General features: G+C 36.3%; 8 protein-coding genes, 3 long non-coding RNA genes and 2 other non-coding genes across 15 annotated transcripts in view; 5 read left to right on the forward strand and 8 right to left on the reverse strand.

Annotated features, from left to right (window-relative positions):
* Positions 1-601, forward strand: part of LOC130467024 (uncharacterized) — a 1,173-nt gene extending 572 nt beyond the window's left edge. Inside the window, exon 2 of the long non-coding RNA XR_008927183.1 lies at positions 135-601. This is a non-coding gene — a long non-coding RNA (uncharacterized lncRNA). The remainder of the gene's footprint in view (positions 1-134) is intronic.
* A 4,688-nt stretch (positions 602-5,289) lies between these two features.
* LOC110776567 (uncharacterized) lies at positions 5,290-5,886 on the reverse strand. Its single transcript, XR_002530187.2, has 2 exons — positions 5,663-5,886; positions 5,290-5,531 (listed from the first exon to the last, which is right to left on the reverse strand). It is a non-coding gene; the product is annotated as an uncharacterized lncRNA (long non-coding RNA).
* Positions 5,887-16,661: 10,775 nt separating this feature from the next.
* Positions 16,662-17,445, forward strand: LOC130467565 (uncharacterized). Its single transcript, XM_056836109.1, has 2 exons — positions 16,662-16,880; positions 17,014-17,445. The coding sequence occupies exons 1-2, from the start codon at positions 16,662-16,664 to the stop codon at positions 17,443-17,445; spliced, it is 651 nt and encodes a 216-aa protein (XP_056692087.1).
* Positions 17,446-17,849: 404 nt separating this feature from the next.
* On the reverse strand, positions 17,850-20,609 carry LOC110776565 (probable polygalacturonase At1g80170). The gene is made up of 9 exons (XM_021981125.2): positions 20,443-20,609; positions 20,188-20,325; positions 19,925-20,095; positions 19,782-19,808; positions 19,451-19,658; positions 19,170-19,251; positions 18,900-19,008; positions 18,596-18,709; positions 17,850-18,508 (listed from the first exon to the last, which is right to left on the reverse strand). The coding sequence occupies exons 1-9, from the start codon at positions 20,560-20,562 to the stop codon at positions 18,224-18,226; spliced, it is 1,254 nt and encodes a 417-aa protein (XP_021836817.2). The 5' UTR covers positions 20,563-20,609; the 3' UTR covers positions 17,850-18,223.
* Positions 20,610-22,005: 1,396 nt separating this feature from the next.
* LOC110776561 (uncharacterized) lies at positions 22,006-25,269 on the forward strand. Its single transcript, XM_021981119.2, has 2 exons — positions 22,006-22,701; positions 24,471-25,269. The coding sequence occupies exons 1-2, from the start codon at positions 22,090-22,092 to the stop codon at positions 24,831-24,833; spliced, it is 975 nt and encodes a 324-aa protein (XP_021836811.2). The 5' UTR covers positions 22,006-22,089; the 3' UTR covers positions 24,834-25,269.
* A 317-nt stretch (positions 25,270-25,586) lies between these two features.
* LOC110776562 (uncharacterized) lies at positions 25,587-27,869 on the reverse strand. The gene is made up of 8 exons (XM_021981120.2): positions 27,711-27,869; positions 27,281-27,414; positions 26,929-27,010; positions 26,570-26,652; positions 26,409-26,447; positions 26,236-26,306; positions 26,049-26,163; positions 25,587-25,886 (listed from the first exon to the last, which is right to left on the reverse strand). The coding sequence occupies exons 1-8, from the start codon at positions 27,757-27,759 to the stop codon at positions 25,812-25,814; spliced, it is 648 nt and encodes a 215-aa protein (XP_021836812.2). The 5' UTR covers positions 27,760-27,869; the 3' UTR covers positions 25,587-25,811.
* Positions 27,870-29,466: 1,597 nt separating this feature from the next.
* Positions 29,467-32,748, reverse strand: LOC130467954 (uncharacterized). 2 transcript variants are annotated; one of them, XR_008928079.1, is made up of 3 exons: positions 32,274-32,562; positions 29,810-29,929; positions 29,467-29,721 (listed from the first exon to the last, which is right to left on the reverse strand). It is a non-coding gene; the product is annotated as an uncharacterized lncRNA (long non-coding RNA). The 2 variants fall into 2 exon arrangements; XR_008928078.1 differs by having other exon boundaries at positions 29,467-29,929; positions 32,274-32,748.
* A 1,281-nt stretch (positions 32,749-34,029) lies between these two features.
* On the forward strand, positions 34,030-35,878 carry LOC110776566 (protein BUNDLE SHEATH DEFECTIVE 2, chloroplastic). Its single transcript, XM_021981127.2, has 5 exons — positions 34,030-34,207; positions 34,333-34,424; positions 35,165-35,243; positions 35,425-35,521; positions 35,616-35,878. Exons 1-5 carry the CDS (start codon positions 34,147-34,149, stop codon positions 35,692-35,694), a joined length of 408 nt encoding a protein of 135 aa, XP_021836819.1. The 5' UTR covers positions 34,030-34,146; the 3' UTR covers positions 35,695-35,878.
* Positions 35,879-36,051: 173 nt separating this feature from the next.
* Positions 36,052-36,124, reverse strand: TRNAR-CCU (transfer RNA arginine (anticodon CCU)). The gene has a single exon. It is a non-coding gene; the product is annotated as a tRNA-Arg (tRNA).
* A 65-nt stretch (positions 36,125-36,189) lies between these two features.
* On the reverse strand, positions 36,190-36,262 carry TRNAR-CCU (transfer RNA arginine (anticodon CCU)). Its single transcript has one exon. It is a non-coding gene; the product is annotated as a tRNA-Arg (tRNA).
* A 1,286-nt stretch (positions 36,263-37,548) lies between these two features.
* On the reverse strand, positions 37,549-42,679 carry LOC110776564 (embryo-specific protein ATS3A). Of its 2 annotated transcripts, none has more exons than XM_021981122.2 (4): positions 42,348-42,679; positions 42,097-42,207; positions 41,350-41,590; positions 37,549-37,781 (listed from the first exon to the last, which is right to left on the reverse strand). In XM_021981122.2, exons 1-4 carry the CDS (start codon positions 42,474-42,476, stop codon positions 37,684-37,686), a joined length of 579 nt encoding a protein of 192 aa, XP_021836814.1. In that variant the 5' UTR covers positions 42,477-42,679; the 3' UTR covers positions 37,549-37,683. The 2 variants fall into 2 exon arrangements, with proteins under 2 accessions (XP_021836814.1, XP_021836816.1); XM_021981124.2 differs by lacking the exon at positions 37,549-37,781 and adding an exon at positions 39,192-39,652.
* A 12,589-nt stretch (positions 42,680-55,268) lies between these two features.
* LOC130467025 (uncharacterized) lies at positions 55,269-55,961 on the forward strand. The gene is made up of 2 exons (XM_056835528.1): positions 55,269-55,759; positions 55,849-55,961. Exons 1-2 carry the CDS (start codon positions 55,321-55,323, stop codon positions 55,863-55,865), a joined length of 456 nt encoding a protein of 151 aa, XP_056691506.1. The 5' UTR covers positions 55,269-55,320; the 3' UTR covers positions 55,866-55,961.
* Positions 55,962-63,949: 7,988 nt separating this feature from the next.
* LOC110776560 (heme oxygenase 1, chloroplastic) overlaps positions 63,950-69,901 on the reverse strand; it is a 6,351-nt gene continuing 399 nt past the window's right edge. Inside the window, exons 1-4 of the mRNA XM_021981118.2 lie at positions 69,503-69,901; positions 65,420-65,643; positions 64,418-64,525; positions 63,950-64,229 (exon numbers count right to left, since the gene is read on the reverse strand). The exon at positions 69,503-69,901 is cut by the window's right edge and continues 399 nt beyond it. Coding sequence (XP_021836810.1) covers positions 64,137-64,229; positions 64,418-64,525; positions 65,420-65,643; positions 69,503-69,901 — 824 coding nt within the window. The 3' untranslated portion in view covers positions 63,950-64,136. The remainder of the gene's footprint in view (positions 64,230-64,417; positions 64,526-65,419; positions 65,644-69,502) is intronic.

Consider the following 69,901-nt stretch of genomic DNA (forward strand, 5'->3'; position numbering starts at 1 on the left):
TAAGTGTAACAATATTATGCATGTCGATCCCTAGTGGAAACTAAAGTTATTATTAATTAAATGCTTAAATCGCGCTACGCTAAAGTGCTTAGTTAAAGGTTGTGATCGAATTCAGTTGTTTGTTTGTTTGATAGGTCATGGCGTGGGAAGATGCTGATAAGCTACGAAGCACGGAAACGCCAAAAAATCACGACTTACCGTTTCCGAAACGTCCTGGAACGGGGAAACCGGGAAACCGTTTCAGAAAAATGGAGACGTGTTTGAAACTGAATTCATCCCGGAAACGAATGGGAAACGAGATTTCAATCTAATATTCACGTTTCCCAACCAAACTTGCTGATTGTATCAAAGTTTTTCCGCCAGAAAACTGAAATTAGGTTGAAGAAGATAGGTTGAAGAAGATCTATACTCTGTATTTCACACTTTTTTTTTTTTTTGATTTTGATAAAACAAAACTCTGTATTTCACACTTGGATAGCCTATATTCGAAACCGTACTACAAATTTGTGCCTGGCCCAACTGGACAAATGAAAATTAAATCATTAAGGGTGTATTTGATTCAGCATATTTTGGAATAAACGTTTGAAATCATCCAACCTCATACTTGATGTTTGGTTAACTATTTTTATAAATTTTAAAATTTGGGGACCCACCTCCAAATCCCCTATGGTATCGGGATTATTCTTGCGTGGACCTGGTCCACAATAACATTAGTGTGGACCCAAAATCAATAGTTTTCTGTAGCACCTTTTTACACTCATAGTGACCTTTATTGTTCATATAGTAACTATAATAAATTAAACACCAAAATTCTTACACAGAGTAACCATTTTTTAAAGCATAGTATGTTTTTAAAAGCTAATTGTGACTTAAAATCACATTATTTAAGCATAACATATATTAACGACACTAACTTGATATTTTTTTCCCATAATAATCTTAATAAAATACCAAAATAAATTAGGAATTAGTTGTTGACTTTATTTTAAGGCATGATCCACAATAAATTTAGTGTGGACCAAGTCCATTTAAGAACTAGTGATGGTATCGAGTTCTCATACTCAATGGCGTGGTGGGTATATGGAATTATATTAACTGAAAATAAAATCGACAGTGCAAACTCGATCAAACAAACAGCATGACAGCCTAACTAATGTTACTCCACCACCGTCGCCGCCCAAGCTACCCAAAAAATCAATATCATAAAAATTATACTACAAAGTTACTACCCTGTCGATTCGCCATCAAATCGCCAATGCTACCTAACGCCACCATCAACACCCCCGTAAGAACCCAAAATGACGAAATTAGAATACTGAAAAATAATTTAACTAAACATATCTTTGAATAAAATACCTAGATATATTGTTAATCGTCGAAATTTTGGACATTGAAGTCTAGATTTGTAGCTTTAATTGTAAAAAAAACAACCACCAAAAATCAAATTTCGTCTAGTGACAGAAGAATGTGATGGTTAGAGTTGAAGCAAAGCTAGCGAGCGATTGTGGTGATGGAGTTGGTGCCATATATCAAAATATAATGTCTACATTTTATATTTTATTGAATTTTTGTTTTTTTTTTTCTTTACATCTTTAAGTAGAAGGAGGATGGCAAGGTGTAAAAAACAAAAAGATAAGAATAAGGAATAGGAGAGTATATTATCGGTAGGATTAAATTCTAAATTTATTTTACCAAACAGGTAGAATAAGTTATGATTTTCTATGTATCGTTGATTATAAACCCATGGGTTTAATACTCAAACAAATACCTTATACCTATGGTCGAACCAAACGGGGTCTAACTGAATAGTCAACAAAATATGGATATAACTGTATGCATTAAAAATATCATAAATGCCACTAATTAGAACATTGTACATAAAACTTTGACGTTAAATTTGTGTTTACAATGACAATGGATTTTTATTTATTTTATCTCTTCTCCTTATTTTACCTCGTAATAACATTTTGAAAATTATTTTTTAAATTTTACAAATTATTCATTAATAATTAATCATATGTTAATCAACAATTTTTTTTATTATCTAATTAAATATTTTTTTTTAATCAATCAATAACTTCAATAAATATATACTAAAATACACATCATGATTGACACGTGTCATCTCTCGATGTGTCTTTGACTTCTTTTTTTAATTTAACTTAATTTAATTTTATAATGTCTACTCTATTAAAGAAACTTTTAAAAACTATAAATTTTCTAATTTGTTTCTTTCCATATCATAGAACAATATACGGAGTATATTACAAGTAATATTACGAGTTCATTTATTATGGCAAGAATAAAAAATAATACACTGCACTATTACTATTGATTTTCTAATATTAATATGAAAAATATCAATCACGTAACATGGAAAAAATTGCAAATTATACACTGCACTATTACTATTGATTTTCTAATATTGGTTTATATGTTACTAATTACTATCATAAAAATATATGATTTTACAATCCTAACAAATGAATTTCAACTGCAATATAAAAATTAATTTAGAGAAATCATTTAACTCTTATGTTTCTTAAACTTAACTTATTATTAAATATAATTTCTATTTAATTTTCCCGAAAAAATTGAAAATAAATTAATAATACCGATATTCAATTTGTAGTTTACGTACGTATTATAATTCATGTTTAATTGACCCATTTGAACTAATTGTGTCTTATATAAATTCAAAATTTTACTACGTCGTAACAAAATATTAGTTCATTAAAAATATTTCATATTTATAATATTATTTACGAGTAATTATAATACTCCGTAACCAAATTTTAATTTCATATGTGTGTTACACGAGTCATAAGCTAGCTATTTATATATTTAAGTCGTTTCTCCGTATTTTCCAATTTTGAAATTTGAAGTTTCCCCGTATCTCCGTTTGCCCGCTTCCGTTTCCGTTTCCCGTTTCCATGCAACCTAGCTGATAAGTCCTATTTTAGCTGGAGAGATAGATCCGTCAATGGGGTGAACATTTTATCCCCCATTCGGAATCAAATGCTGCATGGTATAGGTTAGTTCATGTTATAATATCTCAATTAACTTTCGTAAATAGAAATTAAATTTTTAAAATAATCTAATAGGGTAAAATTTGATGTTTTTAATCAGATACATGTGCACATCACAATAGTGGGTCTGTACTCGAGATGTGCACACGACTGAAGAGGGCGAGTGAGGGAGTAACTAGAAATGTAGATATTTTGATACCCGATATCATTGATGGTTGCGAGCCCGTTTGTTCACTCGGCACAGTAATGGAATATTTGAAAATTGTTGGCGCGAAATCAGTTGAGGATGACCAGGTAGAATTTGATTTGTTTTTCTAGAAATTATTTAAAATTGTATGGTTGTATCTAAATTTTTTTTTGTCTAATTTTATTTTTTCCGTTTAATATAATAGGTGTTCAAGTTTGCGGATTATGAGTATCTCCGACCCCTGGATCGATTAGGAGGTGCATCCAAAATGCTGCAACACCTTTTTCAGAGAGGCCCTTTTGTCGGTTCGTTTATCATCCGAGCCGATTTCAAGAGAACTGGGCAGAAAATATACCTGTGCGACAAACCTGCAAAGAAGAACTTAGCGGGAAAATTCAGTAGACACGCCGTTGCGATTGTCGGATGGGGGTCGATTCAGAAACCAATATGTTCTGGGAGTATATGGAAACTGTACTTCCTTATATGACCACTATTAACAAAGATGATTTTGGAAGAATCAGTTTTGTTGGGCTAGACAAGGCTTTTCTCCCAGTAGTGTAAGGTTTTGTTAGTATAGTTTTTAAATTAATTATGATCCGTAATGGTTTTTGACATTGTTTTGATCAATTAGCTTATGTTTTTGACATTTGACATTGTTTTGATCAATTAGCTTATGTTTTTGACATTTGACATTGTTTTGATCAATTAGCTTATGTTTTTGACATTTGACATTGCTATGATCAATTGGCTTATGGTTTTTACATTGTTTGTAATATGATCAATTGAGGCAACTCTTAATTGCGTCTTGACTATCTAAGGTACGTAGTATTTCGTGTGATTGTAAGTTTTAAGCAGCAGTTTGATTCTTTTTTCACTATGCCTAAGAAACAATATGTCAACAATTTCAATAAGTCTCATCTTAATTAACACTTCGACAAATTGAGTTGAGAGAACTGCAGTATTTGGTTCAAAGTTCAGTTAGAGTGATACGAAAGAGTATATTAATTCATTGTTGACATACACACTTAAAATGTTGGAGGCAAAGGACAACAATTTCTGCCGTGGAGGATCAAACATATAGCAATTAGATTGATCTGTTTATAATGTGGACATCGTAGGAAATAACACACAAATTGTAATGTCTATGATAAATGCTCGGTTTGATTGACAAGCCAAGACACGACACTAAGGAGAACACTTCGATACATCATTCATACATAGAGCACTAAATTATGAAATAAATTATGTATAAGAAGTACTATGTGTCTATGTTCACAATTACTCCATACCGTGTATTAGACTAAGTTCACAATAGCAAAAATGTAAATCAAATCAATAGTGCAACAAATGAGATTCAAGCTACCAATTGAGGTTGGCATGAGTGGTTAAGGGCCTCTTGCTCCTTAACCAAGGTCTCAGGTTCGAACCTTGGGAATGGAAAAAATCTCAACTGGGAGGGATGCTGCCCATCGACGTACCCGTAGCGATTTAGGTAGCGGTTAGCGGTTGAGTTAGCGGTTGGGTAGCTTTTGTCAAACGTTAAAATTAGTAGCGTTTAAGGTAGCGGGTAGCGTTTGACAAATTTATAATAAAGTTTTAAATAATATTCTTGCTTTTATTTTTATTTTTATAATATCAACCGCTACTTTTACCGAACATTCATATTAGTTACCGCTACTTCGACAGCTAACCGTTACCCGCTACTATTCACCGCTACCCGCTACTCAACCGCTAACCGCTAACCGCTAACCGCTACCGCTAATTTTGCCGAACAGGGCCTGAAAATGAAATTATTATAGGCAAATATGTACAACTTCTCTACTTGGAACAAATACCAAAAAAATCATTTTCATATTTTAGGCGAATTTAATGATAGTATTTGCCTAAATAATAAAAGAAGGAGGTTGATTTTAAATTCAATTTTATAAAACTGGCAGTTTTGACATTTTCATAGATTCATAGAACTACTACGTATAATATAGAGAACTTAGAAACGCAAGTTTGTTTGGTTTGTGTACGGAATACTTCAGCGCCGAAAGGGAAAAGAAATTCCGAGTAAACCAAATTAGGCAATTGAAGGAAAGCTCATTGACATATATAGAAAAGGCGTAATACATAACCATTCTGAAAGAGTAAAAGAGTGCAAGCTACACTTTTACAAACAATAAAAGGGTGGGAAAGTTTGTTTGAGCAATCACAATCAATCATCGTCAGTCACTATCGCAGCATTGTGAAAGCTTGCATTGAGTACATTGTACATCTTCAGGATGCAAAATCTCTACAAGATGATCAGAACTCAATACTCATCGTAGTAACTGCAAGGATGAACAAAAAGATAGATAAATAGTACGTGAGTCACTTTTAACATATACGGAGTATAAAAAAATAAAAAAATAAAAAGACCAGAATTGCAAAATAGATAATACTCTCTAGCAAAAAATTCTACCTTGAGAAGAATCAATGAGTCGAGGTGTCAATATACAACACTTGAGAACTTTCCCGAAAAAGTCACCACATGCCACCGTACCACCTCAGTAAAAAAGAGCTCCAAAGGGGAATCAGTGTTCTTGCGCTTAGCAAAGAAGTTGGCATGAGTTACGTAAGGGAACTCTGGGTTCATTACTAGCAAAGTATTGCTCAACAAAGGAGCAACAAGCTCATATTCATAGCCCTGAAATTAAGTAAACAAAATGGATTCATTAGCATAAAGGATAAATAAGAGAATGATTAGGTTAAAATAAAAGTGCCAAAGTTGTAACTTGCCAGAGCCCGCTTAGCACAACAAAGAGTTTGCTCATAAACATTTTTCTCAAGCACGGTCAACTCATGCAAGGAATGAGCAACGGAAGGATTTCATCAAGACGTAAACGTCCATCCTCATCAAATACTTGTAACCATTCTTCTTTGGGACTAGAGTCGTTTTGAGGGGATTCACCATCTTTGCCGTTGCTGTTGCTGATGGTCTCTCTGTCGAATTTGGAGGCATATCCAATATGGATATATAAGAGTTTGCAATGTCTTTGGTCTGCAATGTCCCAATGCAACAATCAAATTTAATGCAGCAAAACTAAAATCTATTAAAAACATAAAAGTTTGACTGCTTTGTCAATTGATATAGTATAGCATCAGACGTAAAACACTCATTCAATATTTGAAACATTGTTAAGACATTACAGAAACTCTAAGCAAGTGAAAACATAAGAAAACTAGATGATTGAACCCTAACAGAGCTGAAAACAAAGAAAAAAACCCCCAATTTTGACCTTAAAAAACTGCAAATAACGAGTATGCAATACACAATCAAGGGGCATAAAATTGTAGCCCGAAATCGAACCAAAAAGAGAAAAAAAATCCCCAAATTTGACCTTTAATAACTGCAATCATCGAGATACAATACAATAAATGACAGTAAATTGTTACCATAACCGAAGAAAATGCTCCATTTTGATGTAAAAACAGCAATCAACCCATACACAGGACAACACAACTGCAATCAACCAGCTAAAATGACATCAATTGTAACCCTAACAAAGCCAAAAATCAAAGAATAAAGCCCAAAAAATACCTAAAAACTGCAATCAACTAGCATAAAGATAATCGAAGAGCGTGAAATTGTAACCGAAATCAAGGTACAAATCAACACAGAACCAAACAATCTAGGGTTTTTTAATAATATAGATTAAACAGTGAGAGAGAGAAATTACAAACATTTTAATTGGCGGGATATTGAGATCCGTGATTTCATCGTTCTGGAAGAAGTGTTTGAAAAATCGCTTGGCATTATTCACATCCATGTTCTTCTCCATTTCCGCCACCATCTCTTTTTCCGTCATCTCCTCCATCTACGTACTCAGTACCTCTATCTCTCGCTTTCCGATTGGTGGGGTCCGGGGAAGCAGGTTAACCGTAAGGTTGTAATTGAGCAGAGTACTCCATTTCCTACTTGAATTATACCCGTGTTAGGAATCCCAAAGACTCGTATGTGACAAAGTCACCCCATCAAGTTAATGCCGTGACATGTTCACACCGGAATGAATTACGTTGTTTAGTGTAGCCCAAAAGACTAGAGTTTATAAACAAAACAAGCAACAATGGTTTAGCCTCAAATCTTATATGTCACCAGCCACACGACCTACACCATCAACTTCATGGTGTGACGTGTTCACACTTACAAATAAGCCCAACATATTGGTTAACAGAATCGACAAGTAACACCAGTATAGAAAATTAAGTAACATCATCATATAAAATAAAGTAACAACAGTTTATACAAATAACTTCTAACATGAAACTGCAATAAAACAAGAAAAGTAACAGCGAATACAATGTATACGTAACACCAGCATAGAAAGTCAAGTAACACCAGATATACAAGAAACCTCTAACATGAAATTGAATAAAATGCAATAAAATAAGAAAAGTAACAACGTAGAAAATAAAGTAATGTCAGTCTAAGTAAAGTGTCGTATAAGTAATACTAACATAGAAAATAAAGTAATGTTAGTCTATAAAAGGACCTCTAACATGAAAACGAGGAAACCGCAATAAAATAACTACTTAAAGTAACAGCGAATACAATATATAAGTAACACCGGCGTAGAAAGTCAAGTAACATCGGTCTACAAGGAACTTCTAACATGAAACTGTAATAAAACAAGGAAAATAACAACGAATATAATGTATAAGTAATACCAACATAGAAATTAAAGTAACGTTAGTCTATACAAGGAACCTCTAACATGAAATAGAAGAACCTGCAGTAAAACGAGAAAAGTAACAACAAATACAACGTATAAGTAACACCAGCATAGAAACTCAAGTAACACCATACAGTCAATAACTTTCTCCGTAGTAGCTACGAGCGAGAGAGTTGCGCGCACGTCACATATCAAGTTGATGGTGTGACTGGTCATACAGGAGACGCGCTAATGGTTTAACTACCTGTTTTAACCCTTACTCAAAAAAGCAGGTCGCAAGATGATAGCTGGGAACATATTTTTTTTTTTGTGTTAGGAATCGGTTCACCCTTAGGGCTAATTTAATCCGGATTCAGGGCGAGTTTTGGGTGGATAGGTTTCAGTCCCCTCCTAATTGTTGTTGTGGGGGATCGAATACGAGGTCTTCCCTACCAAGTTCAGCCTTAATCACCACTAAACCAACAGACGATTACTCTATTTTTGTTGGAGGTGGTTAAGTTAATTGTACCTTAATAATATTACACGTTAGTAATTAATATAATGGAGTTGTTGATCTTTTTGGATTTAACATTGTAATATAGTAATTGTGTCTATCGTTTATAATTAAGTAACATATATTAAAAAAAACACGGTTGCTATACGCAACCTTCAATTACTTTGGCGCACCCCTGTAAAAAATCAGAAATACCCTTTTTAATTCTTTGGTTTCTGTATGAAATAGTTAACTATATTTTGTTCAATCTGTATGAAATAGTTAACTCTATTTTGTTCAATCTGTACGAAATAGTTAGTTCCACTATGTTCAATCTATACGAAATAGCTAATTCTGTTTTGTTCAATATGTACAAAATGGAAGTGTATATTTCATATAAGTTACATGAAGTGACTCGAAAAAAACAGAAAAAAACGGATATTACCTCAATTCCAAGGTCTTCCAATTCAAAAAAAATCGTCAATGTCAATCCAAATACGTATTCTAATTTTATCACATACACGTTACACTAAAAAAATTCAAGTTTACGTGAATAAAAATAATAGGGGAAAAGGTTGAGAGAAAACAATAAAAGTGGGGGTTAGGTTTTTTTTTCCAGAATGAAACAAATGAAAGAAAAAAGGGTTGCGTTAAGTAAAATCATGCTGCATTTAGCAACCCCCAAAAAACCTTAGTAATGTTAGTAGTAACTGTGCCTAATATTTAAAGTAACACTATTAACATACAAAAGTAACCATAGTAAAATACTTTGTATTAAAGTAACATTCTTATATTTTAACTGAATAAGTAGCTTGATCAAAAGTGTCTCTTCTAAAACTATAAAAATAATTGAGATTATAAAAAGAAGTAACCGATTACAAATAAAAGAAACTTTAATAATATTAGTAGTGACTGTGTCTATTTAAAAGTAGCACCATTGACATACAAAAAGTAACCCCGGTAAAACATTAAAGAAACCCCCTAATGTTTTAAGTGACTAAGTAACTATGTAGGTGGATTAAAAGTAACTCTTTTAAAATTATAAAAGTAACTGAAATTACAAATAGAAGTAATCCTTAGTAATATTAGTAGTGATTGTGCCTAATGTTTAATAGTAGTCATTCACAAACAAAAAGTAACTCTAGTAAAATACTAAAGTAACGTCCTGATATTTTATAAATTAAAGAAACTTTCTAATATTTTATATGATAAAGGCCCCTTGATTATATGTGAAGTAATACATTTATAACTGTGAGGTTATGACAAATATAAAATATATATTCATGCGGAAAAACCATAAACTCAGGTATCCAAATTAATTGTCACATAGTCAATTAGCATAATTCAGGATACATACATGTGACGCGTGCCTTCCCTAGCTGCTCCCGAACCGAATAAGAACAAGTTTAGGACTCCAAGTGTCATCCCTCCGTAGATAGTCCACAGCACGTTCGGATCCGCCTTAGATTCAATTAACCAGAACATAGTCTAAGGTTTTACGTTATTCGAAACTTACTTATTTTGGCAAATTATTAAGTTAGTTTAATCTTAAACTATATGAATACTTGTGATTGATGTGTTATAAATTGTGATTATGTATCACCTATTTATAGGGAGGAAATATCGGACTTAGATTTCCACTAGGATTCAATTTACTAATTCGATTAGAATTCTACTTAAATTATTCCTTTTGAATTAAGTGTTTAATCAAACAACTAACTCTCGTGGATTTAGCAAAACAGTTAATCGGACAATCCTAAGCGTTTAAGGATTTGCACGAACACACACACACGCAGCTCACGAAGGGGCGCGTTGTGCGCGCGACTCGGCCCAGCTGGAAGTCACGCGGCCCACTGTAAGGGCGCTGCTGCTGCTGGCCTTGCCTTGCTTGGCGGGCTTCGCTGCTGCTGCTGCTCGCTTGCGCGGGCTTCGCTAGGCGCAGGCCTGGCTTCGTGCTGGGCCTTGCGTCTAGCAAGCTCGTCCGATGTTTATTTCGTACGTCGCGCTTCCGATTCGTTTTCCGATTCTGGAATTCATTTCCGATTCGAACAATATTTAATATTTCCGTTTCCGGAATTTATTTCCGTTTCCGATAATATTTTCTATTTCGGCAATATTTCCGTTTCTGGCAATATTTCCGATTACGGCAATATTTCCATTTCCAATAATATTTTCCGACACGTACCATGTTTCCGTTTCCGGCAACATCTACGACTTGGATAATATTCATGCCGCTTGTGAGCAAATCACAAGTCCTTTGCAACCGGCTCTTGCTATTACTACTCTTCTACTCCTTTCCTTGAGTTTCAATTGTATCAGGTTTTTAAAGGACCCTTCAGATTATTGTCCCTATATTTCAGTCTTCAAGAAAATCAACATGAATGGCGGCTTTGGCATGCTACTTGATCCGTGGCAATGTAAACAAAGTCAAGTCGATCAACAACCAGGAGGCCATCGGAGAAGATCTTGCTACCTATTTAGTGTTAAGTAGTTTGTGTTTAGGGTGTTATGTAATCTCGTTGTTGTGTTTGTAAACTTTTTAATTTATGCAATATTAATAATAAAAAAAAAAGAACGAAGTAAATCAATCGCAAAAAAAAAAAAAAAAACTAAACTAAAAAAAAAATTACAAACTCTAATATACTCTGTGGACAATTGTCTCCGAACAAGAGTGTGTGAAACAATTTTTAGTCAAATCAATTGCAAAAACCTCTAATTATTTATATGCTCATACACAAAGAGGTGTATTGTCTTAGAAACTCTAATTATTTATTGTATTCCAAATTATAATCATACACAAAAGAGGTTTATTGTCTTATAAATTCTAATTATCAATCTTATTCCAAATTATTTTTAACTAAACTTCATCTCTTATAAGAAAAGATAAGTTTTACATTTTAAAATTTCTTCACAAACTTCTATCAAATTCCTCAGTATTTACTTATATGTCACTCAATTTTTTTAATTCTAAAATAAGTTAAAATATCGATTTCTAATAATTTCCAAGGTGACACTCTGATAACTCAACAAATATGTCTGCTTCAAATATATATGTTAGATTACTTGTTAAAAAAAAGGTTTCATTTTCTTAGAACAAAAAGTTCATCTCAATAAACAATAAACAACAATCATTCACACCTAACGAGTCAAAAGTTCATCTTAATAAATAATACGTTCAATTTTGTTTTTTAATAAGGCAATAAAACTAGGCGTACTACCTATCTCACCCTTTCGGATGAGTGATGACCCACCATTTTCGGGTGAAATACAATGACTCCGAGATAAATAAATTAAATCAGAAAGAACATAGGAACTATACTCTAACCTCAAACTACTCAGTCCTAGTTCTAAGAAAAATAAACTTGGTGAATACCCTATGATGGTAAATGATTAACGAGTGATATAAACCCTTAAATCTCACCAAGAAATTAACCATAACTTGAAACTCAGAACCGCTGATTACCTAAACCAAACCCAAAAACAAAAACTAATTTTAAATTTTTTTTGAAAGAAAATAATAAAAAGCTAAAAAAGTACGTAATTACCTGAGTTACAAGAAAAATTAAGAAACAAAAAAAGCCCTTCAATATATACATCAAAATAGTAGCAGAATTACATATCAACAACTAAACAAAAAGCACACCACCATATTTGACAAGAAACATTGTCGATCGAGAAGAGACTGTCAGCTTGATCAATACGTTCATATTCCACAAAAGCATTTTAAAGCAAATTGCAATTAATTGACAATGTCAAAAGAAAAAAGTACAACGATTATCGTTCACATACCTTTGAGTAGCTATCATGATCCATGATTTAGGGCATTATAATTAACTTCATCTTGAATGTACTACGCTGTGTGTACCCATTTGCTTCACGTGAATTTTACAAAATTAATTTTGTTTATTTTATAAGTAATTTTTATTTAAAATTTCAGATTTTAGTTAGAATATGAATTAATTAAGTGATTTTTAAATCCCTTATTTTTTGTTTGGTGTGTTATAAATACCCTAATTCACTTGGATTTTTCTTAAATCTTTATAATTTTGCTTTGGTGCTCAATTCATATTAACTTTGGTGTTTTTTCAAACACTTATATATTTAAAAATAACCTTTTTTCAGGGCGCTAGTAGAAAATAGTGTAGAAAATAGTTTTTGTATAGTTTTTGTTATTTTTCTTATTGACCATCAATATATTAATTAATTAATTTGTTTGTGCATGTATTGTTCCTTATTTTATATACTGTATGAAACTATAATATTTACTTCCTTGTCTCAAACTATTATAAAAATGGAACGAAAATATATTGATGACTATTATTGCGCTTGAGCTTAGAGCACTTCCATCAGTGAGAAAATTTGCTCACTAGTAAAAATTGGTGAGGAAAAAAAAGAACACGGACTAAATCAATGGGGAAGAGAATTATTGCTCACGAGGAAACGAAAAAAAGAATGTGGGGCATTCATTTTTGGCTGAAAATCTCGCCAGAAATTGGGCCCCAGCACTAACCAATTTCTCTTGAATTTGGAAGAAATCACGCTACATTTCAAAAAAAATAAACCACCATATTTCCTCACCCAATCTCTGCATGACACGTGTCCCATTGTTTGATTAGCCAATCAGAATTTTATTCCTTTTTCTAAACAGCTATATTATTGTTAATGGGTAATTTTGCCTTAATTAATTTTTTTTAAATTTTTTTTTATACCAACGGTCATAAAATTTCAAGATCTATAAATGGAGACCAATTTTGCTATATTTTGACACACTTTCAAAAATCATTTTTCTCTCTCTAAAATCATCAAAATCATTTTTCATACTAAGTATTACTATAATTTGTTTTATTTTTTGAAAATTACTGAACATTTCCAATAGCATATATTTTCGAAAATCTTATTTCCGGTTGTTATTTAATAATTTTATTATTATTATTATTATTATTATTATTATTATTATTATTATTATTATTATTATTATTATTTTTATTATTATTATTATCATTATTATTGTCATTATTATTGTCATTATTATTATTATTATTATTATTATTATTATTATTATTATTATTATTATTATTATTATTATTGTGTTTGCGTATTTTTTAAAAATAAAATGGATCTTAAATACAAAATGGATGGAGTATGTGGGAAATAGAAAGTGTAGTGGGGTTTAGTGAATAGTAAAAGTAAAAGTGGTGAAATATATTTTTTTTAGCTCATTGGTGGGATGAGTTTGTTGTAGCAAAATTTGTATGTGAGAAAAATGATGTGGAGGAGTAAGAAAGTGGTAGAGAGATAATAGTGAGGTTTTTTTCCCCACCAATGAGAGTGGTCTTATGAGTTATTACTTATTAGTGTAAAGAGAGAATATAATTGGGGCTTTTTTTTTTTTTTTACAATTACACGTCCTCTGAATTTCTTCCGGTGGTACAAGTGATCGATAATTCGATACAAGGGAAATAAAAAAAATTGAATGGCAGTAGAAAAAAAAAGGAGGATAGAGAAGATTAAAAGTTCCAAGGTATTACGTAGTACGTAAAAATAAATGGTATTACTAAATGCAGAAAATAATTTCTTTATACAAAAATTAAAATAACAAAACTACCCAACATCTGAAATGGGATTTTACAGTCTTCATTCCAACCGTTTGCTTTTACAAGACATTTGACCATTGTTTGGTGGGGTAATATTCTGAACAAAAGGACTTGCGCGCACAGGGTGTACAATAAATTTATTGTACACCAAGATAACTTTAACCTTTTTTTTGTAACTTTAACCTAGTTTTGATTAACTTTTATATTAGTAAAAAATAATTGATAGATAAATATTTTAAAGGGTTAAATGATTAATTTTATACATTATTAGTGATTTTGAAAAAATAAGTTTTACTAAAATGAAAAAATTTATCACTTAAAAATAGATAACTTTTACATATATAAACTTAACTTTTAAGCATTTTGAGTTAACTTTTACTTCGATGTACAATATTTATTGTACACCCATTGTAAATAAGAATTTGTGTATTCTGAATATGCAAACTGGTGTGAAATATGGAGCCAAAGATCAGAGATACAGAGCTGCAAGAATTAGAAGAAAAGAAAAAGAGGAGGAAAAGAAAAAAGACGGGAGTAAGAGAGCCAAAATGTGAAACTAAGCTCTTTCTCATAGTCCATCTTCTCGGTGGTTGGAAAAATCACCGGCCAAAGATGAGCCACCGATGAGTGGCAAAATGGCCACCGATGAGTGGCAAAATGGTCCTCGAAAAACTCCCATAGTCTCTCTCACTGCTTCATTCTTAAGCTAATGACATCTATCGACTAGCAATCGTTGTTGCGTTTGATATATAACCAATAAGCGTGGTGTCGTGTTTGTTAGCAAATCGAAAAATTTGACAATTTAATCTGCCATTTTTACCTTTGATTCATAGCTTATTTAAACTAATTTCATCAATTTTAGGTTCTTTCTCCATAACCAGGTTAAGCTAACTTATCTTAGCCATAATCGAAAAATAATTTATCAAATAAGTGAATGAATAATAGCACAAATCTAATATATATAAGTGAGATGACATCAAGTTTGTACTCATTCAAGATTATAACTATGATCACCTTTTTCCGTTGACCATTACACATGTAACATTTAAGATATCAACAGTTGATGTGTAATCTCCTACTGAAATACTATCATCACCTTTTTAAGTTGTACAAAATAAAAGGTAAATTTGTCAAAAAGGACATTTTATAACTCAAATTTTGCGAGAAAGGACCTTATATAATTTTTTTGTGAAATCACATCTTAATGTAATTTTTTTTGCGAGAAAAGACCTAAGGGAAGTTTTTGGCATTGACTGAACTTTTCCGGCTTTTAACTTGCACGTGAGCAGCACGTGTGGCTTAAGTTGGCTAAAGACACTGATTTTCCCGAGTCTAGCATTTTCAAACTTGATTTTATTTCGATTTTTTTTTTAACTTTAGGTTTTAAAGCTTAGAATTTTGGAGGAAAATTGGGTGTGGTTAGCAAAATAAAGCCACACGTGCTTCTCACGTGCAAGTCAATGGCCTGAAAAGATCAGTCAATGCCGGAAACTTACTTTTGGTTGTCTTTCGCAAAAAAAATTACATTAAGGTGTGATTTCACAAAAAAAAAAATATACAAGGTCTTTTCTCGCAAAATTTGGATTATAAAAGGTCATTTTTAACAAATTTGCCAAAATAGAACTATAATATTCGTTGTTGATTTGTTTCGGTAACTCTCTTTTGAGAATGAAATTTGCTTATGCATGAATGTATGATACTACGTAGTACGTACATAACAAATTAAAAACCAAGTATACAAATTAAAAGTGTTAAATAGGATGAGTGGATCATTTGATACATATAACATGTTACTATGTTAGTCCGGAGGTTGATTTCCGGTTAAACCACAATTAGTTAGCTTTTTACGAGTTCTTTCGGGTTTAGGGTTTAAAAGATGTGTTCAAGACTCTAAATATTGGAGTAGGTTATAATTAGGCTTATGAGTCGAGTAAACTCTCTTTTGAAAATGAAATTTGATTATGCATGAATGTATGATACTTATCTTCTTCAAACTTCATGTCTTTGTTCAATAATCTACGATGACTGAATAGCTTTCGGGAAGCAGTTGATGCATGTGGACTACATGATGTGCCATTCTCTGGATACGAATTTACGTATGATAATGGGAGGGAGGCGGAGGAGAACGTCTATGTAGGTTTGATAGAGCAATATATGGCATCGAATGAATGGTCGTTCTGTTTTCCGTCCATTCACTTGCTGCACCTCGATCGCGAGTGGTCGGATCACGCTCCTTTGAAGCTCATCTTATGCAGGTTTGAGCAGTTATGAGCGACTGACGAGGGCTGTGAAGTGGTTATTGAGAATGCATGGCAAGTTGGCAGGGGGGTGGAGGATAAGTTAGGGACATGCGTGGATGAGTTAAAGTCTTGGAGTAGCGAAAAGTTCGGCACCATCTTCCGCGAATTAAAACAAAAGCGGAAGAAGCTTAAGAAGCTTAAGGCTCTCGCCAATGACGAGTGGGTAAGGGAAGAAGCCACTACGGCCCACCTCCGGGCAATTTGGAATAACCTGTGGAAGCTTCGGGTGTTGCCAAGAGTGAAGATTTTCGCGTGGAGGGCGGGGCTGGATGCGTTACCTACGCGACGCAATATTGGTCGACGGATTGCAAGTTACGATGGAACGTGTGGAGTGTGTCGAAAGGAAGAGGAGACAACGCTACACGCCACTCGTGACTGCCCGATGGCACGAGCTATATGGGGTAAGTCAAAGTTTGAGTTTGTGCTTTCTTGGCATTGTCGCTCGATGCTGGATTGGTGGGAAAGAAGCATTGCTGAGCTAGATGAGGAGGATATGGAGGAATTTATAACTCTTTGCTGGGCGGTGTGGGGGGCTCGAAATCAAGTGGTGGTGGCGCATGGGGCGGTGGAACCGGGCAAGACGGTAGCCTATGCTATGAAGGTTAGTGGAGAGGTTAGGGTCGAACTGGAGGGGAGTGCATGAGGTGGGAAATGGAAGTGGGGGGTCGGGGTGGGCGACTGAATGGTCGGGCCCGACAGAAGGGTGACACAAAATTAACGTTGATGCTGGCCAGATCGGAGAGTTGGGGTCCAGACTGGGAGCAGCGGTAAGGAGGCATGGCGGAGAGTTGGTGGGTTGTGCGGTGTATCAAGGTGCGGAGAAGTGGGAGGCGAAGGTGGGGGAAGCAAAGGCAGTCCTGCTGGGCATGGAGCTGGGTAAGGAGCTGAGGCTGAGCCGCATAATAGTTGAGAGTGATTGCCTTGCGGTGGTACAAGCTTTACGGGGCGGTGAGCGAGGTCGCAGCAGTTTTGACTTGGTGGTAGACGATATAATGAGTTTGATTTCCTGCTTCGAAGATATTAGATTTACTTTTGTTGAACGTAGTGGCAACCAACTAGCTCATAGTCTTGCCCATCTCCAACCTTGGGAGTTTGGGACAAGAAAGTGGTTTGATGATTTCCCTTGTAATCTGTTGGTTTTAGCTGAGGCTGATCTATCAATATAATACCCCCCTAGTGGGTTCTTTCAAAAAAAAATCTACGATGACAGTAACTAACTATATGACTTCCCAAAATTTTATTCGATGTTTGGAAGAATTCAAAAACCCAGGCACTAAAAATGCATGTTATAAAAAACTCTCAATTTTCACGATCTTTCTTTATACTAACTTCTAGAAATTAACCACGCTTTCTTCTCTCGACATGGGTTGAACCAAGCCGAACTCTAACATAGCTTGGCTTGGTTTGGTTAAAATTAATCGAGTATAAACTCGAGCTTAAGATTTCTTATCGAGCTAAGCTTAATTGAAACTTAGTAAGAGTTATTCGAGTTCAAGTCAAACTTTGAGCTTTTTCGAGGCCTCACTCGATAAATAGATAAAGCATATTCCAACAACAAACACAAACACAATAACATATTACTAATTTCTTAATCAACATTAAAACAATATTTCTCTTGGACAAGTTACGTAAAAATTCCCTCTTTGTCACTCAATTGAACGTTTAGGAATTAGCAGTATTGAAGGATATGCATTAATGCATAGTATATAACAATCACATAAACACGAATTATTTTTCTTCAACTTAACGAACTCACGAGTTTCCAGCCCAACACCATTGAATTTGAGTTTAATTAATTCCTTTAGTTATCGAACTATAATTTCAAGCTCAAGCTCAAGCTTGATTCATTAACAAACAAACCGAGCTCGAGCCGAACTTTTACCAAACCGATTCCGAATTGTCCATGGACAGTTTTGTTCATATCCACCCCTACTTGGTTAGAAACTACCCTTTGATACGCGTCAACAAGTCTATGATCTTTGCCATATTTGTTGTTTGTTGGAGACAAGAAGGGGGATGAACAACTCCAATCGCAACTCCATATCCATTTGAGCAATAAGAAGTCAATTCCTTATCCAACCGAGGAGCAGGCCAGAGCATGATTGAATCTAGTGTTATGTGGTTGCAGGTTCGTGACTCACTGCAGTTTAGATTGATAGCCACTTGACTTGCAGATGTGCCATAGAAATTTCTGTAGGTCACATCAGATATCCAAACTCCCATACTTTCCTTCATCATGGAAAGAAAAAAAAAGAGATTAAATCAAGCTAGTAAAAAACCATGATAGACTTTTAGAAATATGCTGTTTTAAGTTACCTTAATTTGAGAACCTTTGATAGAACCATAATGTTGATCTATGATTAGTGGGTTTTTCACTGTGTTGAAGAAGATGTTCTCAAATATGACTCGTCGAACAAATCCTCTTCCTTCCTTCTCAACCACAAGGATATTCACAAGTTAAGAGGTTAATTATGATTTAAGGGTGTGTATTGTTCGACTTATTTTGAGAAAAGTTCAGTTAATATAAGTTCTGACAAAATAAATTGAATAGAATAGAGCCTAAGTTTAAGTGAAAATGATATCTTGGGAGTTCAACGAGTTCATCAATCAATACTTTTACCTGCCATGTTTTGATCCGAGCTCCATTTGTAGTACCCTTAAAATAAACATTCTTTACCACAATGTTGCTCACTTGAACATAGTTTCCTCCTCTTCCTAAGCTACCAATGCTGTTTCGAAGAAAATATCAACATTTAAACGTTTAAATGTCGGTCTCAAAGAAGAAGAGACACTGATATGCTCAAAATAACAATTTAAGACAGATCAAAACATAATCCTCTATTAAACTTGTTGACTGATTCATTTCTATTTTAAAATCTACTATGATTACCTTATTCCGTGGCCCGGTCCACATGTAACATTCAAGATATCAATGTTGGATGTGTAATCTCCTACTGATATACAATCATCACCTGTTTATGAATTAAGATAGATAAAACAGCACACTGTAAGTAAGTTTATGTCTTTACTGATCTGTTCAGAAAACTCTTCTTTTGCGAATGAAATCTCTTAAACTATTATCTTTTCTTGCTATTCTGCAGGTAACTACACATTAGTTCTGAATGCAAAGAATGAACACTATGATATTTCAAATCTTGGACACGATTATACCTGTCCCTATTTCAGTGTTAGTGATGATGACATTACGAGCATGCTGAAGATGAATGCCATCAGTATTGGGGGTGTTCCCTGGAGCTTCAATCAACAGATTATCTATATGAAATGTATCACATCCAACTAAAGTAACGTGCGTCTGTGAACTGTTGATCAAGTGTATTCCAGACAGAGCAGTCTCATTACAACTAAGGAACTTTACTGCCTGTTCAAAGGAGTTGATAACAGTCAGAGAATTCAGTTTTGTTTTTCTTCTGACATTTACGCGTATTAGACAGAAATCTCGTGTTCTTTATTGTGTTTCTGAAGCAATAGCCACAGTACTTACAGTTGGAGCTAGTTTGGTGCATCCACTCTGAAAAATCAAACAAGGAAATGAGAAGAACAAGTTACTTTATAGCTTCGTAGATTAACTGCTAGCTAATTCTAATGCAGGAAAGAAAAAGTTTACTTTATTTTTCATCTAATTACCATGGCAGGGTGATATTTACATGATTGATTCCACCAACCAAAGCCTTGTCCATTAACTGTGCCACTGCCATAAACTCGAAGGCCTCTTACTCCGTTGAATGCTAGCCACTGGCTTGGATCATGTTTTTCCCAGGCAGAAGGTAAAGGAGGTGCCACTATTTCCCCTAGTATCTATGTTCAGATAAAAGAAGGATGAGCTAGAAACATATGTTGTACAACATTTTTGTTAAATTCAAGGCACAAAATGTATGAAAATTCCAAACCTGAAAGTTGATGTTATCTGGCTTGCAAGGGCCAGTGAAAACAATGGGGTTCACCAGGAATGATTTCCACCTTGGAACAAGCAATGTCGGATTGTCTACTTCCGAGTTGCATACTACTTTCCAAGCATTTAAGAATGCCTGTACCAGAACAAAGAAACATTTTACAGTTATTCTAATTTCTGAATAACTGAAAAGGACCTGTATTTGAGACCATGAAATGGTGATCAAGGAAGAATTAAGACAGAGGAATGGAACCTGAGAACTGTCGTTGTTGATGTTGTTGATAGCTCCATAGTCTAAGACATCGAAATGGTTAGAACTCGAGCATGCATATTGAAGTGTTATGTTCATGCAAACTAGCTGAAAGATTAGCATTGAGCCTGCAACGTCCTGCCACTTTACATTTGAGAGAGACAAGTATCGTTAAGTGTTATGTTCAAATCTCTGCTGTTCTATTGAAGTATGCAACTATAAGTGTCCATGAGCTAATATGCGGTGTCTTATTGAACAAATAATTTAATCAAAATGATGCACATTATGCTTCAGAAAGAGTAATAGACGAAAGTAAAAGAATATAAAATTCAATGCAAATTCCTTCATCATTCATGCAAAGACATATTACTCAGGAATCAGGATGAAAGAACATATGCTAAAAAAATCAGTTTAAAATAAAGGAAAATGGAAGAATGGTTAGGAAAGATTCTGTTTAATAAAATAAACTAAAAAAAGTAATATGTAGCGCAATGCACATCATACTCCTCAAGAACGGAATAACAGTCTCCAATAACATGCCCCTTTGTTACACAATTTAAGCAAAATATTAAAAAAAAATTAAGAACAAAGTAATTAATTAAAATTAAAATAACTTTTAAGTATTTGGAGTAGAAGGATAGAAGATTGGGTTCTTGGTTTGGTTAATTGGTATTCCGTATTCAAGTTTTTTTTTTCTGGTAATGATAAAGTGGGGCATGGACCGGGACATGCAGACATGTGAATCGTACAGGCTGATCCCGGTATTTAGTTTAGAGGCACACCAATGGACTATTGGGAGTGCATGACCATGATTTTCAAAATTCTGACTCGAGCAACACTCGCTAGCGCTCACATCGGTCTGCTTACTTTTCAACCAAAAAATCATAATTTTATTAAGGGGTTCCAGTGACACGGTACAGTCTAGTCTCAAACAAAAAATAATCCGTGCCAGGAAATGAGCTTTTTTATGGAAGATAGGCACAAGGTGACAACTGACAAGGCCAATGAGGCACCAATTTTTCTTGACTCGTTCCGATTCCAGCACATGGTTTCTATGGCCCGGCCCATGCCCGAATCTGAGAAAATCTGAGGTAGGTGTATCGTACCTAGACCTGGTTATTGGACAGGGTAGTCCAATGGATATAGGGTTAGGGTCAAGGTAATAGGGCTTTTATTGGGCAGGGATCTTATTGGACAGGGCCTTTATTGGACAGGGTCATTATAGGGTCAAACTTATACTACAATTATTTTGAAAATTAAAATAGTAATGATACAAAAAATTACGTGTATAACTTCGTATTTACTTGTACTTGCACATGGCTTTTTTGTTTTTCATTTTTCATTCCTCGTTTATTGACCCGCCCACTAATGACCCGCTATTGACCCACGACCCGCTTTTGACCCGCCCATTATCGACCCGCTAAAAATGACCCTTTCAATACCCGACCCTCTTTTGACCCGCACCGACCCTGACCTGCCCCGCCCGATTACCAGGTCTAATCGTACCCGATAACCGGAAGCATCCAAAAAAATTCCAAGCTAGATACGATTGACTGACAATTGCAATATTGCATTACTCCTCAGTTTCTTGTCTATTCCTCTCTTCTCAAATCATCTTTCTTCACTCTCTTTCCTCATCAAACATCTTCCATGGCAAACGCCTGGAGAAGAGATCGATCGTCAAATCTCCTATCCCCAAACTCTCTCTTCATACTCCTTTCTCTCTCCTTCCTCCTTCTCCTCCTCTTCTTCCTCTCTTCTAAATCCTCAAATCTCACTAATAACCCCACCTCAGATTTCAAAATCTCCCTAAATCCCTTCACCTCCAAACTTCCACCATTTAATTGCTTTAAATCTCCGCAATCTCACCCAGTAATCGCCAACATTGTTGAAGGTGTCAAATACCCTTTTCTTTACTCGCTCTCTGATCTTGGAAACTTGCCTGAAAAACCCCATAAAAATATCCAGAGAATTCTCAAGAAGAAGCCCTTTAAAAAGCCTGACATTTCTTCTACTGTTCAGGAACTTCTGGGTAAGTATCAGGCTGAGGGTAAAAATGGGATTTTTGTTGATGTGGGTGCAAATGTCGGTATGGCTAGTTTTGCTGCTGCTGTGATGGGTTTTCGGGTTTTGGCATTTGAACCTGTTTTTGAGAATTTGCAGAGGATTTGTGATGGGATTCACTTCAATCGAGTTGGGGAATTTGTTACTGTTTTTGACGCTGCCGCATCTGATCGTTTTGGGAGTATAACTTTCCATAAGGTACTATTTTTACAATCTTGATGATCTAATTTTTATGGGTTTATGGAATTTGGAGTTTTGTGTTTTCTGGGTTGAAGAAATTTGATGTGTGTTTGCTGACATTGATGATATCATGATGTGGGAGTTCATAAGAAACTGGAAATTGTGGTGAATTTGTTTGTGTTTAGTCATGAAAATCATCAATTCATCACTTGTGAAATTGCGAATTGTTTGTTGGAAAGTGTTACGTCATGAAAATCATCAATTCATCACTTGTGAAATTGCGAATTGTTTGTCAGAAAGTGTTTAGTCCTGTGGTTGAAGTATTTGCGGAGTTTCTTTGCAAATTGGTGAAGTATAGTATACGTTTATGATATTTGGGTGAATGAAAATGATAGTATGTGACTGATTTATCTAAATTTGGTAGTGCTTTGAAAATTTTATGACATGGAGTTGGTAATTCGATGTGTTAGAATTGTGATGACCATTGGATTTATTGCTTTACATAGAAACTTTAGAATGGATGTTGTTGTGTGGAATGTGGCACTCTAGCAGGAGCATTTGGCAATATCTGAGTGGTAAAACTAGAAGATGGTATAAACTTTAGATTCTGATCTCTGTTTTAGACGTTGCTATGAAACTTGCTGTGTGGAATAGGACTAATTGCTCTGAGAATACTCGAAAAACTGCAACTGTGCAAGTACCATGAGACTTACTATGTATAGGTATATGTGGAAGGGACATGGGAGTTCTAAGGCTCCGTTTGGTAGGGCGTAAAACGTTTTCATGGAAAACGATTTTCCTCTTTTCAATCATTTTACGTTGTTTGGTTGGGTAAGGGATGAAAAATAATTTTCCATGACTCCCTCAAAGGTGGAAAACCATTTTCCATTTGAAAGGGAGGTAAACCACTTTTCCTTCTTTCCTCCTTACCTCCCTCTCCTTTCTTGCCCTCAATCTTCACCATCTTCTCTCATTTTCCTTTAAAGTTACCAAACAAAGGAAAACTAGTTTGCAATTGTGTTTTCCTTTGAAAAATGTTTTCCATGAAAAATCATTTTACATTGAAAACGTTTTACGCTCTACCAAACGGAGCCTAAATGTCTAAAATGACAGATGCCTTCAAACTGACTAGGTTTGGAATTTCCGGTCTCCCTTTTGTGCGGAAAAATCTTCGTTACACAACTACCGTTTTTACATATACGGAGTACAGTATGTAATCATTTCGAGTTTAAAAGAAACTACATTTGGACAAATGTTAGAGTGTTTTGTGAAGTAGGGTAATAGCCTAATAGGACATGTTTTTGAGGCGTTTGTTCTTCATAGTCTGGTACTCCTAGTTCATTGTGAAATAGGCTTAACCTTGTTGAGAAAAGAGAGAGATGCATATCTATTACCTTGCAGGCCTGCACCATGGTTTAACTTCTACTTTCTGGTTGACTTCTCATGTTTGTCTTATGGTGAACCAAGTTTTGGTTTAGTTTTGGTGCCATCCCGAACTTTTATAAGTTGGCTGTATGATTTTATTGCTATGCAGATCCTTTCCAAAAATTTTGTGCTGTTGCTATGCGTTTATATGTTCCATAAATTTTTGGTTGTGACCAACCAATATTTTTTGTAAATTACAGAGTAAAGCCTTAGGGCTTGATCAGTTTAACAGTCGTCTATTATGTTGCTTGACTGAGTTGACTCGCTTCGTTCTAAACCACAAGTACTTCTTGCAAAGTTTCCTAATCATTGTAAACAATTACTCCGTATATGCTTATATCAAAATTCCCTGTGGTTGGCAGCTAGTTGGTCGGCTAGATAACAGTGCTGTTTCTGCTGCTGGTGCGAAGTTGGCATTTAAATCAAATGAAGAGATAGCGGTTGAAGTGAAGACCATACCACTTGATGAAATTATACCAGATTCAGAACCTGTGCTTCTGCTTAAAATTGATGTTCAAGGCTGGGAATATCATGTTTTGAAGGGTGCCAAAAAGCTACTCTCTAGAAAAGGAGTTGAAGCCCCTTATTTGATATACGAAGAAGATGAACGCTTGTTGCAAGCAAGTAACACAACGGCCAAAGAAATCCGAGACTTCCTAGGGAGTGTGGGTTATGTTGATTGCACTATGCATGGTACTGATGCTCATTGTACCAAGAAGATTTGAGGTATGACTGAAATTTCTTGCTAGAAATACATAGTCTAGTCCACCCAAGTGAGAAGTTTGTAAGTTCTAAAGAATCACTATGCAACACTCAGAACAAACATACGAAGTGGGACAAAGCAGGAATTCTTTGTTGGTGACCGGATAACTAATTACCTATACTGATATTGTACTGATTAATCTGTTGAGGGTCAGCCAAAGTAGGATTACTTATGGCTGTGGGAAATTGTTGTTATCTGCATTTTCCACTATCAGTTATGTGAGCTAAACTGATAAGAGATAGAGGTAGAAACAGGATCTAGGCAGCTCTGTATGGAGCTTGTAATTGATTTCATTAATGTCCTAATGATTATTATTCTTTGATCCATGTCCTGTATTGTTTTACCTTTTTTAAAATGTAAACTTTTAAATCATATATAACCAGAAGCAGGTTCTTGAATTGGATCCATTTTTACTTCTTGACTACGTTTTAGTTTTATTTCTAAAGTTCTGATTCCTTGTACATTAAGCACCATGTGCAGAAAGAATCGAAATATTCTTAAATATGGAATTCAGTTGGTGATGTTAGTGGTAGAATGATAGCATCATGTTTAGATGTTTAGAGGACAATACATGGCCAGTTTCCCCATTAAACCCCCCCCCCCCCCCCCCCCCCCCAAACAAAGGTACACCCTTTCGTTTATCTGATGTAGTGTCTGCGTGAATAGAGCTTAAGAAGCGGCAGCAGTGCTTCAGCAAGAAACCACGCAGAACGCATAACAAACAGAAAGAATCACTATGTAGTTGTCATTTACGCCTTGTGGGAACTAAAGATACACAGATATCACACGCAGGAAGTTCTGAGATGTTTTAGAGTGACAGAAAAAAGTAACCACAATGATTGTATGAAAATAAATTTGGATTATCATATATCAGTAGGCAACTACTGTGGTCATACCATTCTACTCATAACTTTAACTCAGAATCACTGAGCTCAAGTCTTCACGTCGATTTTGGGCCACTGGTTTCTGATGGACCTGATCGCTCTACCATGACATCATAGAGTTGCTTTCCATTCTGTTTCACCAGAAATAATCAAATTTCTTATCAAAATCTAACATAACAAAAACTGAAAATTAAGAAACTCCTGTCCCTTTTCTTTCTCTGAGTCCACTTGTTTTCATCAGTCAAAACTCAAAGCTAACAGAAATAGGAAATATAGGTTCAGTTGGTACTCACAAATATTATAGGGAAGAAGTGAATTTGTCCTTCTGGCTTGGTTTGTGTTTCTTTGAAATACACCAAGATAGGGAAATTTGGCCACCAGAACTCCCAGTTTACGAATGTGGAGTACCTAAAACACGTCTCAACAGTTAATTTTTCCAGCTAATAAAATCCATTGAGTGTTAGTATAGATGTTACTTACTTCCAACGATTCTTGCCGCCCACAAAAACATTTTCTTCTGATTCCTTGAGCTCAGAACCCACTTTCACCTCCTACAATCATACAACCAGGATAAAAAAGAAGTTCCTATGCATTTTAGTGTAATGTAACAGAAGAAAAAGCCACAAATTTGGGGGGAGCTAGAGCAGACTAACCAAAGCTTCATCATCAAAGACAAACCTGACCCTTGTAGCCTGGAATAAAAAGAAATAACATAATGAAATGCTCTGGGGAGCAATCTGTTTCTGGAAATACTACGTTTCTGAACTTAACTGACAGACACTAGCAAGAGTAGATATTTAAATCCTGATGATACCTGAACAAGAAGAAGTAATCCAAGAAGACCTACTGGAACTGCTGCTAGTAGATTGTCAGTATAAACTAAAGCACCTGTTGCACCTGTTATCATCATGTAAAAGAACGAAAAGCAACAAACTCAGAATACAGTTGACAGGAAGAGTGCACTTGTTAGGTATCATCACGAAGAAGAGAAATCCATGACCGTCGGGGGTTATATAGCCAATTTTCCAACTCTCAATCAGAACCAAAAGAATACACCATAACAAGAACATTCACATTCTCCAGATAAGACATACTTCAAATCTATAAGCATGTGTAGGAGAATAGATATAGTAGTACACCATTAAAATGCATGTAGAACGCGGAAGAACCCACCAAGCAGGACGATAGGTATTCGATAATCTGGGTCAGGTACCACAGTTTCCCTCTTGGTCTTAGCTTTCACTTTCCTTCCAAACTGCAAAATGTCAACTCATTTTCATTACTTGTCCTGATTCATGTACAAGAACAGATTCTTCTAAATCAAGCTATGCTGAAGTTAACTCTCATTTTTTGTTGCTACAATTTGATGCTTTCCTATGCCTAAACATTACTAGAGTCGAGTAAGCTTCCATCCTAAAATCAATTGGCAAAAGGAGAGGTCGGCCACTAAACTTCTGCTATAGTTGAGTCAAATTGAATAATGCATCACAATGTACAAAAAATGGAAGGATAGTAGTTTCTATACCAGTGAGGTGATTGAGACACTCTTGTTTCTGCAATTCTGAGTAATCCCTTTCTGAACAAGACTTGGATTTCTTAACAATTCCCCAAAGAGTGAGCTATTGAACTTTCCTATAGCTCTTTCACTTACTTCTCTATCTGCTCAAAACCAACACATAATCAAATGTTCCATTACAATTTTATAGACATGAATTCAAGCCCAAAAAAAAAAAAAGTTCTTTTACCCAAAACATCAAGTTTTGTGACAAAAAACCATCTACAGATTATAAACATAAACAACAACAACAACAACAACAAGGCCTAACGTCCTTAATTTAAAAGGATGGGGTCAGCTGCATAAAACGATATCACATAAACAATCATTATACAAAATTAAAGCTAATAATAGCATAAAGAAATATTATAAACAGCAAAAAAGAGGGAAAATGGCATACTCTGAGAAGGATGGAAAAGTGGAGTAGCCAAGAACAGAGAAGTGGCCATTTCTCTTTTCCCTCCTTTGGCTTCTGATGAGACTGAGTTTTACCCTCTTTGATTTTTGTGCCCAGAAAATAGAAAACAAAATGGAAGGTTGTTGTTTTCCTGGGGAAAACAGTTAGCTAGGCATATAGTAATTTACCATTTTGCCCTCAATGTTACAATTTTGCTCAACTTTGACTCTCTTTCTCTCTCATGCATGGCACCCTTACGGTAAACTCCCGTGACTTTTAACATTTATTGAAGTAAGTGAATTGTCTAGATTTTTGTCTTAAAGTTGAGTTCTTGTCTAAATCTTGAATTCTTGATCAATTGGGGATCTTGTGTTGTTATAATATGGTTTTAATTTATACTAATGTTGCCGAATATTATAAAGGCGATTAGGATGATTGAGATGAATAATTTGATCGTTTATAATTTACAACTTTGTTATCTACAATAATACTATAAATATAAACTATTATTTCTCGTATTGATGCAATGTCATTGGCGCATTTAGAAAGTATAGATAGTGGGGTCACTACTTATACATTAATGAAAAATTAACTAAACCTAAATATTTATAAGAAAATTAGTGAAACAACTAGAATTAGGTAATTTTTTTGACAAGTCAACATACACTCCCTCCGCAACTGGATGGCATGATCTTTGTAGGGAGCGATTACTCTTCAAGTACATTTGTATACTTTGTATCCAATAACTTGGCAGTGTAGTTTAGCAAAGCCTCATATAGCCAATGTTTACGGTAATGTTTGTTCATCCGATCGCTCTCAATTTTGTTTTAATTTGTTTATTTTGAATGGTATTGAATGATATGTTTGATATTGGAGTCCATCATAGTATAATCATTGATTTTGACATAACATCAACATTAGTTATTACAGCTTATTGAACATGTAACAAATATCCGAGGCACTTTTATAAATTGTGATGGTAGAAGCAATTATAAAACGATGTTTGTCCATCAAACCGCTCTCAAATTCCTTTTTTATTCGTTTAGTTTGTATTGGTATTGAATGATATGTTTGAGATTGAAGTCGTATAATCATTGATTTTGACATAAAATCTCCAGTAAGTTATTATGGTGCGCGGAAGGCGCCACTTACATTCGAGACACTTTTATGAATTGTGATGGTAGGAGCAATTATAAAACAATATTTGTCCATCAGATCGCCCTCAAATTTCTTTTGTTCGTATATTTTAAATGGTATTGAATAATTTGTTTGCGATTGGAGTCGTATAATCATTGATTTGACATAAACAACATTGAGTTATTACATTTTTATCAGATGCGACGCCTAAAATCGTTGCATTAGGCATCAAAAACCGTCGCATTAGACCTAATGCGACGACAAATGACCCTTGCATCCGGTGGCGTTGCATTAGGCCTAATGCGACGATCAGTGACCTAATGCTACGGGAAATTAATACCGTCGCATTAGAGAAACATCTAATGCGACGGTCCTTAGATGGGGTGTCGCATTAGTTCTTTAGCTAATGCGACTGGCATTTTAGCTAATGCGACGGTTATTTTAGCTAATGCGATGATTATTTTAGCTAATGCGACGGATATCTACGATGGCTTTAAGAAATAATGCAACACGTTTTAGCCTAATGCAATGGTAATTTATTGTCAAAATAAATCTGTTGAGCACCTAATGCAACGGGTTTATTTATTCATAATAAATAATAATAATATTATTATTTAAGAAATGATGCCAATAACAAAAGAATTTCATTGACTTAAAAAGTAATATTACAATATTAGTGCCCATAGGACACATGCATTACAAAATAGTTGTTCACTAATTATTTAGTGTTTTTAATGACAAAAATACATAAAACTAAAATCCATAGCCTCCTAATTCAACATTACTGGAAATCATAAAATGCCCCCAAAACAAACAAGAGCCTCCACCGTTCCATTTGCTAGATCTACATTTCTTCTCCATTTAGCTCACCATGCTCCTGCAAGTTTAAATCACGAATGGGCACAAGTTAAAAATGGTACACTAGCTAAAACATGATAAATAATATGGATTATGGACAATACAACCTGCGATTATGGATGGAGTGTGCTAAAGGGAAGTTTAATCGCTGATGATAAAACACCAATTAGATCAGGGGATGAAGGTGTAGAATTCCATTCAGTACAGGTCTCTACAGTTGAATTGTCCTTTGATCAAATTAAACAAATCAAAACAACAAAAGGAGCGGTTAGATCCCCTTTACTTTATATGTATCAACTGTATTGAAATGGAATCTTTTACAATAAAGATGCATGATGCAGCTACTAACATGACCAGCTTACTTCTGCAGACTATAAATGATGTGCTTATTGGTATAATTTTATATGAGACTCAATTATACATGGAAGCAGCAGGAAAAGAATTTGGCACTTCTGAAAGAACAACATTGTTGCTTAACACTCTAACATCAATGGTTACAAGTCCATGGAATACATGGTTAAAACTAACTCTGAAACTAAATGGGGAAACCAGTTTGCAGTTTTACATGTCATACTACCTTAATTATTCAATGATAAATCTTCCAAACCCCTGCAATTTATTTTTGAAGCACGGAAAACCATTAAGAGGGAGAGAAGTTCTTTGGTTGTCTATCTCACTGGTCAGAGCTTGAAGCTTTTAAGAAAATACAGAGGTCCTGAGGTGCGTGAATGATCATCTTTCACTATGTTAATACTGCCGAGTTCCCCATTTGTTTATGCTTGACAATGGTTTCAATAAGAAAGCTAATATTAAAACAAGTACACGTGTATTCTTTATGGTACATTGTTTTTTCTCAGCAGGTTATGTATATTCAGACTGAAATCCTTCCCAAAATTAACAACAAATCAACCAAAGACTTAAACATCAACTCTCAATTTTAACACCAAAACTCAGCGAGTGAAGGAAAATTATCGTTAATGTGAAATTAATACGGGGTACTAAATTAGATTAGGCCGGCATCAGATTTGAAATATGTAAGAACACCCTTTCATGTCTGCATTTATCCTGTCTGGCTCATGATTTTGGCTCATAACAAAATCTAAATTAATATCAGAATCATATACTAGTACTTTCCTATTAAACGGGATATGGTTTATTCACAACCCAAATCTCCAGCCGGTTACAACCTGATTTATACTTCTGATGTATGAAAAGGAGAACACTTATAGTTCTAGATTTTTAATCATATGCTAGTACTTTCCTATTAAACAGAATATGGTTTATTCACAACCCAAATCTCCAGCCGGTTACAACCTGATTTATACTTCTGATGTATGAAAAAGAGAATATTTTTAGTTCTAGATTTTGTAATGTAGAATACCAAAGTGAGAAAACATGATCACGGAATAGGGGCTTTGATTTCTTCCTGAAGAAAGATAAGATATTGATTTTATTGCTTATAGAGTATGTGCACATGTATTCTTAGGCATACTCAGACGATTCAATATTGACTTGCCTCGTCACTAATCTATCCTAAAGTAATATAGCAAAATGAACTAACCCTTTCTTCAAACAGTTCATGATAACTATCCCTTGAGTATTGGTGGCAATCTATTATTTTTTGATAAGTTAATATGAAAACAACCGTGACCATAAGTATTTACAAAGGAAGACACCCTACCTCAGCAACAAAACAAACAAAAACAACAAGAAAACCAAATAAAACAATAACACCAGACACTCAAACTAAAGCCACAGCAACAAAACAAAATGGCAAGCTAACCCAAAGAACACCCCCAAAAACACAGGTATTTGAATCTTAACTTGCTATATCAAGTTCGCCTCAACTTCCACATCATTGAAAAGATACATTAATCCTTCACCGGAGTAAACAAACAATATAACATCACAGAACCATACTCTTAGTGTAGCCATTAATATATAGTTACATGTAATTTGGGACAGTCCTGCCAAAAATAACTGATGAACTTGATTATAACCTGAATAATTCAAAAACAACTCAAGAACAACCTAGAGGCATTATTCTCGCGATCATTTCGGCTAATGAATAATATACACAATACATCAACATGTAGGCAATGACAATTAGAAGCTGCAAAAACCAATTATTGCCAAAATTACTTGAAGCAAGAGGGAAATCAAAGCGCTATGAGAGAAAAAAAATATTAATTTAAGTGGATAAAAAGAAGCGAAGGGTAAAAAAAACCCCGAGATTCTCAATTATATATGCTATTCAGAAAATTAGTCACGAAACAAATAGTAAGATGAAGAAAATGGAACAATTAACTTGAAATTAGGGCTAATTAAAGGTTGCAAAACGACCAAATATCCAAATTCCCAGAAAAAAGAGGAAAAATCAGGCTAACATCATATGATTTGAAAAGAAAACACCCTAATACGAGAAAAGAATCAAAAATGTATTATTTACCCCCAAATCCTTCATCTTCATTTGAAATCTTTCATCTTCCTCTCGTTCTTAATCAGTGAATAAAGAATTACACAATTGGAGAAGACTAGAGGAAATCAAGGAAGGAACTAGAAATAACATACCTTTTAAGGTCTTTTCAATGAAATACCAGTTGAAATTGGAGCAACATTTACTTGCAATTGTTGTCGGAGCGACGACCAGATCGAATTATACAGGCGAGTCCCTCAACGGCAGAAGAAGGTTGCGGGACAGCGGAACAAGGTTGCGGGAGGTAAGAAAGGGGAAATAGGGTTCCTTACTCCTCTACATTTTCTCTCTCTTCTACGTTCAATTGCGGTTTAAAATTATACGAAGTATTTAGGGGAAAAGAGTGTGAATTCGGCGCGGCCAATAAATTTGACTGTAGGTATTTTCAACGGTCGCTGCATTAGCCTTGTCAAATTTAATTGCCCATGAATATTTGAAGGGCTAATGCAACGGTAAAGAAGATGTCGTCGTATTAGATTGACTAATGTCACGGTTTGGTAGTGGTCGTTGCATTAGCAACACATAATGCAACGGTATTGAGGTGAGGCGTTGTATTAGCTCATTAAGAGGCGTCGCATTTGATCGAAAATGTAGTAGTGTGTACAGTCTACTTAACACACCACAAGTATCTGAAGCACTTTTGTGAATTGTCATGGTAAGAGCAATTATAAAACAATATTTGTCCGTCAGACCGCCCTCAAATTTCTTTTGTTCGTTTACTTTAAATGGTATTGAATTATATGTTTTAGATTGGAGTCGTATAATCATTGATTTGACATAATCAACATTGAGTATTACGGTCTACTTAACACGCCACAAGTATACCAATTGAGGTTGGCATGAGTGGTTAAGGGTCTCTTGCTCCTTAACCAAGGTCTCGGGTTCGAGCCTTGAGAATGGAAAAAATCTCAACTGGGAGGGATACTGCCCATCAGGTATCCATACAAACTTCCGCGGGAGATTAGTCCACTCGCCGAAGGCGGTGGGAACTCCTCGTAGTAGAACCCAAAAAAAAAAAAAACACCATCTTATTAAATAATACATCTAATTTACCCTATGACCCACCATCCTATTAAACAAATGATTTCAGAAACCCACACCGCCTCCTATCCCCCAAAATGACATGGTCCCCACTTGTTTACTTAATAAAATATCTATCTACCCCACTTGCTTTATTATTTTATTTCATTCAATTCTTCTTCTTAATACTCGTGTCCGGCCAAATGTATCTCTTAAATAAATACGGAGGGAGTATTACGGTTGTCTATTGAACGCGCTATAAATTTCCGAGACACTTTTGTGAATTGTGATGGTAGTATAATCTTAACATAAATTAAGTTATTACGGTTGTCTATTGAACGCGCTATAAATTTCCGAGACACTTTTGTGAATTGTGATGGTAGGAGCAACGACAACATAACAACTTTAATCCACTTGTCGAAGGCGTTGGGAACCCCTTGTAATATAACAAAAAAAAACAAAATGACATACTTCCTCCTTTCCGAAAATATTGCACCATTTGTTTTTTACACTATTCACACTACGAGTTTGGCCATTTTTTGTGATTCGTACGTAAGGAAATTTTAGTCATTTGTGGTCATGTTAGATTCATGTCGATATATATTTTCTAAATATTAATTTTTTATATTTTTTATTTGCACACGATTTGAGATATTAAGAGTCAAAATAGCGATTAAAGGAGTAAAAGTCAACCATGGTGCGATATTTACGGAACGGGAGAAGTATTAGGAATGCCTACAAAACAAAATAAAAAATCAAAAGGTGAATATCTAGATATTTGAGGTGATCTTGAATTTCAGATACTAGAAGAAAGCTAACTACCTTATCTTAGCTTCCTCTATTTCCCTCGCAACCACCAGCTTACTCAACAGTGAACACTACTCTTATCTCCCTCTCTCTTTCTCTCTCTTCTTTCTCTCTCCTCTCTCTCTCTCTCTCTCCATAACCATGGCGCAATCTATGTGTTTTAGTCCCATAACTTCAGTTAGCAGCAGCCCATTAAAACCAGGTTCATTCTTTGTCTCTGAAATTTACATAAACTGCTGAATTGTTTGAGTTTTTGTCTTAAAGTTGAGTTCCTTTTAGTTCAAATTATACTAATGTTTCCTTTTTGTTTAACAATAATTGTTGTAGGGGCTTTAATTGGAAATAATTCTGGTATTGTAAAGATTGTTCAAGGATTACCCAAATTGGGTTCTGCAAGATTTCAATCCATTGAGGTTAAGGTGAGAATCCTTTACATTATTATTGAAAATTCACTTCATTTTCAAATTTCAATCATAGAACGGGCCTGTTGTATAACAAAAATTGTTGCAACGAGCTAAGGCTCTCCAACTATATAAATTGGGAGTAATTTTTTTGCAAAAATGTGGCTTTATGTGATTTCAGCCAACAACATATGTTGTATGCAATACACTTATTGTACACAAGACCTACATTTTTTATGTTAGTTGTAACTTTGAATTGTTGAATTGGATTTAGAATGAAATGAAATCAATGTTTCCAAACACGAACTTTTGGGTAATTGAAATGAAATCAATGTTTCCAAACACGACCCTAGGTAATTGAAATGAAATCAATGTTTCCAAACACGACCTTAGGTAATTGAAATGAATTCAAGGTACTTAATGCATATTTGAGGGTTTAGGCCCGTTCTATGATTTGAGGGCTCCTTAGTCCTTAATCTGTGTGCAACAACTTTAAGTGATGCGCTACAATATGATACAAAAGGAGTATGAACGGACATTACCCAGCCCATTAGGAACTAGAAAGGGTTGTATTAGGTAGGCGGCTACCATTGATGGTACTTTGGCAAGGAACAGAAAGTTTGACAGTTTTGAGAATCATATGTGAAACTTAAGAAGATTGGTGGATCTCAGTTTCTTTATTGCTTTATAGATAAGCCATACTTGGTTTTATGCTTATTTTTTCACACAGCATTAATCATTTTAACTGGGTTAAACAGGCAGAAGACCAAAAAACCTACAGTGGCAGTGCAGGCACCAAGACAAATAGCATAGTGTGTGCTGCATGTGACGGAAATGGTATGTTGAATCCTTTATTACTTGTACTTATTTTGCTCAATTCGGAACTGTGATCATATATCTTCTACTTATTTTCACTCCATTGTCATAAACTGACGATCATCTGACAAGTCTTAGTGCCTGTATCGGATGAAAGCTCTTATCTGATGGACTAATAAACCGTTTTACATAAAACTACCAGGTGCAAAGTTATGTACACAGTGTGAGGGAGAAGGTGTGAACTCCCAAGATCATTTTAACGGACAGTATAAGGCTGGTGGATTATGTTGGCTTTGCAGGTATGCTATCAACCCGCTTTTTTATTACAGAATGTGGTGAAATATGCATTAGTATTAACAAGTTTTTGAGCTAATGTTTTCTTCTGTGTTGCAGAGGGAAAAGGGAGATTCTGTGTGGAGACTGTAACGGGGCTGGCTTTATAGGTGGATTTATGAGTACATTCGACGAGTGAGGGCCTTTGAAAGGATTAAAGAATTTCTGTTGTATAATTGAAGCAGGGTTATGTAATCACTATGGATCAGTAGATAGAAATTTCTGTTGTATTATCATTTTGACATGTTTTCTTTACTAGTATCGTGCTGAAAGTTGTAACAAAGTACAACAGTTTTGAATTTTTAACGCGTTTTATGCAAGAACTAATGATGTTTAAATGCTAATAATATGGACTGGTTGGGGACAAAAGAGCAGGAAAAAGAAAACTTTGGAATGAAAAAGGAAATTTCGCGTCAGGTAGGGGTCGAACCTACGACCTAGTTTTAGAATTGATAAGTTATAACATAACTAGAAATGGTAAAAAAGAAGGAAATTTCGCGTCAGGTAGGGGTCGAACCTACGACCTTCTGCTTAGGAAACAGACGCTCTATCCACTGAGCTACAGACGCTGATGCTGATAGTTTTAGAGTTGATAATTTATAACTATTTAGAAATGGTAAAAAAGAAGGAAATTCGCGTCAGGTAGGGGTCGAACCTACGACCTTCTGCTTAGGAAACAGACGCTCTATCCACTGAGCTACAGACGCAATTGATGTTATGGTATGTCGTTTTATTTTCCTTGTTACAAATAAAGCAAGCTGTTGCGTGAGCGCCTCACTCTCCCTTTATTTTATTTACAACGTTTGTTTATTTAGGTATGTCGTTTTATTTTTCTTGATGGTTATAAATAAAGCAAGTACCAATAAGGTAGGATGTTTATTTCATAGTGAAATAATAGTGTATTGGTAGGACCAAAACATACAAATTTATAATTTCTCCGTTTATTTTATTTACAACGTTTGTCACTTTTACGCATACCAATGCACATATTTGATCATTAATATCTTTAATTATCTTTAAGTATAGATTATAAAAGTTTGATATTTTGAAAATAAACATTGAGATGAATCCAACATAACTATGATTATTTTACCCGATTTTATCCGAACCTGAACAAATCAAAAAGTAATAGGTCAAAACCCGACCAAACACGTTTTGACCCTACCGATTGAAAATCATTGTATTTATAGTAATAAAATGATATTATGAGTAATTTTAAGCATAGAAAACAAGTTAGTTGTTATAATTGTTGGGTGTAATATAAATTTAATTTGAATTATACGCCATTTTAGGTTTGAATTTCACTAAATATAACTTGTGTAAGAAAATTTGTTAATTTGTGCCCATATTTTGTATATTTATTACCTAAATTAATGAAAAACGTAATACACATTTTAAAATTTCTCAACCCGTTAGATCGACCAGAACTCGAAAGTTCTGGGTCATGAACAAGCATTTGTAAACCCAAACCCGAAAGTGATCGGTCCAAATTAACCCGTATCGGAAATTTCTACAACCCAACCTGACCGACCCGTTTGACAGGTCTAGTCTCCGGGGGGCATATTAGGGCTTAGAATTGCCCTACCGTCCCAAAACCCCTATGTGGGTCGTTGCTTAGGTGATATAATTGTACAAGTACGTACTACTCCCTCTGTCCCTTAATATCCGCACCGATTTGACCGGTGCGGTATTTAGGACATTTGAATTGACTTATTAATTTAATGGGTCTTAGTTGATACTGGAGTATTTTTTTTAACATAGAAAATGTGTAAGGGGTAGGAAGTGGTGAGAATTTTTAAATGATTTTTTGTAGGGAGTATGTGTGTAGTGGAATAGTAGGTAAGTGTGAGAAATAATATAATATTGGTAAAAATTTCCATTTATAGAAACGGTGCATGTATTAATGGACGACCCAAAAAAGAAGGCGGTGCGAGTATTAAGGGACGGAGGGAGTATTATCTTTAATCTTGAATTGATGAAAAATGCAAAAGTATAAAAATGCATAAAAATATAGAAGTACAAGGAGTATCAAAGTAGAACCACTAGTAAGTAGTAACCAAGTACGGATGAACCCCTGCAACCCCACAAACCCTCTTATGTCTTGTGTTTAAAATACGATTCAAGTGTTTCAGATCAAGCACCGTTGGAACGCGAGAAACAGCAGTGCTACAAGGGTCATGATAAGGGTGCTTAATTGAGGTTTATTATAGCCCTGAGAGGAAGATCCTGCAGTCACCAAGAGTAATATTGGGTTAGCTAATATTTTAATTATGCTAAAATCATGGTGACTCTAATTTAAGGACATATAATGAGGCATATAACCAAACCTCTTTGGCTTAGCTCACACTATCTGCCTGCTTTAGTTTCAGACTTTCAGACCATCTAATGTTTCAGCGCTCAGTCATGAGGTACGGTACTGCACTCTCAATTATGAAGCGCTGCAAGTACTACTCTGATGTCTCCGAATCAGAACAAATAGAACCTCTTCTAAGTTGTAACCAACCCTTTAATTTTCAATCACTTTCTCCTATTTTCTTATTTAATTACTAGCAACGTAAGGCAATAAAAGAACGTGCTTCTATTCTAAAACCAATTCAAAACAAGCACGAAAAACACTAGGGCTAAAATAAGGGTACTGTTATACCCTTGACTTGAGTGGATGATCCTGCAGTCATGAAGAATAATAGTAGTGGGTTAGATGCATTTTTCAACTACAGTGATTGTAAGCTATGCTAATGTAAGCTAAATGTGTGATTACTAGATTGAAAAAGGACAACAAATGAGCGATAACCAAACCTCCTCGGGATGGGCTGTTATTATGTCCGAGGACCTTAGTATTCAGACCATCAAGTGTTTTAGCGTTCATCCAAGGGGTTTAGCTGTACTCTCATTTCTGAAGCACTGCGATTACTACTCTGATATTACCAGTCATACCAGATCATAACATATATGGTAAACATAAGTAACAGTACTAGCTAACTCAAGTGCTTCATCACAAAGGCAATCCAGTATCCAATAACTGAATTTTGCAGGCAGTTTTATGGGCTAGGGTCATTAACCCAAGTCATTAACCCAAGAGAGGATTCTTCCGCGCGCTATTCAACATTTCGCAAGGAAATTTCCTTAAAAAGAAGCTGACAGATTATAACAAAATCAATTGAGAATAGAAATGACAAGAAAGCCATCTTTCTTAGACCCCTCCATTTCAATTCAGGCGATAGGGACAGGATTATAGGGAAGGAAAGGCAGCTTTCCTTGGTCCTATTTGGACAATTTGGAAATTCCTAAATACTCCATAATTTATAAGCTCTTATTCAAAAGACCCTCTTTGTCCACTTCTTCCTCTCCTTTTGCTTCTTGGTCAGTGCTCACTTCACTCCTTTAGTAAACAAAACATTAGCTTCTTCGGGAATTCGGAAGTGGGTCCGATAGTAGAGGCCAGACTTCAAAGGGTTTTTTTTTTCTGTGAGAGAATATTATTCATTCTACTAATGAATCATTTTAACCACTCCTTGCTATAGAGGTTTGTTATCATAGGTTGAACCTCTAGAGACCAGTCTGACGAAAAAAATTGTAACTGTAACAGCTGACGAGACAAGATTTCCCTTTCTCCTTCCACAACCCAAAGAAAAGAAATCACAAAACCAAAATCCTACATAAATTAGCCGAGTAAACAAGTATCATGTGACTAATATACTGAGAATCACAAACCCAATCATCAAGAAACCTTCAACAAAAATAAAGGTTCATGATTTCCTAGCAACATAAGCACTAAATCTTCAGGTTACTCACACCATAATTCCTCCATACATTAAACAACATGCAAAAAATATATATATCAAAGTAGAGTAGAACCACTAGTAGCCAAGTAGGGATGAACCGATGAAGCACCCACCCTGGCACCCCAAAAAACCTCTATTCTTCAATCACTTTTTCCTATCTTTTGGTTTAGTTCCCAAGCAAGTGAAAGGATGTCTTGTGTTTATAGTGCGATTAAAGTGTTCAGAACAAGCACCATTCGAACGTGAGAAACAGCAGTGCTACAAGGGTCATGATAAGGGTGCTTAATGGAGGTTTATAACCTTGAGAAGAAGACCCTGCAGCCACCAAGAGCGATAGTGAGTTAGCTAATATTTTAACTATGCTCAAATTATGGCGACTCTTAGCTACTATACTCTATTTAAGGAAAATAGGACATATATTGAGCATTGAACCAAACCTCTATAGCTTAGCTTACACTATCTGACTGCTGCCTTAGTTTCAGACCATCTAATATTTCACCGCTCAGTCAAGACTCAAGAGGTTACTGCACCCTTAATTATGAAGCGCTACAAGTACTACTATGATGTTCTCAACCAGAAGAAACATAATCCAACATGGTATGAGGGGTAAGCATAAGAAAAATAGTTAACGTGTTTCAGCACAAAGGCAATTCATTATCCAGTTACTGGCTGTTTCAAGGGTTCAGATTATAAACAAAGTTCTATTTAGATTTTACAGATATTTACACAAACACAAGCTAAGAGATGGGAGAGGGGGGGAGGATTCGCTTAACTTTTTCTATTCAAGATTTTGCTCGGATGTTACCCTGAAAAAGAAGCTAAGTGAGAGATAAAACAAAAGCAATTGAGAATAAAATGACAAGAATTCTCTCTTTCCTCAACCCCTCCATTTCAATGATGTGGTAGGGGCTAGATATAAGGGAGGAAAGGCAACTTTCCTTTCTCCTATATGGATAGTTTAGACAGTTCAAGACAATAGGGGCCTAGGATATGAGTCAGCAACACGGCCTAGCGTATTTGTCCACTCTTTACTCTCCTCTTCCTTCATGCTCACTTCTCTGTATTTGCAGACAAAGTTTGGCTTCTGCAGGAATTTCAAGTTTGGGTCTGACCAATTCAAAAGGTTTCCTTTGTGGAGCACCATTATTCATTCTACCAATGAAGTATTCTAAAAGGTTATCTTTGTAGGTTGTACCGCTAGATACCAGTCGTTACAGTCTCATTCTATCCTTGACAAACTAAAAACGAAACTTCAAAACTATAGCAAGCTAATGAGACAAGATTTCCTCCCCCCCCCCCCCCCCCCCCCCCCCCTCTTTTCCCACCAAAGAAAAAGAATCATAAACCCGAAATTCAGAGGAGAAGGAAAGTTTCTTATGCAAATCCTACACTGAATCTATTGTTCGAATGCATCACAACTCAAAAGAGTAGGTGCTTATTGGCAATAAATTAAGATGTAGTAAAAACTGAAGCAGAATACACCAGGTAAAAAGCTGTGAAAGAAGCCAGGTTGGACATCGCACACCACAGGAAAAATTAATCCCTCTAAACAAATTTAGCAGGACACCAACACCATTAAACATGACATCGACACCATTTAGAAACTACAAGTCATATGTCGAAGTCTGATTTTACTACTAGCTTTGTGTGGTAGAGTCGACATAAAGATTAGAAGACTGGCATGAGTATTTCAAATGAAGCTAAAACATGGTATTGACAGTTGACAAGCATGGAGACATAAGAGGCATTGAGCAACAAAGAAACGAATAATTCATTAACATAAGACAAAACAAATCCAATACGAAATCCCAATCGGAGCATATCATAAGATTTAAGTCTTGCAGCATTATGTTCACTGAACAAAGGTGCAAAATAATCTCAAATACACAGCTGTCACAAAACACACTAGTACAAGAAAGATAATTAAGCAAGATTTTGTTCTTATTTATATATCATGACAGCTCAAATTACTCATCTTCTCTGGATCTACATTAACGAAGAGGCAAACGCACCATTGCAATAATTGTACCCGAACCAAACATCGCTTTGTATCCAACTGTTGTATTTGAAGGTCACGGTCCTTATATACGGGCTGGAAATCCGCACACTCTGTACCTTCCAGCCATCATATCCCCTCCGGTAAAGGTACACATAGCATACATCATATGTACATGGGCCGGTTACATCATAGGTATCCGTTGAGCACGCCTCGAAAGCACGAGCAGACGGATTATCAATCCTTGGCACATACACCTATAGTTACAAGAATGTGCCAGTTAATATAAACATTTGTGGACTACATCAAAATATATGACATACCCACCAACCATCAGAATCTGTGACAAACCCACCAACCACAATATGATGTTTCTTCTATTTTTCCATTTCCCAAAATTTATCGAGTGATTGTTCATTACCTAGTACAGTACTAAACAAGCCAGATTTACCTAAGTTTCTAAAGAATGTTAAAATCAATTAATTAAACCATAATCTAAAAACACCCACTAAGAAAAATCTGATATGTTTCATAAAAAGTTTCAATTTTTTTTTCTTTTCTCCTCTATTCAACTGCAGGGTAGCAACTACACATTCATATCATTACAAATCACTAACTAATTACTCATTCAATAAGAAAAGGGCAATAATAAACAAATTTTCAATTCAGAAAATACCCATTAATCAAAAATTGACTTTGTAGATTTCAGAACAATGAAATTAACATATTTTCATTAAAAATTAACAAAGTTAAAGTAAGATACCTGATTCCCATAAGCATCGCCAAAAGAAAGACTAATTTGATCTCTAGTGTAAGATACCGAATTGCAGCTTGTTTTGATTTCAACTCTGAAAGTGCAGCTTGAAGCACTTGTCTAAAACGTTGACAATAAATTAATTATAAGAAGAAGAAAAAAAAGCACCCAAAAGGCAAAATAGTGATTAGATCATACTTTTTTCAAAAAACGGTGAAAAAGGACAAAAATAAACGCAAGTAAAGTAATTTATTAATTACCAGATTAGGCTTAATCCTGAGAGAAAGAAGAGGGAGTTCTGATTCAGTATCAGTAGAAGGGATGGATGATGATGAAGCGTGGATTAAGATGATGGAAAAAAGGGCCAGGAAAATATGGAATCTCGCCATTGTTTAATTTTTTTTGGTTAATTTCCTGAGTGCAAAATTCTCAGTAAATTAATGGGAGAAAATGTGGATTAATGGCAGCAAAATAAGTTATTTATACAGGAAGTCAGCAGTCAGTAACACGTTTCTCTCATATTATTCATCAATGATAAATCCAAGGTTTTGGACCATTTTTTTTTAAGTGTTTGGAGACTTGGAGTTGGACAAATATTCCACACCTTCAACTCCTTCGAGGCTTTAAGGGGTCATCGAGGTAACCTTGTATTAAACGAAAGAGTTCACTATTACAGACCTAACAACCAATTGATTGTTGGTTAAGTGGAATTCGGATCAGCTCTAAGGGTGAACCGGGTGATACACCAAGAAAAAAAAAACAAAAAACAAACCTAACACACTAAGCAAGTTTCGGAGGTTGTTCAGGACCATTTAAGGTTTTTTTTTATATAATTATCATTATTTTGTTTTGTATAAATTGTTTTTACGACTTATAAAAATCGAAAAATTATATTTTACCATCTAAAATTAAAACTTGTATTTTATCACCATAAGAAATATAAAAACTTATATTTTACCACTTTAAGAAATATAAAAACTTATTTTTACCACCAGAAAATAGAGCAATAGATGAAACCGTATGTGGAACCCATTAATTCAATTATTCTCCAAATTTTTACACCTCGTCTGCAATCTTGTGAATTCATGGAAAGAAAGGAAGTAGGAAAAGAAGAGAGTTAAATACATGAAATCATGGAAGAATAGAAAAATTAGAAATATTACCGTTATTGTAGCCCTCACATAACGGTTTCATCTATTTTTCTGTTTCCAGGTGGTAAAAGATAAGTTTTATATTTTTCGGATTTTTCATGAAATACCCCTCAATTTTCACGAAATTCACCAAATGCCCCTCAACTTTCAGAAATTCACCAAATGCCCCTTACCTTTAATATAATACCCAAACTACCCTTACTAATGACGCGCCGTTAGTCCGCCGTTAGTCTGCCGTTAGCCTACTTTTCTAATTCACCAAATGCCCCTACAATGTAACTTATTTCACCAAATACCCCTATTTTAAAATATAATTCACCAAATGCCCAAATGTAAAAATTACCTTTTTAAAGCCCAACGGCTAGTTTTTTGGGATTGAAAAATAGCCGTAGCTTATTGTTTTAGTATAAATAACCCTGTTCTGAGTGTTTATTTAGTCACCAAATTGTTTTGTTGTAGTTTCATCTCATTTTGTGTCATGAGTTATCATTCAAAATCATCATCCACACATAATGAGTCCACATATGTTAGAGTCCCAAATAAAATCTGTTATCGTGGGAGGAAATTTGTCATTCGTAGCTCCGATACAACACTCATTCCACAAAGGGTATACTACAAGTGTGATCCAAGCAACAATGGCGAATATGCTTAAATATGATGTTTTTGATCAATACTACATATTGTTTCAGTATATCTGTCACTATATGAAGTTATTTTTGAATGGTGAATATGATCATTATGATGTTTTTGAATGGTGAATATGCTTAATCTAGTTTGATAAATGATGTTTTTTTGTGTGTTGAATATGCTTAATCTGTTGCTGATATTTTTAGTACACTTTATTTCTGACACATCTGAAAATATTAGCAGCAGAAATGCTAGATTGATTACAATTTCATGAGGAAGCAGTTTAGTTCCCAAATATGGAGTAATTAACAAGAGAAATACGCAACAAGGCAACACAAGTAAGCATCACGAGTAGCTGCTTCAATTTGTTGTAAAGACAACATAGTAGCACCCCAACTTCCTAGAGGTGCTGCAGGACCTTTAAGCACGTACAAAAACAATTCTTTACCCGGTGTAAATAGATTCGTCAAATATTGCAATCCAAATATTTTGAACTTTTCATTGGTCTGTTTTTTATCCTGTTTAACAGTTACAACCAATTCACGCAAATCAAAAGCATTCCTGCATTGAATCCCATAATCTCTGTTCAACACTTTAAGACAGTTGTTCATTTTAACAGCAACAAAGGTAAGCTCTTGTCTTTGGAAGAACTAAGCCAGTGAACAAATAGGTTTATTAATCCGCAACAACTGGATAATCAAGCAATTGTCGAAGAAAAACAGCTTCACTATGGCAACTTTTTCAGCAAGTTGGTGTTTGGTGTCATCTTGACAGTAGTGTCTTTCGATGTCTAGTCCTATTATGGACATGTGGTTGTCGCTAGAGCTACGGATTTTTGACATCAACTTCCCCAAACTATGATTAAGCTCAGTTATGGTGTAAACTAATGTTGTATTCACATCTAATAATAAAAAGACTCTCACTTGTCTTTAAAAAAATGGAGAGAGAGAACCCAACCCCAACCAAACCCCAACCCCAACCAATGGACAATTGTTAGCCGTAGAAATCACAGAAACGCCACCAATAAATTAGCACGGAGAACCTGCTTCATCAATTTCCTCCCCCATAACACCAGCCGACAAGGACTGTTCCTTCTTTTCGGCCGACATACACATGCCCAAAAACTAGCCGTTGGGCTTTAAAAATGTAATTTTTACATTTGGGCATTTGGTGAATTATATTTTAAAATAGGGGTATTTGGTGAAATAAGTTACATTGTAGGGGCATTTGGTGAATTAGAAAAGTAGGCTAACGGCGGACTAACGGCGTGTCATTAGTAAGGGTAGTTTGGGTATTATATTAAAGGTGAGGGGCATTTGGTGAATTTCTGAAAGTTGAGGGGCATTTGGTGAATTTCGTGAAAATTGAGGGGTATTTCATGAAAAATCCGTATATTTTTTTAGGTGGTAAAAAATAATTTTTTCGATTTTTTAGGTGGTAAAAAATAAATTTTCCCTTTGATTTTACTAAAAGGAAAAAAAATTGTAGCCCCTCTCATTATAAATAATCACAATCGTGTAAGGCTTTGTTTTGTCCAGATAAGTTTAGTTAAGTTCAAGAAAAATAAGAGCTAACCCAAGTTCAGAAAGCAGAAAATTAAGAAAATAAAACACACCCAAATTCTGACAAATCTATATAATTAAAGCAAAATGATGGTTAATGAGAGGTGAGCAAACCCCCAATACTCCCTTCTCATCTGTGCCACGTCAATTGCCACATCATACTCACTCAAAATGCAACTAATCAATTCACAACTTCAATCAGGCACTAATTAAGCAAGAAAAAAAAGGAGAATTCAAACTAGCAATAAAAGGAAAAATAACCATTCACAAAAAAAAAAAAATAGCAAATTTTGTATTAAATGAATGTATTATAAATACAAAAATAAATAAAAATCAAGTTGTATATCCTTAGAATGAAAATTTGAATAACATAAATATAATGAATGACTATTTCGTAACAAATCTTCAAAATTTATGAAATAAATTGAAAAATAATTCGAATCATTCTACAAATATAGAAACAACATTTTTAATTCTGCAGTTGTTGTATATTTAATCAATTTAATAATAATAATAAAAAAAGTAGGTACTTCAGTCAAATGGTTAAACCATACAATTTATAACTTACGCAACATTATTAGAATATGACATTTTATCTTAGGCATCTACCAACATTTCAATTGTCTAACATCATTAAATAAATATTTCTCATATAAACATAGATAAATCATTGATTTATTATTTTCATAACTACTCCCTATTTGTGTTATTACCATTATAATCTACAGAGTAAGTTCTCTAAATCTAATCACTACTTTGTTTACTTCCTGATTTTATAGAAACTATGTGCATTAGCACGGGCCCATACTAGGGGCTAAATAAATAATAATGCATGTGGTACGAAGTGTAAACTTAGATGACATTGTTTACTGGTTTAATCTCAATATATACTCCGTAATTTTTACATTTTTTCACTAATATGTATTGTAGGTGTTAATGATTCAACTTGTATACTGACAAGTTTGTTAGTCAAATCGTAGTGAATATTTAGGAACATCGAGAGTAAACTAATATGTTGTAAAATATTGTTATTGAGGATAAAAGCTTGGGAAATATTATTGATGAAACATGATATATATACTACAAATATATCCCGAATTCTAGTCTACGTAGATTCTGCATAGAATTAGGAGATGACTTTAACACTAATGCCTTAAAATAAGAATATATGCTAAACTCTACAACTTAAGTATTAGGATTAGAATTCTAGCCTAATTCTAATTCCTAATTCTGTAACACCCCCTTAAGTTGGAGCATGACGTGGATCATGAATGCCCAACTTGGATAATAAATAGTCAAACTGACGCTTTCCTAGAGCCTTAGTGAAAATGTCGGCCAGTTGAGATGTTGTTGCGACGTAAGATGGTGGCAATAATCCCTTATGTGACGGCATCACGAACAAAATGACAATCGATCTCAATATTCTTGGTGTGTTCAAGAAAAACATGATTCCTTGCGATATGTAAGGCAGACTGACTGTCACAGAAAAGTGGAATAGCCTTAAGATGATGAACGCCGAAACTCAAGAGTATCCCTTTCAACCATTTTAGTCCGCATGTAAGGGCTGCCATAGAAGGATATTCAGCTTTTGCTGACGAATGAGAGACCGTATGTTGCTTCTTTGTTTTCCATGAAATGGGAGATTGGCCCAAAAATACCATCCAACCGGAAAGAGAGCGACGAGTGATAGGGCAGACTGCCCAATCTGAATCACACCAACCTTGAAGACTTACTTAGTTCATTGTCGGCGCGGAGCAGAATGCCTTGACCTGGAGTTCCTTTGAGATAGCGAACAACTCGTAAGGAGGCTTCCCAATGGGCAACTCGTGGTGCGTGTAAAATTTGAGACAAAACGTGTACAGAGTAAGCAAGATATAGGCATGTGACTGCCAAATAAACTAGTCGCCCTACGAGACGGCGATAAGATTCGGGATTTGTGAGAACGGGGCCTTCTGCAAGACCCATACAATGGTTTTGTTCAATAGGGAATTCAATAGGCTTAGCGCCAGATAATCCTGCTTCGGTGATAATATCTAGAGTATACTTGCGTTGGCATAAGAATAGGCCTGTAGCACTACGGGCTACCTCTATGCCAAGAAAATACTTCAATGCGCCTAAATCATTCATTTTGAAGCTCACTCAAATATTCTTTAAAAGTAGTAAGTGCAACAGAATCATTCCCAGATATAATAAGATCATTAACATAAACCAAGAAATTTATTTGAACGGTCCATTTCGTGTATGTGAATAAAGAGTAATCTGAATGGGACTGAAGGAAGCCAAATTCCTTAAGAGCATGAACCAATTTTTCAAACCAACACCGAGGAGTCTGTTTTAATCCGTACAAGGATTTGCGAAGACGACATACAAATTTTGGGTTGGAGCACTCGAACCCAGGAGGCAATTTCATATAAACCTCTTCTTCAAGATCATCATGGAGAAAAGCGTTGTGAACATCCATTTGATGGAGTTCCCAATTTTTAGAGGCAGCTATAGCAAGAAAGGCACGTACAATTGTTATTTTAGCAACGAGAGCAAATGTTTCATTATAATCAATACCTTCTTTCTGATGATTTTCCAAAACGACCAATCTAGACTTGAGACGTTCAATATCACCGCTGGAGAAAAAATTGGTTCTAAAGACCCATTGACTACGCAAAGCACGTTTTCCTGGAGAAAGTTCCTCTAGAGTCCATGTCCCATTTTCTTCCAAAGCTCGAATTTCTTCCTGCATTGATTTCTTCCATCCCTCATCCTTCATTGCCTCCCTAGAATATTTAGGATCTTTGACAGAAATAATAGCTGCTAGAAACTTACGATAATTTACAGAAAAATTTCACAATTAATATAATGTGCTATAGGATAAGGAGTACCTGAGGAGTTATTTGGAGACGGAGGAGAAGGAGATGGACTATTAGCAGAGACTTTTGAGTAACATAATCACGTAACCAAAAAGGTGGAGCCTTGTCCCTTAGGCCACGACCCAAACCCGAATTTTGGGCTTCAGCTGTAGCTGGCGGCGAGGTGGCCTGGTCCACGACTGGAGTATGTTGAGTGTTGGGTGAGAGAGTTGGGCTACTGGGTTGAGGAGTTTGGGCTTCGGGTAAAAGGAGTGGGTAATTGGTTTGGGGGATTTGGGCTTCAGAAATGAATTAGATGTGGCATTGGTGGGTGGATCCAACACGCCATCAGGTGAGGATGTGCCTGGCTGGACATGTGGGTCAAACAAAGTGGGATCAATTTCATTGGGATGATTTAGGTGAGGAGCAGGCTCGTTAGTTTCAGTTTCTGTAAAATCAAAGTGAACCTCATCTTCACTAACATAAGGCACAATTGTTTGAGGCTCAATGTTGACGTCCTCCGGGTCAACAAACGAGAATATTTCCTCAAAGAACTTCACATCCCGAGACACAAAAAAATCTTTTTTATCAAGATCATAAACCAACCATCATTTCTTGCCATAGGGATAGCCCAAAAAAATGCATTTTCTACTTCTATTTTCAAATTTATCGCCTTTGGTTTTTTGATTGTGGGCAAAACATAGATACCCAAAAGTATGTATAGTGTTGTAGGAAGGAGGAACACCAAACAAGAGTTCATATGGTGTTTTATTATTTAATAAAGGTGAAGGGGTTCTATTAATTAAATGTGCAGAAGAAAGAACACACTCCCCGCAAAAATAAATGGGTAATTTTGCTTGAAATCTCAAAGCCCGGGCTACATTTAGGATGTGTTTGTGTTTTCTCTCAACCCTCTCATTTTGTTGTGGAGTTCCACACAAGAGGAGAAAAATAAAATACCGGTAGCGAAAAAATAATCACGCAAACAATTAAATTCTGTGCCGTTATCACTTTCCACAATTTTTATTCTTTGATAGAATTGGCGATAAATCATGGTAATAAAATTCATGAAAATACGAAAAACATTTGTTTTATCATCCAACAAATACACCAAAACGACTTTAGAAAAATCATCAACTATAGTAAAACACATAACGGGTTCCACAAGAAGAAGCATGTCTATAAGATCCCCAAAAATCACAATGATTTTTTTCAAAAATACGACTAGCTTTGTTATCACTAATAGGAAATTTGTCTCTAGGATGCTTGACACGAAAACAAAATTCACAAGATTTATTTAGACTACCCTTAAGGTCAATTGGAGAAAGTAACTTTAATACTTTTTCTGAGGGGTGCCCCTTTCGTTTGTGCCATAACTCCAATGTCGTTGTTACTCCATTTACCAAAATATGTTGCACCAAGTCAGCTTCTCCGAAGTAGTAAAGTCCATCTCGTCTAACTCCTGTTCCAATCAGCTCCCCCGTTCGGTCCTGTATAGCACACATTGAGGAATTAAATTTGACAATTCCTTGTAAATCATCATTTAATTGAGAAACTGAAAGTAAGTTGCAGCTAAATTGATGAAGGAAATATGTCCTTCACCCAAGGTGCATTAAGTCTAATACCAAGGTTCAGATTAATTGCGAACAATTAATTCAGTGAGATCAAGTGACCGGAACAGCTAGCTGGAGCAATGCTTCCGATCAGTGAGTTCTAATGGATATTGAACTCACAACTTACTCTTGACTGAACCTACAAGGTCACACCAATTACACGTAACAGATCACCGGATTAAATGAATCGGAAATTCATTTAATAGCTTTTCGGGAATTAGTTGGAAACGTATTATACGATACGACCTTTGTCGGAATCGTATATCGTATCGCGAATATTCGTAAGCTGGGCGACACGAATAAATCGTATCGTACAACGGTGATTCGTCGTATACGAAACGATAAATAATAAATCAGAAATATATTAAATCGCGAATACGAAGGGCATCGGAGTTGTCGGCCCGTCGAGCCAAGCACGTAAGCGTGCAAGGCCCAACGAGCCAGCAAGATCGCGAGCCAAGGCAAGCGAGGCAAGCCCATTGGGCGCGAGCACGCAACAGCAAGCAATAGCGCAACAGCAGCGACGAGCAAGCAAGGCCCACGGCCCAGCTGCTCGGCGCGCGCGCTGTGGGCTTCGGCCTGCAGTGTGTCGCTGGGCGCGGGCGTGTGTCCGTTGCTTGGCTCGCACGGCTTGCTAGCCGGCCTTGCTTCTTGCTTGGTCGGTTAGTAAGGTTAATGATATAACCTTACAACCTAGTTTCCAACATATACACAATTCATATTACTCAAACCCTAGAGACACAGAGAACCCTAATTCTCTCTGTGCCTCCAAAGTGAGTTCTTCCCAAAAGCAAAGTATCTTGTGAAGGAAATAATGCCCTTGGTCCAAGTATGCATTCTATGTTAAGTCTAATAAATGCGGTTCAGTATTAATTAACAAGTTAATAATTCAGTGAGATCAAGTGAGCTGAATGCCTAGCTAGAGGCCGCTTCAGTTCAAGTGGAATTAATGATATTAATCCACAACTTACTCTTGACTGAACCCGTAGGGTCACACAAATAGTATGTAAACGGATCAAGTATTTAATGGCATTAAATACTCCATCTATGGATATTCGGAATCGACGGATCTTGGTTTCAGTGGGAGCTGAGATCGTCACAGGCAAGAAATGAATACTCCGGAAACGATGATATTGCCGGAAACGGAAATATGGATCGTATCGGAAATATAAATATTATCCAAGTCGTAGATGTTGCCGGAAACGGAAACATGGTACGTATCGGAAAATATTATCGGAAATAGAAATATTGCCGGAATCGGAAATATTGCCGGAAACGGAAATATTGTCTGAATCGGAAATATTATCGGAATCGGAAAATAATTCCGGAAACGGAAATATTAAATATTTGTTCGAAAGGAAATTAATTCCGGGATCGAAAATATTAAATATTGTTCGTATCGGAAATAAATTCCGGAATCGGGAATTTAATCGGAAGCGTATCGTACGAATAAGCATCGGACGAGGCCTGCCGGACGAGGGCCCAGCACGAAGCCAGGCCATCGCCCAGCAAGCCAAGCGCGCCACACGAACAGCCAAGGCCACGCCAGGCCCAGCGCAAGGCCAGGGCCAGCAGGCCGTGGCAGCGCGCACAGCGCGCGCAGCTGCGAGCAGTGGGCTGCGAGCATTGCTGCAGCTCGCGTGGGCTTGTAGCTCGCGTGGGCCGTGCGGCCGTGTGGGCTGTGCGCGGGCATGGCCTGCACGCTTGCGGGTCATGCTCGCGTAAGTGTTTGTGTTCGCATACGAAACCTAAAACGTGCAGAATTCGTTTAATGATTAAATTCCTAATTCTATTTGATAAATTAATTAAATAAGAGTTTTATTATAATTCTAATTTAATTAATTCGTATCCTAATAGGATTCCAATTCTCTTTCCATACCCCTATAAATATGTGGCCTGGGTTCACAATTTATAACGAGTTATTCAAGTATTCAAAGTGAGTTTTTGAGAGAAAAATTCAGTCACACATCTTGCTCAAAAGTGCCGAAAATTTATAGTACCTTAGGGGGGATTCTAGTTGGTCAATCTTAAGGCGGATCCGGACGTGCTGTGGACTATCTACGGAGGGACGACACTTGGAGTCCTAAAGACTTGTTCTTGTTCGGTTCGGGCGCAGCTAGGGAAGGCACGCAACAAAGAGTATGCATCTAAATTATGCTATATGATTATGTGTAAATAATATGTATTCCTGGCTTAATGGTTGTTTCCGCATGATTTATGAATTGTCATATGTATCATAACCTAACAGTGGTATCAAGAGCCTCTTATTATTTTCATAATCTAAATTGCATGAACATGGTTAAATATTACAAATTTGCAAGAATTAAAAGGGGTGATTAATTTTCGTAATTGTTAATTAATTGCAAATTGCGTTTATTTAATTATACGTACGCAGTTTTTCGGCAGTTTCTTCGTTACTCATCCAAATCGAGTGATTTTTGTGTCAATTCCGCATGTAAAAGGCATTCTAAAATTTTGACAAAAATAATTTTTTTCTGCCGAACCCAGAATTCTCAAATTCGAAGCCTAACTATGACTTTTCGAAGGTTTTAGTTTTTCGAATGCAAAATTTCGTAAATTTAAGATGTTAAATTAAATATTTGCGATTCTTGTTGATAAATCTTGAATTTTTGATTGACCTACTGTATATGTTTAACAAGTTTGAATGCCTAGCCTTGTTAATTATGCAATCTAATTTGTAATTATGATTAATTTGTTGAAAATTAGAATAATTTAGAATTAATTTGATTTTCATAATTAATTATAATTTAATTAGATACCTATGATTAAAAACCACCATAAAAATTGTAAATTTATGATAAATTTTAAATTTTTATGACCTAGACTTGAATCCATGTTAATCGGAAATCAATTGAATAATAAATTTTCGATTTTTCGCCCTAAAATTATGAAATTAATATTAATTTATTAATTTGTCATTAATTTTAAATATAAATTTTAAATTTTTAGGCGATTCGTTCATATAACTTGCACGCACAAAGCAATGGACGCTTCGTGTTACCCTTAAGGGGTGTTGTATAGTGCGGGCATGCGACGACGAGCAAGGAAGCTCGTCGCCCGTGCGGCACGAATGCAATGAGCAAGGGCATGGTGCACGAGCACAAGGCAGCAGCCCTGCCTTGTGTCGTGGGCCACGAGCTATGGACGAATGAGGCATGGGCGAAGGCAAGGCACGGCAGTCGCGTGTGGGCAGCAAGCGAGCTGCGCCACAACGCGCACTGCCTTGCGCAAGCGCGCGCAGCCTCGCGCGCAGCGACCGCAAGCTCGCGTGCCACGAGCGCTGCGCCCAGCGTCGATCGCGCGCAGCGAGCAATTGCTCGCGCACAGCGAGCGATGGCTCGCGTGCATCGAGCGCTGGAGCGCGCGCAGCAAGCGCTGGCGAGCGCGCGCATCGAGCGCTGGCGAGCGCGCGCATCGAGCGCTGGCGCGCGCGCAGCGAGCACCAACTTGTGCGATGGCTTGCGATGGGTAGATGCAGCAGCTATGCGACGAGCGCATGGGCTGCGCGCACATGGCCAGCGATGGCTGTGTGCGTGTGGCCCATGGGCGTGCGATGCGTAGGGTGTTTGCGTTGCGATTAGATCGTTTTGAATTTTTAATTTGAAATTTTGAGTTTACGTAATTTTAATTAATTTTAAAATTAATAATTTAAATTATTTTCTTGGATTTTAATTTTGAATATTGTAATTATAATAAATTTTATTTATTCTAATTATTTTACTAAAATTAAAATCATGAATTAATTTAAATACGACTGAAATCAAATTAAAATTTTTGGATTCAATTATAAATTTATATGGGCTTTAAATTTTAATTAAATTTGTATGTTTCCGGTTAGACTTGAAATACATTTTTATGTTTAAAATTAGTAAAGCATATGAATTTATTGGTTTAAGTGGGAGCGCTTTTTAGTCATAAACTCTTGATTAGGTCTACGAATCCTTAAGGTTAAAACAACTTGATTAGAATTAATAAGGACTGAATAATTGGTAGATTATTGGTGCCCTTGATTAATTGCTGCAAATGTTTACGTGATGCATAATGTGTTTTACTAACCAGCTATGTGGGCCATTCATGATAATGAATGGGTGAATGGTATATATTGTATATGTACTGTTTTGCAGGTTATGAAGTGACTAGTATGGCCCAAATAGGATAGAAAATATGGTCTGCGTACCATTAATTTGAATGTAATTGGTCTAAAGTACCAAAGTTGTTTTTCAATTCAAATATGGTCTGCGTACCATCAAATAGTTGTAATTAGTTTTAATTATAGCTTATCCTATTTGAAGAAAATGGTGCCTCCCACGGAGATTTTCAAGACGGACTTTGAAGTTAAAGCTTCAAGATGAAGTCGGGCCATACTAGATCACATTTATCTTATGCATGCTTTAAGTTATTTATTGCTTTAAATATGTCTTAATTATGCATAAGATTGTGGCTTGATTATGTTGCATGATTAAGGATTTTAGTTCACTTAAAATCTAACCAACATAGTAAGAGCCTTAAGTTCCAAACTTAAAAATTGAGTTAAAAGGTGCCATGCCAAAATATACACTTGCTTGGATATCCTTTACATCAATCTAGTAATAGTTTTCGCTCAGCGAGGTGTTACTTATTGGTCCTAAAGGGGCAAGGTACACAAATAATTGTGAGTACATGTTAGTTTTGGTGAAACTCAACGATATAAGTAAGGAGTCCTTTTATGTCGTGGCAAAATCGATAGGTTTACCTAATAAGTTCTTAGACGTACCTATCAACCAAGAATAGTTTCTAGACTATTAGCAAAAGGCTTTTGCTTACCTAAGATGTTTTAGGATTAAGTCGACAAACTGTGCTTAGTTCTTCAATGATTTTAGGATCTTGGAATCATTTTATTCACACCTGCCGGAACACATAACTTGAATAAAATGCTTAATAAACATTGAATTATGCATGTATGCTAGAATTTAAGTTTATTAAGAGAAACTGTGAATGGTTATTTATTTGTTTATTCTTTTCAATTGTAGTTTTTAATATGGCAAACAACAATTCATTCAACATTCGATCAATTCTCGAAAAGGAGAAGTTGAACGGGAAAAACTTCCTTGACTGGCAAAGGAACTTGCAAATAGTTCTTATGCAGGAAGAAAAGGAGTATGTCCTAGATGAGGCGATGCCCGAAGCCGCAGGCGACGGGGTCACTCAGGCAGCCCTCAATCGTTGGATTGATGCCAACAAGGATGTGAAATGTCTAATGCTCGCCACCATGAGTGCGGATCTGCAGAAAACGTTCATCAACTCAGATGCTTTCACAATCATCAGTGAGTTGAAGAACATGTTCCAAGATCTGGCTCGAGTCGAAAGATTCGAGACTCATAGGCAAATTCTTGAGACCGAGCTTAAGAAAGGCGAGCCCGTAAGTCCACATGTTCTCAAAATGATTGGACTCATTGAGAATATGAGTCGGCTGGATCAGCAATTTTCTCAGGAAATGGCTATAGACACCATCCTCCATTCTCTTCATAGCGGGTATGATCAGTTCAAACTGAACTACAGTATGAATAGTCTGGACAAAACGCTCACTGAGCTTCACGGTATGCTGAAGACCGCTGAAAAGACGCTCAAAAATGATAAGCAGGATGTGCTTATGGTGCGTGGGGGCAAGTTCAAGAAATCTGGAAAGAAGAGGAATGCTAAGAAAGGTGGCAACAAGGCCAGCCCAACTAAGCAAACTGGCGCCAAATCTGTAAAGAGGAAGGTCAGTCAACCCACTTCTGAATCCGAATGCTTCTACTGCAAGAAGAAGGGGCATTGGAAGAGAGATTGCTTGAAGCTAAAGGAAGATCAGAAGAACGGAACAGTCGTTCCATCTTCAGGTATTTTCGTTATAGACTGTATACTTGCTAATTCAACTTCTTGGGTATTAGATACAGGTTGTGGCTCACACTTATGTTCCAATCCACAGGGACTAAGAAGAAGTAGAAAGTTAAGCAAGGGTGAAGTCGACCTACGAGTGGGAAATGGAGCACGGATTGCTGCATTAGCTGTAGGAACTTACTTTTTGTCATTGCCCTCCGGGCTAGTTTTGGAACTGGAAGAATGTTTCTATGTTCCAAGTCTTACTAAAAACATCATTTCAGTTTCTTGCTTAGATGCTAAGGGATTTTCCTTTTTAATAAAAGACAATAGTTGTTCGTTTTATTTTAAAGAGATGTTTTATGGATCTGCTAGATTAGTCAATGGACTTTATTTATTAGATCACGACAAACAAGTATATAACATAAATACCAAAAAGGCCAAAAAGGATGATTCAGATCTCACCTATCTGTGGCATTGTCGATTAGGCCATATAAACTTGAAACGCTTAGAAAGACTTCAAAAGGAAGGAATTCTAGAACCATTTGACTTAGAGGATTATGGTAAATGCGAATCATGTTTAATTGGCAAAATGACAAAGCAACCTTTCTCTAAAGTTGGAAAAAGAGCAAATGAACTATTGGGTGTAATCCATACAGATGTATGTGGACCAATGAGTACAAATGCTAGAGGTGGTTTCAGCTACTTTATCACTTTCACTGATGACTTCAGTAGATATGGTTATGTCTACCTAATGAAGCATAAGTCTGAATCCTTTGACAAATTCAAGGAATTTCAGAGTGAAGTAGAGAATCAATTAGGCAAGAAGATTAAGGCACTGCGGTCTGATAGAGGCGGTGAATATCTGAGCTATGAATTTGATGACCATCTGAAAGAATGTGGAATTCTATCAGAATTGACTCCTCCTGGAACACCACAATGGAACGGTGTGTCGGAACGAAGGAACAGAACCTTGCTAGACATGGTCAGGTCAATGATGGGTCAGGCCGAACTTCCATTAGAATTTTGGGGACATGCACTAAATACAGCTGCACTCACTATAAATAGAGCTCCGTCTAAAGCTGTCGAAAAGACTCCATACGAATTATGGTTTGGAAAGCCTCCAAATGTGTCTTTTCTTAAGATTTGGGGATGTGAAGTATACGTCAAACGATTAATTTCAGACAAACTTCATCCAAAATCTGACAAATGTATCCTTGTGGGCTATCCAAAGGAAACAAAGGGGTATTACTTCTACAATACATCTGAGAACAAGGTGTTTGTTGCTCGAGATGGTGTCTTTTTGGAGAAAGATCACAATTCCAAAATGACAAGTGGGAGAAAAGTAGACCTCGAAGAAATTCGAGTCGAACAACAAACTCTAGAGAATGCTCAAGATGACATTCAGGATGAAACTCAGAGATCTTTAGAAGAATCTGGTGAGAATCATGGTCAATCTAGAAATGTTACCCCACGTAGATCGCAAAGATATAGATCTCAACCGGAAAGGTACTTAGGTATTTTGACGAACGAGAGCTATGACGTTCTATTACTTGAAAGTGATGAACCTGCGACTTACAAACAAGCTATGACGAGCCCTAGCTCCAAGCAGTGGCAAGAAGCCATGCAATATGAATTAGACTCCATGTCTGAAAACCAAGTATGGGATTTGGTCGATTTGCCAGATGGCTACCAAGCCATTGGAAGCAAATGGGTTTTCAAACTGAAAAAGGACAAGGATGGGAAACTTGAAGTCTTCAAAGCTAGATTGGTTGCAAAAGGTTACTGGCAAGTCCACGGTGTGGATTACGATGAAACCTATTCACCAGTTGCAATGCTAAAGTCTATTCGGATAATGTTAGCAATCGCTGCATATTACGATTACGAAATATGGCAGATGGATGTCAAAACTGCTTTCTTAAACGGCGTTTTAACAGAAACTGTGTTTATGACACAGCCTGAAGGTTTTGAGGATCCAAAGAATGCTAAAAAGGTATGCAAGATAAAGAAGTCAATCTACGGATTGAAGCAGGCATCCAGGAGCTGGAATATACGTTTTGATGAAGCAGTCAGTGACTTTGGTTTCATCAAGAACGCAGATGAATCTTGTGTATACAAGAAGGTCAGTGGGAGCAAAATTGCTTTCCTAGTATTATATGTCGACGACATATTACTTATCGGAAATGACATTCCTATGTTGAACTCTGTCAAGATTTGGCTTGGGAAATGTTTTTCGATGAAAGATCTAGGAGAAGCACAGTACATATTGGGCATCAAGATTTACAGAGATAGATCTAAAAAGATGATTGGACTTAGTCAAAGCACTTATATCAATAAGGTGCTTGATAGGTTCAAGATGGCGGACTCCAAGCGAGGCTACCTACCCATGTCTCATGGAATGACTCTAAGCAAGACTCAGTGCCCAAAAACACTTGATGAGCGTAGACGAATGAATGGGATTCCATATGCATCATTGATTGGTTCAATAATGTATGCTATGATATGTACACGCCCGGATGTTGCGTACGCACTCAGTGCTACAAGCAGATACCAGTCAGACCCAGGAGAGGCGCATTGGACTGCTGCCAAGAACATTCTGAAGTACCTGAAAAGGCACAAAGATGACTTCCTGGTCTATGGTGGAGATGATGAATTAATTGTTAAAGGCTATACGGACGCAAGTTTCCAAACCGACAAAGATGATTTCAGATCACAGTCTGGGTTTGTCTTCTGTCTCACCGGAGGAGCAGTAAGCTGGAAAAGTGCTAAGCAAAGCACCATTGCGGATTCTACAACTGAAGCGGAGTACATTGCTGCACATGAAGCAGCAAAGGAAGCTATATGGATAAGGAAGTTCATAGGTGAACTCGGTGTAGTCCCCTCCATTAAAGGACCAATAGCCCTGTATTGTGATGATAACGGAGCTATTGCACAGGCAAAGGAGCCTAGACACCACCAGAGAGTCAAGCATGTACTTCGTAGATTTCACCTTCTACGAGAGTTCGTTGAAAGAAAAGAAGTCGAGATAAGCAAAATTGGTACTGATGACAACATATCAGATCCATTAACTAAACCTCTGCCGCAGGCGAAGCACAACTCGCACACTGCAGCTACGGGAATCAAGCATATTGGAGAATGGCTTTGATGTCTCTGTTTAATGTTTTAAAGTTTTAGAGGTTAAATCTTTGTAAAACATTATTGGTTAATCATTCACAATAAATGAAAAGAATTCATTTTTCCATTTAATTTGTGGTTTATTAAATGATGAGTCCCTTCAATTTGACGATATATTCAAGATAGACTGTCAGGACCAGTCCTGTGACTAAGAAATGTCTATCAAGTGAACTTGAATGTCAAAGGTTGAAAATGGTCCCTAGTCGGAGTTTTCTATAAAATTGGACGCATAGAAAACGTTAGACGATTAGAATGCAAGATGACTAGTAGTTCTGTTTCTTGAACTATGTGGACATGGCAATGTCATAATCATTTGCATAGATACTTACTTTGGGAAGACTAGTATCGGACAAGACCTATGAAACTTTACTGTAAGAGATGAAAATCTGTCATAAGTAAATTTCATTAAAATTATTAGACACTAAATCCTCAATACCTGAGTGATTTGAGATTACTTGTTTGAGAACTGGTTACTTTGACGTTGACCAACCGTCGCACCGTAAAAGGAGGCTATAAAGGCAACGCTCAGGTAATCACCTATCAAACGAAGTCTAATCTCAAGATCGCAAGATTGGGATTGTCCTCCCATAAATCGGGATGAGATGCTTAAAAGTTGTACAAGGCCACTCGGAGAGCTAGAAACTGTGAAATGCATGGCCGTGCTCGGATGAATCATAGGCTATGATTATCTGTTTATTTGATCATTTGAACTCTGAAACCGAGGAACACCTCTGGACATAATAAGGATGACAACTCTTACCTTATGTTCAAGAGCAAGCATCGAGCGACAAAGGAATTAGGAAATGCACACTTGTCCCTAAGGACAAGTGGGAGACTGAAGGAAATAATGCCCTTGGTCCAAGTATGCATTCTATGTTAAGTCTAATAAATGCGGTTCAGTATTAATTAACAAGTTAATAATTCAGTGAGATCAAGTGAGCTGAATGCCTAGCTAGAGGCCGCTTCAGTTCAAGTGGAATTAATGATATTAATCCACAACTTATTCTTGACTGAACCCGTAGGGTCACACAAATAGTACGTAAACGGATCAAGTATTTAATGGCATTAAATACTCCATCTATGGATATTCGGAATCGACGGATCTTGGTTTCAGTGGGAGCTGAGATTGTCACAGGCAAGAAATGAATACTCCGGAAACGATGATATTGCCGGAAACGGAAATATGGATCGTATCGGAAATATAAATATTATCCAAGTCGTAGATGTTGCCGGAAACGGAAACATGGTACGTATCGGAAAATATTATCGGAAATAGAAATATTGCCGGAATCGGAAATATTGCCGGAATCGGAAATATTGCCGGAAACGGAAATATTGTCTGAATCGGAAATATTATCGGAATCGGAAAATAATTCCGGAAACGGAAATATTAAATATTTGTTCGAAACGGAAATTAATTCCGGAATCGAAAATATTAAATATTGTTCGTATCGGAAATAAATTCCGGAATCGGGAATTTAATCGGAAGCGTATCGTACGAATAAGCATCGGACGAGGCCTGCCGGACGAGGGCCCAGCACGAAGCAAGGCCATCGCCCAGCAAGCCAAGCGTGCCACACGAACAACCAAGGCCACGCCAGTCCCAGCGCAAGGCCAGGGCCAGCAGGCCGTGGCAGCGCGCACAGCGCGCGCAGCGCGCGCAGCTGCGAGCAGTGGACTGCGAGCATTGCTGCAGCTCGCGTGGGCTTGTAGCTCGCGTGGGCCGTGCGGCCGTGTGGGCTGTGCGCGGGCATGGCCTGCACGCTTGCGGGTCATGCTCGCGTAAGTGTTTGTGTTCGCATACGAAACCTAAAACGTGCAGAATTCGTTTAATGATTAAATTCCTAATTCTATTTGATAAATTAATTAAATAAGAGTTTTATTATAATTCTAATTTAATTAATTCGTATCCTAATAGGATTCCAATTCTCTTTCCATACCCCTGTAAATATGTGGCCTGGGTTCACAATTTATAACGAGTTATTCAAGTATTCAAAGTGAGTTTTTGAGAGAAAAATTCAGTCACACATCTTGCTCAAAAGTGCCGAAAATTTATAGTACCTTAGGGGGGATTCTAGTTGGTCAATCTTAAGGCGGATCCGGACGTGCTGTGGACTATCTACGGAGGGACGACACTTGGAGTCCTAAAGACTTGTTCTTGTTCGGTTCGGGCGCAGCTAGGGAAGGCACGCAACAAAGAGTATGCATCTAAATTATGCTATATGATTATGTGTAAATAATATGTATTCCTGGCTTAATGGTTGTTTCCGCATGATTTATGAATTGTCATATGTATCATAACCTAACATCTTGATCAATTGTCTAAGCTACGATTATCAAGACGGATCTGATCGTGTCGGTGAACCAAGTAGAGGAACGACAAGTGGAGTTCTTCGTTCGTGTTCGTTGACAGATTATTGTGGAAAACACGCTTCGAATGTAAGTTTGCTTAATCTGTGCTTTATACATGTTTCCTGGGTTTGGGGATTGTTTCGCACATGTTATTATGTTTAACTGTATTCCCCTACAATCGAGACACACATCGAGAATTTTTTAGAACAATATTTTCCGATAATCTAACCGAGCCTCCTTGAGTTACATTTTCCGTTGGGAAGTGAGATAAGGGAATCATAAATATTCTTGATATCAAATAATAAATTTTGGTCACATGTGACATGATGCGTTGCTCCGGTATCAATTATCCAAAATTTGGTATCAAACGTACCGTTAAGGCGATGGTCCGTAACAGGTGCGCTGCCAAATAGGCCTGCTATGGCCTTCCACTGATTAGGAGTAAAAAGATTCTTTGCCTGATTCGGTGGGGTTATGTTGGACTTGTGTATTGGAATTGGGTTGCGTGGAAGTTTGCACTGTGTTGGCCTTTATTGGGCCACGGCTGCCAGCAGACCCAGAAGATCTGCCCCTCCCACGTGCTCACTTGCCTGAGTAACTGCCCCTGCTGCGAGATGGGCCATTAAATTTGGACTGTTCAATCCCGTTTTCTGGTTGGCCCACAATATCATAACAATTCTCACTTGCATGACTGTGTTTGTTGCAATGGGTACAAGGATGTAAAGCCCAGTAGGTTGTAATATCATGGCCCGCTTTCTGGCTGTGTGTGCATACAGGTACTTCGTTACTGCCTGAGCGATCCGTACGAGCAGTTGCACGGACAGAAAAACCGGCCACCTCAGATGGGTTGTCTTCTATTGATGGTGTAGCTTGTCGGACACGCTCGTCTTGTGTAACCTATTGATATGCCTGATCAAGGGAAGGCAGTGGATCTTGAGACAGAATATTAGTATGTTGTTTAGCATAATACGGAGTATATAACCCCATCAAAAATTCATGTAACTTAGCCGTTTCACGTCGTTTAACATGTTGATCTGCAGCAGAATAATTTGAACAACATGTACAAGTAATAATAGGTTAAAGATTACTTAAATCCTCCCATAGGGCATTCAGTTTACCATAATATTGAGAGACAGTCATAGATTTTGTTTGTTCACTACGGGCTATTGAAGACTTAAGTTGTTGAATTCTAGTGCCATTGACAAAAGAAAAACGATGTTTAAGATGATCCCATAAGCACTTGGGATCTCTATACTTAGTTAATTGAGATTTTACCTCGGATCAATAGTGTTGGTAATCCAAGAAACGAGCTTGGCGTTGATTATATTCCAATCGGATTGTGTGCACGGTGGGGTTGGAGCCGTGATGGTGCCGTCTAGTTCAAATTTTCGCCGTGCTTCCAATGCGGTTTGAATATCACTAGCCCATTCATCATAATTATTGTTACGAAGTCTAGTTTGGATGATAAAATCACCCAGACGATCTTGACTGGCTAGATAAAACGGAGAATCTGTTTCAATTCTCTTATATGGGGGAGGCAGTGTTGCTTCATCGCCAGGCATTGAAAAAAATGGGTTTATGAGAACCTAGCTCTTGATACCATGTAAATATTGTTACTGAAGATAAAAGCTTGAGAAATATTATTGATGAAACATGATATATATACCACAAAAATATCTCTAATTCTAGTCTATGTAGATTCTGCCTAGAATCAGAAGATGACTTAAACACTAATGCCTTAAAATAAGAATATAAGCTAAACTCTAAAACTTACTCCCTCCGTTTCTTTTTGTTTGTTACGTATTTCTTTTAGGGTGTTTCATAATGTTTGTAATTACGTTGGAGAATCTTTTATCAAATTATTATACTATCATTTTTTGTGCCATATTTTAATTTTAATTGGTCTAATTTTTTCAACTCTTAAATTTTTTTACAATTTCTCAAGTATGTTAAGTTAGCTATCTTTGTGCTTTTCCATTATTGGTTCATTTTGATAAATAAAACAATCTTATTGGTTGTTGTAAGGATTAGTGGATTGAGGTTTTACTTGGGTTTATTTTTTTAATAAAAAAGAAAAAGAATATTTATTATACGTTAATAAACGTGTAAATGTCCAAACATAACAAACAAAAATAAACGGAGAAAGTGGGTATTAGGGTTAGAATTCTAGCCTAATTCTAATTCTAATTCTAATTCTAATTCTGTAATATAAAACCTACTGGAGTCACAAAAGCAAACAGTGTAGACGAAATTTGATAACGGATTTTTGCCCCTTTGACCGATCAAGATATTTTTATTTATATTTTTTTTAAATGAAGGTATAGCCCATGTGGGCACTTTATAATCTCTGAAGTACCAACTACCAAGGCGTCCACGGGCAACACGAGCCACTATGTTTTTTATGTTTAATGCGACTTTTCTGTTCCTGAAAGCGCCACGTTCATATTTATTTGGTAGGTAAAGCGAAGGGCCATATCGGCCCGAAACACTATACGGGTCACCATACCCAATTTAACGGGCATGACCTCTCGGAAGTTGGGAATGTGTAGGAACTAGGAAGGGATCAAGGAATCCCTACATCCCAAAACGCTCCTAATAACTGAATTCGATCTCACAACTTTAACGCTAATTAAATCAAGAAAAACGAAAAACGAAAAACGAAAAACGAAAAACGAAAAACTAGCTTAGTGGAACCTGAATTTTGATATATGGACATTCATTCGATCAGAGTTTTCATACAGAGTCTAACGAAAACAAATTAGACAATGAAAACTTTTTTTGAGTGATATAAACAGGTGATGACTGATGACATTGGAGGAGCTACAACACTACGAGAAAAACCCAGAAAGAAGCAGCTTCACAGTTCACACTTTATGTGAATATAAGACGCAGGATTTGACCCGAGTACATGAACGATTTCTCGGTTTCTTCCAAACAGTGATTCTTTTCTTCTCTTGTCCAGCTCTGCAAAACAAATCAGCATCTACTTATTAATAACACAAACAAGCTAACTAAATCGAACAATTATTACCAAAAGGACGGGGTTGGTAGAATCATGTTATTTGTTGATAATGGGAAATGCTGAAATAAATGGAAACATACTTCTCCAAATATCAAATATCAAATATGGAGGGTAAGAAAATGAGACATACTTCAGCTACTTTATTTAGCTTCTCCCTCACACTCTGGAGCAACTGGGTAAGGTCACCGTCCCATTTGTAGAATTCCAACTCTTTTTTGTTCAATATCTTCTCCGAAACCTGTTACAGAAAGGGGGGAGAAAAAAATAAATGAGAAATAAGTACACAAGTCCAGCACATCATACCAAGTCCCGTCCAGAAATCCTGATGGCGATCGCCACCAGAATGTTAGGCAGCAAAATAGGATTACAGCAACTGTGTCTATAAATCCCAAGTGTTGCTCATTACTCAATTAGTAATCTTTTTTAAGGGGTAGCAATATCAACAATATTACAAGGTATTATGACCAACGGGCACATCGACGCTCAAACGACCATATCAACATCTCGTAGATTACATATTGACATTAAGCATGAGCTGTATCAGATCAAGGGTTCAAAGCGTATGAAGATCCGGAGACAGTTGGATAACTAATTCCCAAAAGTGTTCTTAATCATATAATATCGCAGCTGGTTAGGAATCAAAGAAAGGTGGCATGAGGAGTAAAATGTTCTTATACAAACAAATCAAAGGCAAGGATTTTGGGCTTCCGGGAATGGAAAACATGAAACTTGATCTATGAAGGGGGCATCTTTTAGCAGATTAAACTAAAACTCAACTTCAATCCTCAAAGATTAGACACAAAGATATCAGACTGTTTATTTAACAAAAACCTATTCACACTTGACACTTCGTTTTGGACCAAATACATGGAAATTATTTATAAATGGCATGAGTGTCTGACAGTAGGATAAGGCAGACGCGAGTACACGATCCTGAGTAACATATATACAAAACTGACACATATTGAGGGTTATCAGGACCAAAATGGCAAAAACTACATCTAGTAGGACACTTGCATCACACAAATTTAGAAATCATTATGTCCAGGTTGTATATATACAACTTCATGCTTCATGATACTCTCCGTACGTGTAATGCAAAGCAAGTAAAAATTCACAATTAATAACATACCTTCCTTCCGATCATGCGGCCACCAGCAGAGTGCGCAAAATATACATTATAGAAATGGCAAATGAATGCCTGAGGATCCTTCTGAGCTAATTCTTCAAGGCAATTAGCATATGTAACACCGGGCTCAGAAGGCTCAGGGATAGAATAACCTTGTTCTTTGAACCACTCCAGATCTTTTGCTAAACTCTGTGATCGTTCCAATCCCGTGTTCCTAAACTCGGCATCTGAAATAAGAAAACGTTTCAGGTTAAAAAAACAATAGGTAAGGCTCAACCAGAGATCAAGTGACAAAATTACAAGCAGACAAAATACATGAAGAGTTGAACGTGTAAGAATTTCCAAAACTTACTTCATATATAATACCAGATGTCCAGATGTAACTGTACTAGAGGAAACCAGAATACATTTGAGCTTACATTGAAACCAAAAACCAATCTGAAAACACACCGTTTACCTCCATCTGGCATCATTAACACATGATTCATTGAGCTGACTTTTACAAGACAATTATCTGAATGGATTAGAATCCAAACTGAGAAGAACTTCGAAAAGTAACATAGCAAGGATTTCCATTGGTGAATTCTTAAAGGATTACTATATTTCCAATTCTGAATGACCTTCTCCTCTACATTTGTTTCGTTCACTCTAACAAGTTTGCAACAAAGTGATGAAAATTAACGCTCTCAGAGTGCCTTAGGATACAGCCTTCACTTGTGAAATCCGTTAATTTCAAGATGGTCCCAGGCACAACAGTAAAAGACTCAAAACAATACTCCAATGTGTACAGAAAAATTCTGGACACTTAAGTAACATATACATCGAACGATGGCTAACAGAATATACATTCCAGTTCATGACACCCAAGATTATGCCCAACAGGCATATAGTGCTTAACACGTTGATGACTAACTATTAGACATAGAATTGATCAATTAAGTTGGCCTTACAGGCCCTTACAGATAGTAGATAACTAACTATATGATCACTTCTCAGTCTTAACCTACTAAACTTGCAGTTCCCAGCACAACAACAGGTATAATCAATCTAACCCCATAATGCATACTTAACATACTACACAGACCAGGTAACAAGACGGAGACGGAACAGGTAACAATCAAAACTCCTAGGTACTTTTAAGATAAACTGCTACCGATCGAAATCCTGAGTACTGGGTGTTCCAATGATTTGAACAGGGTTACTGTATGCTTGTTAGGTATATTGGTGATGATGGTGCTACTGCTGACTTAGATAAAAAAACAGCAAAGCAGCAAGTCAAGTGAAGTTGCAGCTGAGCTTTAGTGAAAGCAGCACTCAGAGGATAACAACCCAAATACACAGATGGTTGTTAGTCTTGTTACAACAGAATCTCAGCTCATTTCTTGGTGTAATAAAGATAGCAGTAGTATAAATAGTTTCCTCCGTTTATTTTGCTTATTCATTCATTTTATGTAAGATAACTCTCACTGTAAACTTTCTCTGTCCTCAAGTTTTATTTCAATGAATTAGTTTGAAGCCTGACCGCCTAGTCCACAAAAGTAGGACAATCAAGGAAGAAATCTGCTGCGTGTTTTAGTTCTTCAATTCATAGATGCATCAACTCGATTTCATCAATCGTAAATTTGTAAGATGGTACCAGATTTGTTACCTAATAAATCTGAAGTTGTGAATATTTTTCAGCAATTTATGAAGTATGAAGAGACTCAATTTAGTTCTGTGGTGCAAATGGATAGAACCGACAATTGCTCCTGAATTGCGTGAAGGAGAATTGAAGGGTTTATCTCAATAGGGGAATAGTTGAACAGAGAAGTTGCGCAGATACTCCAGGGAAAACGTACACACCCCTAGAGACTGCTAGGGCTCTATTTTTTCAGTCTAGACTTCCTATTCAGTTTTGGGGAGAATGCGTCTTGTGCGCTACTAATCTTATCAACTGAATGTCATTATCAGTTCTGAATTACACTACTCCTTATGAAAGGCTATTTGGGAAGGCACCAAACTTAGATCATATGCGAGTCTTTGGTTGTTTATGCTATGTGTCTACTGCTAGAACTCATAGAACTAAGTTTGACTCTAAAGCAGAACCACGCGTGTTTTTGGGATACCCAAGTAGTCAAGAGGCATAAAAGATTCTAGATTTAGAAACCACGAAAGTCCATATTTCTAGAGATGTTACATTCCATGACCAGCACTTTTCATTCTAGATTTAGAAACCATGAAAGTCCATATTTCTAGAGATGTTACATTCCATGAGCAGCACTTTTCTTTTCACCCAAATTCTCAATCTCAATTTCACTAATTTCTTCCCACTGTTACTGATCAAACACCATTCTTCTTGATCAAGTTCAAGACACCTTTTACACAAACAGCCTGAACTCATTCACCTCGACCAACCATTCCAAACATTCAAACAATTTCAGATAACAACATACTCCGTATATACATCGCCCATTGAACAACCATTCCCTATTTTCCCTTCTTCAAACTCATTTGAAGACAGTTCTGCTTCTGCATTCCCTTCTCCTGAGATAGCTACTTAGCGGACATCAAAATTCCTTATAATGTCAGAAAAAGCACTAGACCAACAAGACCTCCCTCTCATTTTGTAGATCACAATTCTGGTGCAAGTTAGTCTACTATCACAGAACACTGGTGTACTTTAGTAGTGTATTTTGAGCTACCTTCTACACACCACACCTTTGTCACAATAACAGAAAATCTGGCAGAACCGGATTCTTATTCTGAAGAAGTTCAGGATCCTAGGTGGGTAGAAGCTATGGAAGAGGAGCTTCAAGCTCTACAAAAGAACAGCACATATGGATTTTAATTGAACTTCCAGTAGGTAAGAAGGCAATAGGTTGTAAATGGGTTTATAAAATAAAACTCAAGGCCGATGGGACCAATGAAAGAGTCAAGGCTAGACTTGTTGCTAAGGTTATAATCAAAAGTGGGGTATTGATTATGATGAAACCTTCTCTCCAGCAATTAAAAAATTAATCAAATTTAACAGTCACTAAGAAATCATGAAGGGGAAAAAACCATCAAAACAAATCAAATTTCAAATGAGTATTCAATAATCATAATCAGGAATTAAAAAAAATATAGACAGAGTCTTTGGATGTTGGATTTAATTGAGATGGATCTTTTCTTTGGTCTTAGTAAAAGTGGGAAGCAGATGACACTCCAGCAGTGACTTTTGTGAGCCAGACTCTTAAGGTGTTAAAGTTGTATTACTGGTCATTTCCTCTTCTGGCTACAGACCCTACAGTTCACTTGTCAAATCTCTCAACATTCCATTTAGACCATCTTAGATTTACAGATAAGAGTTTTCATTGGAGGATTTCTAGTCAAGAACTCAAGATTACCTCGTCTTGAAGAACTTGTGATTGAGCGTTGCACGGAGTTGCCAATGTTAAGTGTATGTTCTTTTCGAAAGAGATTGAATATCATTGGCGTCGTACACTACCCTAACAGAAAGGACGATCATCACAGTTGTTCTAATGTCTTGAATATCTTCATATAAACGATGCTATTTCAGACTATAAGCTATGTTACTTGGACTCATCATTTCACCTCAAGTACCCGTGCCAGATCCTAGACACTCGACCATGGGACGGACACGCAGCAAAATCATGAATCACAAGATAGCCGAGTTGGACACATGGACATGTACCCGAGTCCGAGTAATATAGACTACTCCCTATAAGTTAGACTACATACATTCCCTCTCTAGCTGAAGCAAGATTTGACATCCAACACTCTATACCTATGTGAGAGTGATTGCTTATACTTTTTAGCAAGAACTCATCATTTTTAGATTATTTTTTATGGCCCCTTAATACTTGGTATAAATTTGGCAAGACAAGAAATTGAAACACACATAAAATCAATCAAATTTAGCAACCACCAACAAAAATCAATTTCCCAATGATCAACACACATAAAATCAGTCAAAGCCTTCCTCACATAATGATTGAGGTCCGCTAACATAAACCATTGTATGAACAGACCCACAAAAAGTGAAGCAAGAAAAACAATAATCAGCCATATGAAGAAAAAAATTAAAATAAAAAGATAGAATCTTACAATATGAAACAGTAGCCTCATCAACAATCCTCTCCATAGTATCATAAACCAACTTACTGTCAACAAGAAACTGCAAGTACCCTTCAACAGTTGGGTCCCACTTAGCAGGAGACCTCTCTTCAGGGCCTTTTGCCACCTTCTCTCCCTCCTTAGGAGCTTGCTCTTTTGTATGCAACTTCATTGCCACCCTTCTCATCTCCTCCACAAAACCCTTCTTCACTTCTGCTGCAGCAGTTACAGGACTCACAGCAGCCCTCAGGGGCACTTTCGTAATTCCATCCATTGATCCAAAACTATGACTTAAGGTTCTTCTTGGGAAGAAAATGGAGGAAAATCTATGAATTGGGTTGATTTGTTTTGAATTCAAAATGGGTTTTTTGGAAAATAATTGGGTTTGAG

This window comes from Spinacia oleracea, chromosome 2, assembly GCF_020520425.1.
Source record: "Spinacia oleracea cultivar Varoflay chromosome 2, BTI_SOV_V1, whole genome shotgun sequence".
Classification (NCBI taxonomy): Eukaryota; Viridiplantae; Streptophyta; class Magnoliopsida; order Caryophyllales; family Amaranthaceae; genus Spinacia; species Spinacia oleracea.

Excerpts from the sequence above, each read along its gene's own strand:
- LOC110776561 (XM_021981119.2), top strand. The coding sequence starts at position 22,090 with ATGGCAAACGCCTGGAGAAGAGATCGATCGTCAAATCTCCTATCCCCA. Across the intron at positions 22,702-24,470 it reads GGAGTATAACTTTCCATAAG|CTAGTTGGTCGGCTAGATAA; the intron begins GTACTATTTTTA and ends TGTGGTTGGCAG.
- LOC110776566 (XM_021981127.2), top strand. The coding sequence starts at position 34,147 with ATGGCGCAATCTATGTGTTTTAGTCCCATAACTTCAGTTAGCAGCAGC. Across the intron at positions 35,244-35,424 it reads TGCTGCATGTGACGGAAATG|GTGCAAAGTTATGTACACAG; the intron begins GTATGTTGAATC and ends TAAAACTACCAG. Across the intron at positions 35,522-35,615 it reads GGATTATGTTGGCTTTGCAG|AGGGAAAAGGGAGATTCTGT; the intron begins GTATGCTATCAA and ends TCTGTGTTGCAG.
- LOC110776564 (XM_021981122.2), bottom strand. The coding sequence starts at position 42,476 with ATGGCGAGATTCCATATTTTCCTGGCCCTTTTTTCCATCATCTTAATC. Across the intron at positions 42,208-42,347 it reads TCAGGATTAAGCCTAATCTG|ACAAGTGCTTCAAGCTGCAC; the intron begins GTAATTAATAAA and ends TCAACGTTTTAG. Across the intron at positions 37,782-41,349 it reads CGGGTACAATTATTGCAATG|GATCTTCCTCTCAGGGCTAT; the intron begins GTGCGTTTGCCT and ends TGGTGACTGCAG.
- LOC110776562 (XM_021981120.2), bottom strand. The coding sequence starts at position 27,759 with ATGGCCACTTCTCTGTTCTTGGCTACTCCACTTTTCCATCCTTCTCAG. Across the intron at positions 27,011-27,280 it reads GTGTCTCAATCACCTCACTG|TTTGGAAGGAAAGTGAAAGC; the intron begins GTATAGAAACTA and ends GACATTTTGCAG. Across the intron at positions 26,307-26,408 it reads TCTTTGATGATGAAGCTTTG|GAGGTGAAAGTGGGTTCTGA; the intron begins GTTAGTCTGCTC and ends GTATGATTGTAG.
- LOC110776565 (XM_021981125.2), bottom strand. The coding sequence starts at position 20,562 with ATGCTAATCTTTCAGCTAGTTTGCATGAACATAACACTTCAATATGCA. Across the intron at positions 19,809-19,924 it reads GTAAATATCACCCTGCCATG|AGTGGATGCACCAAACTAGC; the intron begins GTAATTAGATGA and ends TTGATTTTTCAG. Across the intron at positions 19,252-19,450 it reads TAACACTGAAATAGGGACAG|GTGATGATTGTATATCAGTA; the intron begins GTATAATCGTGT and ends ATTCATAAACAG.
- LOC130467025 (XM_056835528.1), top strand. The coding sequence starts at position 55,321 with ATGATTGGACTCATTGAGAATATGAGTCGGCTGGATCAGCAATTTTCT.
- LOC130467565 (XM_056836109.1), top strand. The coding sequence starts at position 16,662 with ATGGCACGAGCTATATGGGGTAAGTCAAAGTTTGAGTTTGTGCTTTCT. Across the intron at positions 16,881-17,013 it reads CGGTAGCCTATGCTATGAAG|ATCGGAGAGTTGGGGTCCAG; the intron begins GTTAGTGGAGAG and ends GATGCTGGCCAG.